The 65,856-nt window shown below is 36.3% G+C and overlaps 1 protein-coding gene across 3 annotated transcripts; it reads left to right on the top strand.

Moving 5' to 3' along the window:
• Positions 1–6,327: 6,327 nt before the first annotated feature.
• Positions 6,328–48,769, top strand: LOC149828363 (putative cyclic nucleotide-gated ion channel 5). 3 transcript variants are annotated; one of them, XM_090017538.1, is made up of 9 exons: positions 6,328–6,460; positions 10,883–11,040; positions 11,207–11,314; positions 13,396–13,969; positions 22,705–22,917; positions 37,312–37,613; positions 45,980–46,091; positions 47,447–47,683; positions 47,769–48,769. In XM_090017538.1, exons 3-9 carry the CDS (start codon positions 11,256–11,258, stop codon positions 48,483–48,485), a joined length of 2,214 nt encoding a protein of 737 aa, XP_089873664.1. In that variant the 5' UTR covers positions 6,328–6,460; positions 10,883–11,040; positions 11,207–11,255; the 3' UTR covers positions 48,486–48,769. The 3 variants fall into 3 exon arrangements, with proteins under 3 accessions (XP_089873664.1, XP_089873665.1, XP_089873663.1); XM_090017537.1 differs by having other exon boundaries at positions 6,331–6,460; positions 10,898–11,040; XM_090017539.1 differs by lacking the exons at positions 10,883–11,040; positions 11,207–11,314.
• The last annotated feature ends 17,087 nt before the right edge of the window (positions 48,770–65,856 follow it).

The following is a 65,856-nucleotide window of genomic DNA, read 5'->3' as shown; positions in this document are numbered from 1 at the left end:
GGCTGAGAATTTGCACAGGAATTTGTTGTAAAAAAATTACCGTACTGTATCTACATGTTTCTCAAAATGACTTATAATTTTTTAAATCTGCCTCATTCAAATTCACAACTTTTTGACCTTTTTAGGATCATTTTAACCTTTGCACAAGTGAATCTATTAAAGTTTGCGTGATATATTGGTATTCTCTTAGGCAAACTCTCACTAAAAGTTAGATTTACATGTTTTTTTTTTATGTTTCATGAAATCCACATAACCTTGTAAACTTTATATAATTGAAATCTATCAAAACTTCATAAATATTTTATTAAATTTGTATATATAGTACGAAGTTCGCTGCCTATTTCGTATAATTGAAACTTTTTGTAACTTTGCAAATATTTTATTAAATTCACATATATAATATGAAGTTTATATAGACAAATTTATAAATTTTTTGTTACTGAAACCTGTCGAAACTTCATAAATATTTTTTTAAATTAGCAAGCAAATATGTGAACTTTCTGTAACTAAAACTTGTTACAACTTCACAAATATTTCATTAGTATGAAGTTTGCATAAACAAATTTGTGAACTTTCTTTTACTTAAACATGTTGAAACTTTGCAAATATTCTATTAAATTTTTATATATAGTACAAAGTTTACATAAACAAACCTATGAACTTCCTGTTACTAAAATCTATCGAAACTTTACAAATGTTTCACTAAATTTATATATATAGTACTAAATTCACATAACCAAATTAGTGAACTTTCTCTAATTGAAACTTGTCGTAACTTTGTAAATATTTTACTAAATTCGCATATATAGTATGAAATTCATATAGAACCATGCATGCTTTCTTTAAGTAATTGATCCTCAAGGAGATTCACAAATATAGGGCGATTTGCGCATATAATATGTTGCAAGGTTATGTGAAGTTCATACTCTCAAATGACTATTGCAAATAAAGTACTAACTTCACAAATAAGGTCCTAACTTCGTAAATAAGGTCATTGTAAATATGTTTTTTGTATGTGATTTTTTTGTCATATTTGTGAATTTTTGTAAATATTACAAATATTAAAGATGAATGAATACAAATTTCCTTTTTTTTGCAAAGTTTGATACAATCATTAAATGCAACTCTTCAATTATTTAAAAAATGATTGTCCACAACCCAGGGCTATTTTTGCATAAAGTAGGGTTTTTTTGTGGTCCTCAATGTGCTTTCCCTTGGCAACAAATTTCAACTACTATTACCTATGACTTTTTTTTATGAGTTGTCGATGATAGTACAATATCAAACTTTTCAGAATCATCAACTGTGAGTTTTTTTGATAAACACATGTTTAACGGTTAAAATAGTTATTTGTTTGAAATAATAGCTTGAATCAGTTATTCTTTTGAAACATTGACATGAGTTAGTTATTTTGTGAAAAAATTGCATGGTTTTCAAGTTATCTTTTCATGTTCAATAACCTATTATATTTATTTTGGTTGATGAAATCATTTGTGTGTGTGTGTCCATTTGTCTAACTAGTTTCTTAGTGATTTGTATGCCTCTATTCTCCAATTTGGTTATTTATATGTTGTATATCTTGTATTATAAACATGATTAAAAAATATTATAAATTTTTTTATTTCCTTAACGATTTGAGTTTCTGCATTGTCAATAGGCTATTTTGTTAGTTTTTTGCAATGCTTTTTCAATAGCATATGCTTTGCCTCTGTTGCCCGTCTATTTACCTATATTCTCTGTTTTGTTATTGTAGAAAATTATGAATTTATTTGTTATAATATGGCTATTGAGAAGGGTGCCTCGAAGGGGTTCACACCCACATTATCTGCTAGTGTTGGAACACAACAAAAAATGTCAAAGAAGAAAAATTATGACTTGGGTGATGCATCCTACTATGAAGTATGAAGTAAGGTTGACATGTGGGTTGAGGGGAAGCCTATATTGTGGCCAAAAGCCTGGGTGTCCGACATTTTCTATAGAAAATGCAGTGTCACTAATCGAAAACCCAAAAATTTGCCCTCAACAAGATGCAACTACTAATACCTTCAATGTTGGTCAAATAATAACTAACACTTGTACAAAAGGTGGAGGAGTTTGTAGCCATAATCATGTCTCTCATCCCGAAAGCATCTAAGGAGAGAGACTTAGTGGTAAATAAGTTTGACCCATTGGCTCACTTTAAGGTTATTGCTAACCTCAATACCCAGATAGAGAAAGATGGAGATGCAGCGACCTGTAGTGGTAGTAGTGAGATAAAGATGAAGAGTGTGAAGAATAGTGGATAAGTTTCATGTATAAGGTCGAAAGAAGTACCTCAACAAGGGGAGGATGTGAACCCTAAGGTTAAGGTTAATGTAGAGGGTCCTAAGAAAATTGAGGTAAGTGAGGGTCCTTTGGCTAGGTCAGATGTTCAATCAAAGGTTAAGGTTGCAGTAGATAGTGCATAGGAGGATATGGAGGAATCGAAGAAGCATCCTCAAAAATCTAAGGTTGATGTCCTGGTAGATGAGCCCTTGGATACGAGGAATCTAAGGAAGAGGTCACAATGAGTAACAAGATCTGGTGTTCATAGACAGATACTTTGCACACAAGTGTTATTTTGTATATACATGTTTATAAGATATTTGCAATCATTATCAGTTTGACATTCAATCATTGATTAAATTGATACACAATATATAAAATGCTTTATATATATGTGTGTGAAACATTTTTGTAAGATAACTATGTTGAGTATTGCAATTCATTGATTAATATGATATATATGTTTGCAATATGTTTATAGGATAACTAGTTTCAATATATACATTCATTAGTTTGTTATTTATATGTGTGTGTGAAGTATGTTTGTAAGATAACTACATTGAGTAGTGCAATTCATTAGTTAATTTGAAGTATATGTTTATAACATGTTTATACGATAACTAATTTCAGTATATACATTCATTAATTTGTCATATATGTGTGAAGCATTTTTATAAGATAAACTACATTGAGTATTACAATTCATTGATTAATTTGATGTATATGTTTTCATCATGTTTATAAAATAACTAGTTTCAATATATACATTCATTAATTCACTATATATATATATGTGTGTGTGTAGCATATTTTTAGGATAACTAGTTTGAATATATATTCATTAATTTGTCATATATATGTGTGTGAAGCTTGCTTTTAAGATAACTAGTCTAAATAATTGTAATTAAGTAAATATATTTGTGTGTATAATTCAATGATTAATTTGATTGATTCTAGCAACATGAATTGTGACTGCAGAATCTGCAACGTGAGTGGTTCTTAAAACTAATGTAGGAAGTGAAAGATAGGCTGGATTGGATTAATTTCTAAAAATTTATTGAAGATCACATAATGGAACATCAATCACAGTTTTCTAGAGGCCATTATGCAGTTTTGAAATCTCGCAACCAACACCAGTTTGGCAATATTGAGATGACCATCACGTTGGAGGACATGCCATAAATCACCATATTTAAGTTACATGGGGAGTCAGTGAGTACTCATTGGTGGAGAGATTTCAAGCACATGTTAGATATTTATCTACAAACTAATGATGATGTGTTTGAAGAAAAATGTGTAAGTTATCATAGTTGAGAAAACACTATGATCCCATCATGGGGAGGAGAATTAAGAGGAAGCTACCTTATGTTGGAGGAAAGGGAGATCATTGGGTGAACAAGGAGGTAACAACATTCTTGTTGTACTTCTTTGGCACATGCCTATTCATCAACATTGAGGAAAAGTCAATCCATGGATTGTATATTAAACTGTTGTAAGACCTAGATCACATTAATGAATACGCATGAAGAGTAGCCTCACTCGCACACCTATATACAAGTTTGAGTGCAACAAGGCTTGAAAGAAAAAATATTGCTAGCATGTTGGTTGTGTTGGAGATATTTATTTCTTTATTATACCAAAACTTTTGAGTTATTTAACATTGTTGATATACTACATTTTATATTAATCAGTGTTAATCCTTGTAGGTTTGGACATGAGAGCACATATCCATTGGAAGGCCCCTGAGATATGACTATCTTCCTGAATTTCCATATGTTGCAATGTGAAGTACATCATGTAACAAAAATGAGGGGAATGATCGAAGAACTTTGGGTCCTCACATGATAAGAGCTCGTTGTGCTGCATTATTGTGCACACTGACCAGGGCGCATGTAATTATTCTTGAAATAATTTTCTATGTTTTTATAAATAATATGATATATAACTAACCATGAATAAAACTTTATTTTGTAGGTAAAGTGGTGCCCCTATGAAGACACGAAGAATGAGGAGAATCATGATGTAGTTGTGCAAGTGAAGGACATCGCAGTGAGGGATATTTGGTTGCACAACATGAATAAAGTTGAGCATCAAATGGCTGGCTAATTGGTTTAGTAGTTTGGGTTTTTTCAGCAATCACCCTGTGGCCCTCTTGCAGTTAGGAGAATAATATTGATGACAATGAAGGATCAGACAAAAGATTACCCCACGATATTCCTCTTAGAACTTGAAGATCAACACGATGATGATAAAGACATCAACTTGTCATCTATGGCATGTGCCAACGATGATGAAGATGTAGTTGCTGACAACTTGCAATTTGCAAGCACTCCCTTTGCAAAGAAGGGCATTGAGAAGGCAAAAAAAGTTGGGGTGAGGAATCTGAAGTATAGAAGGACTGCAAGTGGAGCGAAAAAATGAATCGACTCTTACACTGATTGAAATTTGCATGCTGAAGGAGTTGTTTAAAGAAAAGAAGTCCATTATACAAACTCAAACTAACCTTATTGCTAACAATAATAAGGTCATCAAGGAGCCACGAGCGCATCGAACACATTAACATCAGTGACTTCTATTTTTTATTGTTTTGTAAATCATTATAATTAATTAAATAATGTTTTGTAAATAATTATAAATATAGTTTTTATTGAATTTATGATTAACTAGTTTGAATGTAAACCAAGTTTAACAGTATAACTAGTTTGAATTGTATATACCAAGTTTGAATGTAATAAATTAACTTTTAATCGTAAATGAGTATATAATTTTGTAAATTATGTTACAAGTTTCAAATGTATATACCTATAAATTTGACTGTTATTGGTGAATTTGAATGTTACAGGTGAATTTGATATCTGCTATAAATTTTCAGTTTTTATAAGTAATTTGAATTTTACAGGTGAATAACCAAATCTGTGAAACTAAAATCTGCCAAAACTTTATAAATATTCCAGTACATTCTCACATATAGTATAAAATTCACATAACCAAATTTACAAACCTTTTATAACTGAAACTTCATAAATATTTTACTAACAAGAATGAGAACCTAAACTAATCATAACACTAATAAATCTATCATACCAGGCTTCAAGAGCACGTTTGAGACCATATAATGCCTTTTTAAGTCAAAGATTTTTTCCTTTGCCAATTCTCACGTATATATAGCCATTAGAATATGTTAACCAGAGTGTAGGGCTGTCAACTAGTTTGTCAAGGCTCGATCACGGTTGTTGTGGACTTGCCCATATAACTAATATTCGGGCTGGGGTTTTGTCAAGGCACGAAAATAGAATCTCAAACCCGAACCCTTATAATTTTAAATTTTTTTATTAAAAATATATATAAAATACTCGGCAAAAAGCTCGGGTACCTGGCAAAAACCATGACCCAAACTTATCCGGCATATTACTCGGGTCGGGTTCGGTTGGGTTGGAACTTTTTATGCTCATATATATCTATATATATATGATTGATGAAAAGAAAAAGGCCTTAGGACATTGAAGAGGACTTTGTGGAGGTGAGAGGCACCTATGTTTACCACCCAACAATTGATTCCCATTCAGCCCTATATGAACATTGAACATGTAAATGACCAAAAAAACGTTAAAAAGATGGTGATATTAGAAAATTGGTAACGACAATACGATTGATTATTTTGATCTTGATGGGGATTGGTTAACCAGTTTATTTATCTCGTTCATCAAATTTAAGAAGAAGTCATCTCCTACTCAAAAAGCGTAAACGATGAAAACTTCGTTTTTCTCGTTTTTTTTTTTCAAAATCTTGTGAAATTACGTTTCGTCAAATAATGCTGCGATAATTATTTTGAAAATACCAACGGGGCCTCCGCATGGTCTCCCTGTGATATGGGACGTTGGAGGTTCAAAACCCCAGTGGTACGTTGAACGGGTGTGTTCTGCCTAACCCCAGCTGGCCTTTAAAAAATAATATTTATTTTGAAAATACCGCTATATTATCGTGTGTGTTTTATTTTGGGTTTTTGCCCTTTCGTTTTTCAACAAGACTCCCAGTCTTCACGTCTCTCTCTCTCTCAACGACGTAACCCTACCCCCCTCGAAGTTCGGATCGCCGGTGAAGAGGAGCGGTTTTCCGGCGTAGTGTGAGGCGTATGCAGAGGTTTGGTCACGGAACGGTGAGTCTTTCTCTCTCTCTCTCTCTCTCTCCTTTCGGTTGGGGGAAGAACCAGCCGATTCCAATCGGTGGTCATCCCCCCCTCTCTCTCTCTTTCGGTTCAGTTAGGGGAGGAACCAGCCGATTCCAGTTGGCAGTCATCCTCCCATCTCGCTCTCTCTGATCCTCCTTCATCGAGTCTTTATATAGTAAGTTTGCGTTTTATTTCTATTTTGGTATTATGTTGGCAATTTTTAGGAGTTTAGATCGGAATTCGATGACGTTTAGGCAGGAAATCCAATAGTTTTCTGGCTTGGTGCTATTTTTTCGGAAGTTTTGTAGTTTTCTCCGGATTAATAATGAGGCATTTACTTTTTATATGTATGAAGTGTAATTTGTTATTCTTTGGCATACTGAGTTGTAGACATTAAGGTTATATAGAAATTGTTTGCTGAGTGCTCTGATATAAGTTCTTTGATTTTTCTCTCTCTCTTGGACTGTATTACTATTTCCGATGAATTCACAATGTTGTCTCTATCGGATGATTTGGGCTGCACCACTCAGTTTTCTTTTCTTTATTTTATGATCACTAATCTGGGGAATATTTATCCATTTAATTTTATTAAAAGAAGATGAACTACATATCATGAAATGAAGGATGTACATGAAGATCCATTCTAGCTGTCTAGATCAAGGTTGCCAGACTAGGAAGCAGAAATGGGAAGCTATAAGGAAGCAGAAGCGAGAAGCGAGGCATTTTAAAATTTATGGGAAGCGAAAAGTGAGGAATAAAAAAAGAAAAGATATGCGAATTGAATGGGAAGTGAATATAACACAAATAAAAAAAAATGATTATTCTTAAATTTCATGTTTTTCAGTGTAAGAATTAAATACTTATCAAAATTTAAATATGATGACAACCAATGTAGAGATAGTGCATAGGAAGTGAGTGTGAAACGTGAGAGGAAGCACCTAAAAAATATGAAAGAAGCGTGAGAGAACATATAAAAAGCATGGATGAGGCATGGGAAAAGCATAGGAAAAGTGTGGGAGAATCGAGATTTACATCAAGTTTTGGAAGCCAGGGGTATCATGCTTTTGAAGCGAGTTTCCGATAAGCGGCTCTCCACCTATCTAAGAAGCTTCCAATAACTCTGGTTTAGATATGATTATTGGGAAATGAAAATAGATTTTATATTTTTTTGTATGTAAAATTTAATTGTGTAATTAGTTTGTTTTGATTTGTTTTTTATTTATTTTTTTTGAATTTTTAAGAAATTATTTGATTTTTTAAAATATTTCATGAGATTTTGCAGTTAAAAACTTGATAAAAATAAAAAATGAAAATCTCATGAGAAATTCACAGCCAAGAAATTGCTGTTTTAAACTTTTGTCACTATGCATGCTTGCACAAGCAATTAGGGTTTTATTTTGGCACCATGCCCTCTAAGGTACCCTATACTCTAGTGATTTGAATATAAAGCCAGGTTTGGAAGCCTTGCATTATGATGGGAACATGGTTTCTATGTTATATCTAAATGTGATCTTGCCAAAATATGGTTTACCAAAAATGTGGTGTTACGGATGAACTTGCTGATACTAGGTCTACATTGGATTTGATCGAGAAACAAAAAATGGGTTTGGCCATGGGCTTTCTGAGTGCTAACAGCATCTTAAGAATCAAATATGTTGAAGTCACAACCTTGATTAAACAGCATACATAAAAAAAATGTCACATGTTGGAAAAAATTTATAGCCCTGCCACTAGCATGACTTACTAATGATTGAAAAGAACAAGAAACTCTTGTTACATTTGGATGTCCCATTAATAAATAAAGAAAAGTCCTCAGGATAGATTGATACTTTTCAGTATGTATCTGAAGGGTCTTGAGTTTAGATGGTTTGATGACTGCATTGGATGAATGGATCCAAAACAAAAAAAAAAAAACAATTTGGGTCCTAAAACTGATGTGGCCTGTTGGCTCTTAAATTCAACCACAGTTGGTTCAAAGACATGGCTCTAACACTCTTTTGTGTAACAACAAATTTTCAAGTGTGTGTGTTTCTGAATGTTGGAAGAAAATTTTGGTCCAAATATTGCAATTTTATTAAAAATATCCTAATCTTTGATTTTGACAAATGTGGTCATTTGAGCACCAGTGAGATAGGAAAGAATTTTGTGATCATGTAGGAAATATTGAATTACTTTGTTTGGTTAACAACGGAATGGCTTACTGAGTGAAGTACATCAACCATTACAAAACCAATGTAGAATTGAATAGTTCTTTTTCCATAAAAAATAATCAGTTAGACTATGTCACATGGGTGCGGGTACGGGTGCGACACGGGTGCAGAGCAATTTTAAAAATTTTGGACAAGGGGACACGGCTATATATATATAACAATAATAAGATTATAAATTTTAAAGCAAAAATAAAAAAATAATGGTATTGAAGTAACAACATAAACTTACCAAAATATAACACATAAAAAAGCCCGTGAGTGTGATAACAACAAAACTTATCATAAATCTGCCGACAATGAAGGAGAGGACAAAGAGGGGAGGGGGAAGAGACGCAGAGGGGAGGGCTCGGCCCCTCCCCTACGTACAGAAGGACAGGGAGGCAGGGAGGGGCTTGGCTCCTCCCCTATGGAAACAGGGCAGCAGGGAGGGGCTCAACCCCTCCCCTGCGAAAATGGGGCACCGGGGAGGGGCTCAGCCCCTCCCCTGGGAAAACGGGATGGCAGGGAGGGGCTCGACCCCTCCTCTGCGCAAACAAGGAGAAGAAGAAGAAGACAACGAGCGGGAGAGAGAGATATTACCTAAGAGGTGGCTGGAAAAGGGGTGTTGCCGCCGGCGGTGGTCGCCGATGGTCTGCCGGAGCTCGGATGGGAGAGGAAAGAGGGAGAGGTTGCAGCGACAAAGAGAGGAGAAGGGGGTTTAGGATTTCTCGTATGAGAAACCCTAACCCTCGACTTCTTTAAAAAGAATTCGGGGGGGGGGGGGTATTCCCTTCCCCCTGCGTAGCCTCTTAAGGGTCGGACCCCGACCCCGATACTGTCTTGGATTCGGGTCGGATCTGGATCCGGACACGAGTCCAAATTAATTTAAAAAAATGGACAAAAATTGACTCGGTCAAAGTTGACCGAGTCCAAAATGTCGACGGACTCAACCCCGGTGCGTTGACCAAGTCCAACACTTAGTTGACCATGTCCGCTCCGTGTCCGAAGCCGCACCCGTGTCCGCACCTGTGTCAGGGCGTATTGACGCGGGTGCGTAGACGTTTTAGCCGAGTCCGTGTGACTTAGTAGTTAGATTAAAATATGACCTTTTCTTTTCTTTACATGAGGATATTATAATGTTAGAGAAAAGTAAAATTTTGATTTTTTCCCTACTTGAGTTAAAGTGAGTCAAGTAACAATGTTTTACAATTCTAAAAGAACTTTTATGTGATCTGTAGTAACTTTCTAATAAAGGGGATCTTCGCTTTTGGACATCAATAGGTTATTTTGGCAATTTTATGTGAATTATGAAGTAAATTATTGCAACTTTACAAAGAAGCTGTTTGCCAAACAAAGAACATGAAACTGTTCAAAACAATTAGAATATGAAAGATTTTAACATGAAATATATAATTTTTTGGGACCTTCTATCCCTCGGAAGGTGGACTTTGAAAGTGAATTTTCACAAAGAAATAACATTCTTGTAGCTACGTTGCTTTTTTATTTTCACTCCCCACATGAAATAAGTTCTAAAATTTGTTTCTAACAGAGTTTTTTTGCATTTTTATAATGCCGTTTTTTCCCTGTTCTTGTTTGAATCTTGTCCACCTGTCTAGAGCAGAATACCTGATTGCAACCAACTTGTAATTTTTTATCTTATTTTTACCATTGCAATCTGTAGATTATGATTATTAAATTTTAGTAAAAATGATGGTTGCAACATATTTCTTTTCTCTGTATGAAACACTATAATCTTTTCTTATTGCCTTGCCTTTGGTTCTTTGTCAGTCCTGGTTATGTTATAGTTTGGGGTAGGTGCTGGTCTGTGGCTTGTATTTGTAGCATATACATAGAGGCCGATCTTGTTTAGATGTCAGAACAACCTTGGATTTGAATGCATTCTCCCCTAGCTATCTAGGCAATTTTGACTTGACTGTCCTTTACACACATTGATATTGGCGCTCATCAAGTCCCACCATCACCACAACAAAGTGACACATGAAAAAGATGTGAGAAATTGTCAAAAGTTTTAAAATGGCTTTTTTATCATGATATTTACAAAATCTCACGATAATATCGTGTTAGAAAATCGTTCGATATTATGTCCTATTTCTTTGCCATCGTTTTTTCACTTTTTTTTTTAAATAAAAAGCCCTAGCCCCTGAGCCTGAAGAGAGCCCTCATATTCTGCATTTTTTCTTTCTCTCTGAAAATCTATCAGGGGTGTCCTTTGCAGACTGGTGAAGGCCACGATTTTCTGGCATGGTGTCTAGCCATCGACCAACCCTATAACTACCTCAGTTGGTCAGCTTTACCTTTCAGGTCGTGGGCCAACGTCAGGATTTCTTGCCAGCATAATTCCTGCTAATGAGTTGGATGGTATTGTCAATTATCTTTGTTTTCCATATAATATTCAGAATTAGGCCATCATTTTATTTATTGCAGTTTTAGGTCTTCTATGACAATTTTTTTCCAGGCCTTCTGCGCAGTTGTTTTCATGGTTCTCGCAATAATTAAATGATGCAGTTTATTATCTGATGTTCAGCTAAAACTTAAAGAGTTTATCATCTTACACCAAGTAAGCAATAGCCAAAATGTTCGACTGTGGTTATAGATCACAACTTATGGGAGGTCAAAGAGAAAAGTTTGTGAGGTATTCGCTTCTTCTTCAAGTGTCCCATTGTGTTATTGCTTCTTAAGCTTGCTTTTGACTTTTCTTTTGATAGAATATATTTTTGTTCAGATCACTGGATTCTGGATTAGCATAGCAACATGGGGCTTGCTTTTGTTTTTTAACATGCACCTTCATGCAACTATTGTCTTAAAAGATGCTTAAAAACCAATAAGTTTTCATTTGTTTACTTCCAAGTCTAACATGGCTGATTGGACCACTTCACTGTTTCTGAGGTTGTGTGTGTGTGTGTGTGTAATATAGGGTGTGACTGTTGTCTTATGCTCTTGATTTACACATCTAATTTTCAAAAGCAAAAACTGGTCTTTGTGTCATGTTCAGCATGATCTGTTAACCTTTTTCTTTGGATCATGTTCAGCATGATGTGTTAACCTTTTTCATCTGTTGATTACAAGGTGATGTTTTTGGCTATTTTTAAACCATCCTCATTTTCATGCATTGCAACGTGTTGATCTTTTACTACCTTCAAAATTGAATCTAATGATGGACTAGATTGAATTGTTTTATCTACTGCAGTGACTGAATTGTTTTATCCATGATTGTAAGTATTGTATCGTTACCGGTATCGGTCGGGCCCAAATTAAGACCGTATCGTATCATATCATAAAATATCATAAATTTAAATAAAAGTTTTCTAAAAAATCCAAAAAAAAAATCAGAAAAAATTAGCAAAATTCTAAAAAAAATCAACACATGAAACAATGATGAATTGCACAAAATATAACCACAAAATCACGTATGAAGCATTTATGTCTCTATGAGCTGCATAAGACATCATCAAACATCAACTATCTCAAAAGAACAATGCAAAATAATAAATATATTGCAATTAAGAACATGCCACAAGAATCATACTTTCATATTACATAAACAAAATATTATGGCAATAGTTGCACTCAATTTTCAATTAGTTTCCACTCAATACTTGAGTGCCCCATTACCATGTCGGATCATCTTATGCCATCTTTGTTGGAGAAGTGTGGAGCCTGATTTCTACCTTAATATAAATCTTTAATTTTCGTGGATCCAACTTCGCGGTAAGTTGGCGGGGGGGGGGGGTGTAGGGGAGCAGTGCCCTCGGAGGCGGAATGTTTTTAGAGAGTAGCTTTGTAATTTTACTCATAATAAAGATTTTTTACCTTAACCCATTTTCTTGAGTGAAAAAAATGGTGGAAATGCATTTTATTTTACTTTAACCCACTTCTTTGTGTGAAAAACGGTGAAAATGCACTTCTAATGGCCTCTAGACAAATGAAGAAGTCGACCCTCAAAAGGTATTTAAAACACAAAATGAAAAAAGTAACTTTGGGCCTTTTTAAAGTGCGTCGAAGGTGTGCCGTACGATACACCTTATATGGGTACAATACACACTCGTATCGCGATACAAGTGTGTATCGTATCGCAAAACCCAAAAGGAACGATACGTATGGTATACGGTATGATACTTACAACACTGGTTTTATCTACTGCAGTGACTGATCAAACTTATATAATCGATAAGCATTGCCTATGCTTTGTTTCCCAGTGTCTGAAGAGTATTCATATCCCACAAAATTATTTGTTAAGTGGAATGGCAAGATTGAGCACAGGATATGGATGTTCCATTTCCAACTTTTTACAGTTAGGTCAATACGTTTTGGCATTTTCATTGCTTAGTAGATCTTACTTCTAAAATTTGCATTGACATTTTGTAACTTTAATTTGAAAGTTCAAATATAATGAATCTAGAAGTTGATATGATTTCTAAATGCCAGCAAATAATAACTCGTGCTGGTTTCATTATCCATGAACAGGTATGAGTAGGTTTAGTGCTGTGTATGCTGATATGTTTCAGTTTTAGTCCTGGATAATCATATTGTCATTGGGTGTTTGACATGGTTCTTCTTTTTAGCCTAATAAATTGCAAAAATCTGCACCATGTTGACATATGATTCTAGTTACCTTCCTGTAAGTGCAAGCTTTCATATTTCTATAATTGGGCTTTGATTGTTGGGTTTCTTAGTGGGATGTTTGCAGTGATATGGGTGCTGTTTTTGCTGCAGGCTGGATGATTTGGATTCTCGGTCTTCAATAAGTTCACAAAATGGGATTAAGCGATGTGGATTTAACTTGGAAGGATGGAATTCATCAAACCAGAGTACATCAAACTCCTTTACGAGGGGAATGAGGAAAGGCTCTCAAGGACTTAGATCACTGGGTCGATCACTTCGGTTTGGTGTTTCTCGAGCAGTATTTCCTGAGGATCTCAAGGTCGCAGATAGGACAGTATATGATCCACAAAATAAATCCCTCCTAAAATGGAATAGGCTTTTTGTTGTGTGTTGTATTCTTGCAGTATTTGTGGATCCGTTGTTTTTTTACCTTCCGGTGGTTGATAATGGATCAAACTGCCTTGCAATTGGTCGGAATTTAGCCATAATACTTATTTCTTTGCGCACTGCCCTTGACTTGTTCTATGGAATTCGCATGTATCTGCAATTTCGTACTGCTTTCATTGCTCCATCATCAAGGGTTTTTGGTAGAGGTGAACTGGTTATAGACCCTGGGCAAATAGCTAAGAGATACCTGAAAAAGCAATTTATTATAGATTTCTGTTCTGTGCTGCCTATTCCACAGGTAAATAGAACTCTTCTTCTTTTCTCCTTTTTCTTTCACTTGTATAAACTTGTTTTGCCTCCTTAATAGCGAGTTCTATATGTTTCAGAAAATGTTGGTTCTTATTTTTTCTTTATAGGAGATAGATGTTTCTAATCATTGTTTTCAATTTCTTAATTTTCCTATGTTTGGGAGAAAGGTGGCAGACAGAGTTGGAAAAGTGAAAACATCCAACTCCTGGATAGTGAGAGATATTTGTGAATTTGTTTTATAGAAGAATAAAAAAAGAAATCTTAAAATATGTCTTTAACTCCCCAAATGCTTCAACACCTTCTTCCAAACAGCCATTTTGAGTGGAGTTTGAGGCAAATTATCCTAAATCTTCAACTCCTATTCAACTGCAAGCTTCCGAAAAGAGCCTTAAGATATTACAACTTGATGGAACTTTAGGTTAAAAATGATGTAAGATCAAGTTTCATTTTGAGTCTCCATAATTTAATGTTTGAAGAGAACTCCAATGAAAAATCAAGAAAAATGTTCCATTATCCCATAGTAATTAATAAATGCATCATGCAAAATTACATCATTATCCTTAGTCATTTCAATTAATCTAAGGAACTATCATCTTACTCCAAAACATGTTAGGAACAAAAAATTTTCTTCATCTTATCGACACGCTCCCACTGGCGAGCTGCTGGAAATAGACTGACTATTGGAGATATTTGTGTTACTTCATCATCTGCCAGACCGCCACTTTTGTGGATTTCTATCACTTCACTAAATTTTTGGCCCTAAGTAAGCAGTCTCTAATGTTGTATTCATAGTTTAGTAGAAGGTCCTTGGTCATGATCAATTTAAGGTTCTACATGTTTGTTCACATTAATGGTCGCCTAATTCATATAGGCAATTAGGTCTTGGTACCTGTTGGAGGGCATTTTTTTTATTTATAACCCGAAGAACCTACATCCGACACGAAGACCTGGTCGCACTGGCGCAGCCTTCCATACCTACACTCATCATGCTGGCAGTGTAAAACTCCGAGGCTAGGACCCCCCGCTCCTGGGGCCTATGCTGGGTGTTGGCTTGCGCAGAGTGGAGACAACCATGGGAATCGAACCTTGACTGCCCGTCTAGCAGTCAAGGCCTCACTCCACTGTGCCAAACCCCCTTGGGGCTATTGGGAGGGCATCTTAACTGTTTGAACGCCTACTAGGACAATAAGATACCTGACTTTAATTTTATGGTGGTTTTATAACTTAAGAGTTATGAGTGGGATGGACAAATGTTAAATTGGATGAGATGATGCACATTGTTGCCTGTCTTAGAGCCAAGAGCATGAGATCCCTATCTATAAAGGATACATGTGCTATGATCCCATGAGCAAACACATCAAAATATCAAGAAATGTTATCTTCGATGAATTGAATTTTGATCATCGAAGCATTACTTCTTCTGAATCAAATTCTAAAGTTGAGGTTTATCATCCTTGGTTGAATTCTGAACTTTTCTCCGGTACTAATGATATTTGTTCTTCAGATTGTGATCAAAAGGATAAGTGATCTATGCCTGCTGATAGGTTGATTGCACAGGAGAGTACAAAGCCATCTTTGGATCCAGAAAGGTATAAAGGTTTTTTTTATACTCGACGAGGAAGAGAGGCGCCCACTATTTTTAATCAGGGAATGGATACATCCTCTACATCTACTTCTACTTTTGATGTTAGAAGATCCACCCGCTCTTGTTATCCGATAGAAAGATGGGTCAGTTATGAAATTTTTTCACTGGTGTTTCAACTTTTTCTAACTGCTTTAAGCAAGGAAGATGAGCCCACAACATTTTCTCAAGCAGCAAATTCTAAAAGATGGATTGAAGCAATGAATGAAAAAATGGAGGCTCTACATGAATGTGGTACCTGGGATGTTGTTCCTGTTAAAATGTATCATTCGACAATTGTAATATTATATATATTTTATATATATAAAGGATAATACATATTCATATATGATATATATGCATATGTATTATCCTAATTATATATATAAAATATATATTTATCTATTTATAGGCATAGGGGTAGTTTAGACATTTCACAGTTTTTACGCATATTCCATTTGGAATATGTTTGTAATTTTATTTTAATTTTCTTTTTTTCTTTTTCCCTTTTTTTGGTTTGCGCCACCTAGGGAGGCTCCCCAAAGAGTCGTTGGGGAGCCCCCAACGGTCACAAATGTGACCGTTGGGGGCTCCCAATGACTCCTTTGGGAGCCCTCTTGGTGGCCTCTCTCTTGTGTTATAAATAGGGGTCTCCCCCTTTGCATTCTTTACTCCTTGGAGGAGCTTATGCTCCATTGTATGGGGTTTATACCCCCTTCTTCTTTCTTCTTCAATAATATTCAACTTATGACTTTATGTCATATTTTTTGCCCCTTGTGTGGGTTTATGTGTTAGCACATTATGTGCTTGTGTTGTTCCCTTTAATGGGTTTATTCGCACTTCATGTGCATGTGTATGGGTTCTTTATTGAACCTAATGTATTCAAAGCCACTTTTTTACATGGTATCAGAGCAAGGTTGAGATCGAGTTGCTCTTTGGTGCATCGGGAAGCATGGTATTCAAGAATTTTTTAAAGAAAAATGGTGAAGTATTTATTTCTCTCTCTTTTCTTTCTTAAAGTTATTAGGTATGCATTCTATTTCTTTAAGTATTGTATGAAGAATTTAATATGTTTTTTTATGTGTACTCTTTGTCATTATGTCTTTTTATAAAAAATTTGAGTTACTTGATACTCTATTGAATCTTTTTCGTATACATACTTTTTCGTATGTTTTTCTTTGAAAAATTTGAAAATGATAACTTGTTTGGCATAAAATTAGATATATGATTGCTCAAAACTTAATGGGTCGGTAAAGATTTATGACCATTGGAGCCTTGAATTTATATTTTAAATCTAACTTTGTTTATAAGAATACCTTTTATATATGGTAAGTCTTTAAAGAAAGGTATGTTAAGATTAAAATGTTTGTGAGATGTAGTTTTTCGAAAAATGCTAAATTCCTTAATAAGTTTTGATTCACTTACCCAATGTGTTCTTTTTATATGAGCAACATTTAATTAAGAAAGTTTTTTTATATAATTCCGGTTGAATTAAGTTTTAAAATAGTCTTATGGAATATGGTGATTTTCTTTGCATCTTTATACTCTTAAAAGATTTTTCAATTTGATTTAAAGAGCTTGTCTCATTATAAAATTTATGGTCTTCACTAATGTTTGTTGCGTACTTATTACATTAGGAGTTCGTAATAATCTATTAAGTCATGTTTTTTGATAAAACTTAAAAGCTTTTGAATTTTTCCTCAATAAATGTTTAATTTTATAGATTTATGCCATAGTACAATCTTACTTTATCATAAGGTTTTTTTAACAAATCTATTATTCTTCTTTGTTGGAATTTCTCTCACTTTAGTGGAGTTTCCCCCTTCTTTGGGATTTTTGTGTGTTTTGAGCTCTCTTTAAGGAGCCTTTCGGTCCTTATAATCTTCTTGTGAGTATATACTCTTTTATGAAGATTTCATGGTTGTTGTGAGAAGATTGTTTGTGAGCATCATTTTTTAAGTTACAATAGTGGATTTCATAAGATTTTTCAAACTTCACCATCTTTATGAATGCCTATATTGGCCTAAGTTTGTTATTTGCTCATTCAAGATTATTGTCATTTAAAAATCTTGCATTGCATAAAAGTGCATCTATTATCATTTGGTGTGCATTTAATTGCACTTTATATCTATCATAGTTGAGGCTTGTTTTTGACTTTTTGATTATTCCAAATCGGTTCTTACGCATGATGTTGCTTAATATTTCATAATTGTGTTAGTTGCATAATAAGTCTTTTTTGTATAAATGATTTCTTTTGAAGATTAAGCATAATTCATGTTTATGCAAAATTATTGTTATAAAGCATATTATTGTGATTGATTATATTGGACCTTTGATTCAATTTTTAACCAATCCTCTTTTATTTGAAAAATGATTCCTAAAGTGTTTATTGCCTTTTTGTGGCATTTATATTTGTCCATCACATGTTTCTTTAATGCATCATTGTTTTGGCCTTATTATTGTTTTATTAGAGATGTTTGTTGAGGTGAGTTATGGGCACCTCGTGTTATATCATTTTAGATTGTCCAAATTGCCATATTATAGATGATGGTTGAGGTGAGTTATGGGCACCTTGGGACTCTAGAATGATTTGGTATATGATCTCTAATTATGAGTGTGACACTCGTTGTTATGTCTTTTTAGATTGTCCACTTACTATATTATAGATGGGGGTTGAGGTGAGTTATGGGCACCTTGGGACTCTAGAATGATTTGGTATATGAGTGTGTCACTAGTTTGATGTTGGCCATTGATCTTATGGATGCTCTTATTTATATATAAATGTGATGGATATATGATGTTTGAAACCTTAAAATGTTTTAAGGTATATTGAAATCAATGTTTTAGGGATTATTGCCCAACCTTCCATTGTTTATAAAAATTATGAGTGCATTTGCACATTTGTGATTTTGTGCTTTTGTGCACAAGTGTTCCATATGTTCTTGGTGTGCGTATGTTCACACATTTATTTTCAAGAATATTGTTCTATCGGTTGTTGTATCTTGTTGAAGATACTTTAACATAGTTTATTCCAAAATGTTGTTTTTATGGGTATTCTTTTTGAAGAATATTGTTCTATTGATTCAAGGTTTGATTTATATATATGTTTGTCATTACAAGTATGATTACCTCAAAAGTCTTCTCCTTTTATGCCCCTTATCTAAGTGTCATCATATGTAGACAAGAATTTTATTACACCTTCGTGTGTTGGTAGCCCTTTGTTGGCTTTTGCTCTCTTGGTCTAGTAACTGAACACACTTGTCTTGAGTGTTATTTTATGTAGACAAGGCACGTTGATTCACACAATGGTGTGTGATTTTAGTCCATGTTGACGTTTGTGTCCTTGCTCTAGTCGCTGAGATGTATGCCCATGGTTGGCTTATTTCACTCATTTCAAGTGCCATCTTATGTAGACAAGAGATATATTGTGTTTTAACCCATGGTTGACTTGTTACTCTTGTTCTAGTAGCTGAACATACTTGGTTTTGAGTGTATTTTTACGTAGACAAGAGATGCTTTTGGTCCATGTTGGCGTGTATTCTCTTGTTCTTGTCGTAGATGCACTCATTTCAAGTATTATTATATGTAGACAAGAGGTTCTTTTGCACACCTTTGTGTGTGTCTTTGGCCTTTAATGGCATTATATTTATATTCTTGATCTAGTAGCTTATACACTTGATTTATGGGTTTTGGAGGACTAATGAGGTAGTTGTTTGTATCGAATGATACATTTTAACAGTTCCGAGACAGACAGAAATGTAGTTGGGTCGAAATGAGTGTACAAAATAAAGTATAAACCTGATGAGACTACAGAACGGTACAAGGCGAGACTTGTCGCCAAAGGATTTACACAGGAGCAATGACAAGATTATGATGAGACCTTTAATCCAGTTGTGAAAATGGGAACAATCAGAGTCATACTATCTTTAGCTATTGAACATCAGTGGACAATTAGTCAATTTGATGTCAAAAATGCTTTTCTACATGAAAATTTGAAAGAGGAAGTATACATGGAACAACCCACTGGATATGCAGAAGGCAATCCTACAAAATACGTATGCAAATTAAAAAGGGCGATATAAGGGTTGAAGCAGGCATCCCGTTCTTGGTTTGATAGTTTCTCTCTTGAAATACAAAAATATGGTTTTAGGCGATCTTTCCTTGACCATTCCTTGTTTATATTCAAGAACCAAGACATACTTACTCTGCTTTTGATATATGTAGACGATATTATCATCACAGGTAACTCCAAAGTTCATATTGAGGAGGTCAAGCATCTCTTAAATCAGAGATTCAAAATGAAGGATCTTGAGAAACTGTGATACTTCCTTGGAATTGAAGTTGACAGTACTTCTGAAGGAATGACTCTCACTCAACATAAGTACACTATTGATATCCTCAATAAGGCAGGTATGAAAGATTGCAAACCCTTGTGAACTCCTAGTGTCCTTCATCAGAAACTCAGTTCTCAAGATAGAGATCTATATGAGGATCCTACAAAATATCGTATTATAATAGGCATGTTGCAATATCTTACTTTCACTCGACCTGATATTGTTTACTCAGTAAATCAGGTATTTCAGTTCATGCATGAGCCGTGTGAAGGGCATATGGAAGTAGTTAAATGGATACTTCGGTACTTGAAGGAAATTGTTGGGGATGGTCTTTTGTATAGAAAAAGAACAAATGAGCAAAATGCACATGAAATTATTGTCTATACTGATGCAAACTGGGCGGGAGATCCAGACGAACACAAATCGGTGTTTGGCTATTGTGTGTTTGTTGGGATGAATTTGGTATCCTAGAGTAGTAAGAAACAAAAGGTTGTTGCTAGATCAAGTACATAAGCCAAATGTAGGTCAATGGCAACCGCTACTGCTGAAGCTACATGGATTAGGCACTTACTGACAGAAGTGGGAGAATCAATCTCTCAATCCCTTCTTTTATGTGATAATCAAAGTGCCATCAATATGTCCTTCAATCTCATTTATCACAGTCGTGCCAAACACATCAGAATAAATCAACATTTTGTGAGACAAAAGGTAGAAGAGAAGGAGATTGAGCCTGAATTTGTACGAACTACTGATCAAGTGGCTGATATATTCACAAAAGGATTGACCAAAGACATGTTTTGGATGTTAAAAGGCAAGTTGTTCATGGTTCAAAACCATACACAACTTGAGGGAGGGTGAAAAGACGTGTTTTGTTTATATCGGATCACGGGTTAGGGTCCAAACCCGTAATCATGTATTCCTTTCATTAATGGCACATATGTAATTATTCCTTGTTGTAAAAGGGTATTTTAGTACCCTAAATTTTTGTATTAGTAACAACATATAATGAAAAGATCTGCAGCCAATTCTTGTATTGGGAATCAGGATTTCTCTTCAGCTCCTTCTCTCTCCCTCTGTTCCTCACCCTTCACGCATGGTAAAACTCTGGATTTATAAAATCTAACAATCCCCATATGTGGACCTAGCATTGCCATGTTGCAGTATGACCTAGCAAGTTGCCATTGCCCATTACACATATGCCCATGATTGATTCATACTGAGCCTTCCAAGTTGAGTCATTCTTCTAGTTTAGTGTCATACTTTGTTGTCAATCTTGGTGGAATTTTGTCTTAGCCTAAGGTGATCATTGGCTGGACCTACAAAATTTCCCAGTACTATAATATGATTATTTTATTCAGATCTGCTTTATAAGCATGACCTTTTTTTTAATAACCAAAAGTAGAGATTTGAGTTGCATGCAGGTGTCATTTTGATCTTCTAAACAGGATTCATGGCTTTTACATTACTTTCCTTGAGACTCCAGAACTTGTTTACTCTTCTCCATATCGTTATGAACTTTAAATGTGGAACTTTGTTGACTTGATATTTATTAGTGGTAAACTGCCACTTGTTCTGTCCTCTTAGTGCTTATAGCTGTATTTTATTTCAGAAATAATACCTTGTCTGAACTTCCTATTCTCGGGAATTTTGTTTATGGTTTTCTAAAAGCATTTGTTGGTTGGTAATGCTATCTGTAATTTTCTGCCATGACCTTATGTTGACTACTGTGATGTGGTGATACTTTACTGATCATTTGTGAATAAAAATATCAGTTGAAATGCTGAGAATGTGATTGTAGTGTACAAAAGTAGCAGTTTTTTAATTTCTGAATATATGGCATTGATCCTTGTGACTAAGCCACTCATGTTAATCAGGGAACCATTGTTTATTACTAGGCTTCACTAAATATTAGAAACATAATTTGGTGATTTAGATTGCTCAATATAGTTTCCACTTGTACATGATGGAAATAGTGTTCCGTTGCCCAAGCTGAAATGAGAAAGTTCCTAAGGGGGCCAATTTTCTGCAGTACGGTGATTCAAGGCTAGTGACTTAACTTGAGAAGATTAAAGAATTTTGAGGATACTAGTTTAAAGTTTAAACATCTGCATCCCCTCAGTCAACTCCACAGATTTCCTTCCTCTGAGATCTTTATGCATCCAGGTTTATATTACCCTCTATATGATGTTCATGACTGATTTCTTTGGAATAGATATATGAGGGGTGACAAAATTCAGTCAGTCCAAAAACTGTAGGCAGTGTTTAATACATAAGATTTGCATCTTTGTATCTGTAATGCGTGTTTCTGGTTAATAAGAAAAATCATTTTGTTGATTAGCTTATTAATGGTGTCAGTGTTGCCTATAAGCATATATAGTTCAAATCATAAATATTCCTGTATCAGTTGAACCTAGGAGGATTTTGTTTACAGAGCATTCCATGGATCAAGTTCTTGGACTTGTTTAGGTTTTCACTACTAGAATGATCTGTCTTTTTATTGTTGCGTCCACCTTCTAAAAAGGGGAATCATCTCTTTGGGAACCATGTGTCCAGAATTCTCTGTGTAGGAAACTAAGTACATGAATCCTTGTTTCTGATGTTGCATTCTTAGCCTTTGAGAAACTTATCTATAATATTAAATACCATTTGGTGTCTAAATATTCCTTCTCGGTACATTATGGAGTGTTTTACTTTTGTTATTTTCTATCGGGGGGTTAGCTGAAAATAGGAACGATAGACATCCATCTTGACTTTTTGTATTTTTTACAGATTGTAGTCTCTAGATTTCTCCATAATTCAGAGGGATCAGTTGTGTTGGCTACAACATCTGCACTGCATTATACTATATTGCTTCAATCTCTTCCAAGGCTTTTCCGGTTATTTCCATTATCTTCAGAACTGAAAAGGACAGCTGGTGTCTTTGCTGAAACCGCTTGGGCTGGTGCTGCATACTATTTACTCTGGTACATGCTTGCCAGCCATGTAAGTGCTAGGATGTATTTATTACATAATATACTCTTTTTATGTTCTTTTGTTTGGAAAGCCAAGGGGTAGATAAGATGGGACTTGTCATCGGAGGAATTTACAGCAGTGGGACAATGACTATAATTTTAACATCGCCCTTGTCTCATGTATAGGTCAATTGTTTATTACTGCTGCTTCCCTTCAACGGGGCAAATATGTCAATGAATATGAAAATGCCTATATTGAGGGAGATGTACAACTTGTTTTCTCCCTCCTTATTCCCTTTGTTTAGTTATGTCACATGGATCCGGTTGCCATTGCGGGGACATAGCCATTTTTGTAAAGTTTTCAATACGAGTAATATATAAGAGGGCATAGTATGGGGCCAAAATGGAGTATCGGTGTGACATAGTTGTTTAGTTTGTGGTCATACATGGATATTGTAAATCAGGCCTGGTTCTTTGCTGCATGCAATCGGAGGCTGTAGCTGCACATGAACTCGGGAAAGAAAAGAGGAACAGCCTAGCATGGACTCCAATATCGTATCTATGGAGGGAGCCCCATAATGTATTATTTATGTCAAAGTCCTAAAAGGGTAAATTACAACTTATACATGTGCTGTAAGTAAGATACATCAATACCATTACAAACATAGTCCCTATGTAAAAGGACAAAAATACTCCTGATGTGCTCTAGGCTTAACACACCTCAAGTTATACATGCTTACAATTTGGTCTTCAAATACTCATGCTCGGATTGTTAATCTTTTGTGAATATATTGGCTACTTGATGTTCATAACTTAACAGGCTTTGCCTCTTATCTTTTCATATTCAATTCTTTTATGAACAAAGCTCTAACCTGTCTAAACTTGCTTTGGTTTACCATAAAAATATAGGATTCCAAGTCAAAGCTAGAGCACTTTAATTATCATAAAAGGTTAATCTACTTTTAAGCCCAACAATCTGTGAGACTCAATGTGGCTGCCAATGCTCTATACTCTGCTTCTTTACATGACCTATGACCTGTTATGGTTTTCTGCTTTTGACTCTTCCATAATATCAAGTTCCTATCCAATTAAACACCAAATCTTGAAAGTTGAAACCAACCTTCAAGTGTTGGGTTCTTGGGGTTGCCTGCTCAATCTGCACTCAAATACACCTAAGACTAATTCTATGTCACATGGGTACGGGTGCGGCACAATTTCAAAAATTTTGGACACGGGGACTCGGCTATATATATATGTTTAAAAAAATATATAATTATATATATAACAATAAATTAATAATAAGATTATAAATTTTAAATATGGACACCAATAGGCTCGGTCAAAGTTGACTGAGTCTATAAAGTGGACGGACTCGGCCCTGGTGCGTTGACTAAGTCCATCACTTGTTGATCGAGTCCGCCCCTTGTCCGAAGCCGCACCCGTGTCCGCACCCGTGTTGGGGCGTGTTGACATGGGTGCGTCGACCTCCTAGCCGAGTCCGTGCTGATTGTATTGCTACTTTGGTTGGATCATTTTTGTAATATACAAGTCCATCCAATAGTTTCTTTCATGTGCCCCACAATTCTTTTTAATGCTTCCATCTGTAATAGAAGCTTGCATAAATTGGCAAACTTAATTAACCAAAAATGTGATGTTAAGTCTTGTGATAGTTAATATTGTAATCCTTCTGCTGTGCTTCAATATTTTTTGGGATCCATTAATAAATCACCCTCATACTTGGAATCATTGCCCAAGTAGTATCCATAGGCTTGCACAAAGACGTTAAATATTTTTAAGATGTCTATGGCATATTATTGTTGTGACATCCTTAGTTGTCATAGGCGCTAGGCGGGGAGGCCCTAAAAAGGCCTAGGCAGACTAGTCGGTACCCCAAATATTTTTTTTTTAAAAATTAAAAAATATATAAACAAACTACTAAAATTAATAAGAAACATGTATATAACATAAAATCAATCTATAATAAGCAATAGACAAATAATAACATGTCGTTGGACACTGTAAAGCAATTATATTAATACAAATTAAGAATAAATTAACAATGGAATAAACAAACCATACAACTAACAATGTGATAAAATCATGTAGATAAAAAAATTAACAACAACAATAGACATAATACAAGCAATAGACAAATAAGAAGAAGAAATGAATAATTAAATAAACAAACCATGACACAACTGATAAGAGTAAATTCATAAGCAACATCAAAATCAAAATAAGACAACAGCAAAATAGCCAACAACAACTGTACATCAAAATCAAAATAAGACAATGCAAAAATCATACAAATAAGACAATGAAAAAATCATTGTTTAAATATATCTTTATATATACAATGCATATTCGTTTTCACAAAAAAATAGCCAATAGTAAATTCATAAGCAGCAAAACATAGCTAACTGATAGTTCTAAGCATGTAAGAGCAACTAAAAACAAAAAAAAAATCAAATAAGACATAAAACACATCTAAAAACAAAGAGAGAAAATGGGGATCGAGACCGAGAGACGACTCAGATGAAAGATAGAGAGACAGAGACCGAGACAAAGAGATAGAGTTAGAGACGAGAGACAAAGACCGAGACCAAGAGAGAGACAAGAGACATAGACTGAGAGACAGAGAGAAAGTGAGCCCGAGAGACAGAGAGTGAGCCCGAGAGACAGAGAGAGACCTTTTTCTTCTTCTTCCCTAGTGAGAGAGAGGAGAGAGAATCGAGCGAGAGAGAGGGTGAAAAAGGGGGAAAATGGACCTTTTCCTCCTTTTATAAGCTGAATACAGTCAACGAAAAAAAAAGTGGACCGACCTAGGCTTAACCCTAGGCAGTCCTAGCCTAGGCAGCACCTAGGCGAGCTAGGCCGTAATATAGGACCCCACTGCCCAAACCTGGTCGCCCTAGGTAGTGTGGCTGCGGCTGCGCCTAGGCCGCCTAGGCACTGCCTTTTACAACTAAGGTGACATCTTAATGTGACTATCATGTATATCAACTTCTATACCCAAAAAGTGTTTTAACTCTCTCAGATCTTTCCTAAGGAACTTACTGCAAAAATTTCTTAACATCATTATTTAACTCTATAAAACTACCAATTATGATGATACCAACATATAAAGGAACTATGACAATCCCTCTACCACTTATTCGTAAAGAATAAATGGTTGATCACAAACCCTTCGAATCCTCTCGCTTTTAGTGCATTATGAAAACTTTAAAACCATGTGTTAAAATAGCATATATCTATCTATCTATCTATATATATATATATAAGTCTGTAATGTGTTTTGATAGTCAAGGGCATTTTGGTCTTTTTACCCTTATAATAGGCATTGTTCATTAGGAACAAATTTTTTTTTTAATATTTCTTCTTTTTTATCTTTCTTTGTGTGAGCATGGGCTCTATGTGTTAAAATATGTATCCATACATATATATATATATATATATATATATATATATATATATATATATGTATGTATAATACCCGATAGGGGTATTTATGTCTTTTCACATAGTTGCAACTATTTTATTAGATTAGTTTTTTTCATGTTTTTTCTTTTTTCTTTTATTCAACACATGCCAAAAAGGGGCCCCACCATAGAGTCATTGGGGCCCCCAATGATCACAAATGTGACTGTTGGGGGCTCCCAACGACACTATGGGAGCCCCCTTTTGGCCCCTCTTTTGAGGCCATTTTTTTTGTATAAATAGGAGTGAACCTCTTTGTATTTGTTAAGCTTTAGTGCTCTCTCTCTCTCAATAGAGAGATTTTATTTTAGTTTGTGCTTTTCTTAAAGCTTGTGTGTATTGTCCCATAGTGGACTATGCTATTATCTCTTTTGTATTTTGTCCATTGTTGGACATTGTGAATGCTCTTAGCATTCTTTATTTTTCCGCATACTTCATTACATGGTATCAAAGCCATTCAGTTCTTAGAAGAAGAAGAAGCGTGATATTCATTTTCATATACATTGTCTCTATCCTTCACACACTTTTGGTGACATCATATTATCCAAAATCGACCTATCCTTCAAGCTCAATGGAAAGAACTACATGATGTGGCCATCGGCAATGGAGAACAACCTCAAAGGTAAGAAACTTTGGGGTTATGCTATTGGTTCTATTTTGGAACCCCAATTGGGGCTCACCAAGATTTAAGGAGGCCAAGAGAAGGCTCTTGAGGGAGATGCTCGCCTCAAAGCCATTGAAGACCACCAAAAGAAAGTTGAAGATTGAGAAATCAATCATGCCAAAATCCTTGCTTGGTTCATGAACAATGTTAAACTCAAGGTATGTGCTAACATAGCTAAATTTTGCCGAGGCAATGAGGCTTAATTCTTTATGAAGGGTATGTATACCCAAAAAGACCTTGCAAAAGCGTACTTTTTACAAGAAAAAATTAGAACCATCAAACAAGGTGATAAGTATACAAGATTACTATAGTGCTTTAAGCCTACTATGGGATGAGTTGGCTCTTTTAGAGCCAAAATGGGTAGCTATGAAAGATGTTGAATTAAGACAAACAAATGGAACAAGATCGATTGTTTCAATTTTTGTTTGGACTACTCCCGAATTTGAGCAAGTGAGGTCATCACTTCTCCATAGATCTATTTTTTCTTCAATAGAAGATGCCGGAGCCGAAATCACAAAAGAAGAAACTAGGCTTGGCATGAGTAAGAACATTGATGAAGTGCTTGCCGTGTCCAAACCCGACAACAATGTCAAAACTTATAATCCACCACACTTTGGAAAACAAGGAAACTATAGTGGAGGAAGAAAGCTATTTTAATGTCATCATTGTTATGAGACGGGTCACATCAAACCCGTTTGCTCAAAGCTAAATGGAACATTCAAGCCTAAGGTGGCTTCTCTTGAAGTGTCTATCACCAACAAAGAAGATGAAGGCAAGAGTGGAGACCTTAAAGAAACACTTGGCCAAATATCTATGGCTCTACAACAAATTCTCAAAGTCACTTCCTCCACATCGGGTGCGGCCATTGCATCTACATCATCACCCGGTACGTATTCTTGGATCTTAGACTTCGGAGCATCCTTTTATATGACCCCTCATGAAAATGCCTTAACTGATGTATGCACCAATTCAAAAGGTTCATGTGTTTCTACGATCGATGGGACTTTTTTAAAAATCACAAGCATTGGAACACTTAACTCTAAAAATTCTTAAGACCTTTTTGTTCTAAAAGTAAGAATTGTTCCAAAGCTAAATTTGAATCTTTTTTCGGTTTCTCAAATTTTTTATCATGGATGTGAAATATCTTTCTCATCTAATGGTTGCTTTGTACAAGATCTCCAGTCCGGGAAGCGGATTGGGCAAGGCCATAGAAAAGGGGATCTCTACTATATGGATCATCTAAACCTTCCTACAAATTCTTTTTGTACTTATGTCCAAGATAAAAGCATTGAAACTTGGCATAAAAGACTTGACATCCAAGTTATTAAAAAATGTATCTTTTTTCATTTGGAAATAAATTTTGTAAGAAAAAAATATTAATTGCAAAGATTGCATTTTTGGGAAAATGAAGTCTATTCCATTTTTAACTAGAACTTTTCTTTCTATAAGACCTTTTGAATTGGTGCACTCGGATGTTTGGGGTCCATCTCCGGTTATGTCTAAGGTGGTTACTCTTACTATGTCACTTTCATTGATGACTTCATTAGATATGTTTGGATCTATTTTCTTAATCATAAATCGAAAGTGTTTTCTTTCTTTAAAGAGTTTCATATGAAAATACAAAATCAATTTCAAAGTAATATATCCATTCTTAGATCTGATTCCGGTGGAGAGTATTTGTCTACCGAATTTCAAAATTATTTGAAACAAAATATAATTTGTCATAAAAAATCGTGTCTTACAACTCCACAACAAAATAGACTAGCAGAAAGAAAACATAGGCATATTATCGAAACTGCTAAAACATTACTTTCTCTAAAGATATTTCAAATTTTTTTTGGGCCGAAGCCGTCTTAACCTCAACGTATTTAATCAATAGAATGCCTTCTTTTAAATTAAAGAATGCCTCTCCTTATGAAAAACTCTTCAAATTTTCACCCGACTTCAATCGCCTTCGCATTCTTGGTTGTAAATGCTTTGTTCTCTTACACAAGAGAGATAAATTGTCACTAAAAGCAATTGAACGTATTTTTCTAGGTTATGGGGAAAATAAAAAAGGCTATAGGTGTTTTGATTTAAAAAATAACAAACTTTATGTTTCAAAAGATGTGACTTTCTTAAAAGATGAGAATGAATTTGAAAAACTCGATAAAGCAAATGAAATCAACTATATGTTTTTGCATGATCTTATGAATGACATATGTGATGATTCTATGAATCATCTTGAAAGTATAGAGAATACTTGTGATGTATCCAATACTGATATACCACCACAAAATGGTGATATTAGTAATGAAAATATTAATGTTTACACCCGAAGAGATCAAGAAAGGCCTATTAGTGCTTTAGAGAAATTCTCTCAAATTACCGAATCTTTAGAAAAAACTCCTGTTAGGTGATCTTCTGGAGAATCAATACCACCTAATAGGTTTGTGACCTATGAGTCCCTGGCACCCAAATATCAGGCATGTTTAATAACCGTACATTCATATTATGAATCCGCTCATTATAATCAAGCCAAAACTCTACCACATTGGGTTGAAGTAATGAAGATAGAATTAAATGCGTTAAAAAAGGCTAATACTTGAGAAATGGTCAAACTCTCTCCACATAAAAAACTTATTGGATGCCGATGGGTCTTTAAGGTTAAAACCAAAAGCGATGGATCCTTAGAAAGATATAAAGCCAGATTAGTGGCTAAGGGATATTCACAAGAATATGAAATTGACTATGAGAAAACATTCACCCCTGTAGCCCGAATGACTAGTGTTAGAACTTTAATAGCTGTCGCATCAACCAAAAAATGACCTATATATCAACTCGATGTGAAAAATGCATTTCTAAATGAGAATCTAAATGAAGAATTATATATGGATCTACCACCCAGAGTTAATATTGGACAAGGTCAAACCCTTAAACTTTTAAAAGCTTTATATGGTCTTAAACAAGCCCCCAAGGCTTGGTACAATCGATTTAGTGATATCATGATTAAATTGAGATTTCATTCCTGTTATACTGACACTGTTCTCTTTGTTAAAAGTGCTGGTATTAGTTTTGTTATCTTATTACTTTATGTTGATGACATGATTATCACAGAAAATGATCAAAATTGTATTGTTAATGTTAAAAATATGTTAAAAAATAACTTTAACATGTCTGATGTAGGCTTTCTTAGATATTTTCTTGACATTGAAGTTGCATATTCTCTCCGAGGATATATTTTATCACATATGAAGCTTGTTGCAGATATATGTACTAAATCTGACATTTCAGATGATAAAAAAGGTAGAGACTCCAAAGGTAATTAATGCAAAATTAAGGTTGGAGGATGGGGTTATTCTAGAAGATCCCACACCCTACAAACAACTCATTGGATCTCTCACATATCGGACTATCACCAGACCAGACATCGCTCATGTTGTTCATTCTGCTAGCCAATTTCAGCATGCTTCTATAACTGTGTATATGAGTGCCATGCTTCGAGTCATTCGATACATCAAAAACACCATAACTAAAGGGCTATTTCTATCTGTATCTTCTTTGTTAAATTTACTTGCTTATATTGATGCAGATTAGGATGGTAACCCTAATGATAGAATCTCAACTACTGGATTTTGTGTCTTTTTAGGAGATTCCTTAATTGCTTGGAGATGCAAGAAGCAACAAAAAGTCTCGTTATCTTCTACTGAAGCTGAATACCGGGTTATGGCGACTATTACAATGAAACTTGTTTGGCTTCGAAGCCTTCTCAAAGATATGGGGGTTGACATTACTGGAGCTTCAAAGCTGTGTTGTGACAACAAAAGTGTTATTTATATTACCAGCAATCACACCTTTCATGAACGCACCAAACATATAGAGATGGATTGTCATTATGTTCGTGATGAATACCTACTAGAAACAATTACTCTATCATATGTCACTTCAGAATATCAGTTGACTTACTTCTTTACTAAAGCCCTTCCTTCTCCTCGCTTCATGTTTCTTCTTGGAAAACTTTCGGTCATCTCCCTGTAAAGTTTGAGGGGGGTGTTATATATATACATATATATATTTATAAAAATATATATATATATATATATATATATGTATAATACTCGATAGGGGTATTTATGTCTTTTCATATAGTTGCAACTATTTTATTAGATTAGGTTTTTTCTTTATTTTTTTCATGTTTTTTTTTCTTTTTTCTTTTATTCAACACATACCAAAAAGGGAGCCCCCTTTTTGGCCCTCCTTTTGGCTTCTCTTTTGAGTAGGGGTGGCAATCGGGTCGGGTTGGCGTGTCAGCATACCTCAACCCGAACCCGACCCGTTTATTAAACGGGTCAGCTGTGGCAAACACGAACCCGACCCGTTTAATAAACGGGTAACCCGACACGACCCGCCAACCCATTTAATAAATGGGTTGGGTCGGGTAAACGGGTTTTCAGGTTCGCGGGTCAGGTTGGCGGGTTGACGGATCAGGTTGGCAGGTAGGCAGGTTGGCGGGTCGGGTTGACAGGTCGGGTTGGCGGGTTGACGGGTCGGGCAGACGGGTTGGCGGGTTGACCCACCCGCCTAACCCGTTTATTAAACGGGTCAGCCGGGTTGGCGGGTTGGCATACCCCCAACCCGAACCCGACCTGTTTAATATACGGGTTACACGGGTCAACCCGTTTATTAAACGGGTTGGCTTAAGCCCAACCCGAACCCGCCTAAGAGGCGGGTTGGCGGGTCGGGTAAGAAATTGCCACCCCTACTTTTGAGGCCATTCTTTTTGTATAAATAGGGGTGAACCCCTTTGTATTTAATTAGCTTTAGTGCTCTCTCTCTCAATAAAGAGATTTTATTTTAGTTTGTGCTTTTCTTAAAGCTTGTGTGTGTATTGTCCCATAGTGGACTCGTCTATTATCTCTTTTGTATTTTGTCCATTGTGGGACATTGTGAATGCTCTTAGCATTCTTTATTTTTCCGCATACTTCATTACACTATGGTCATTTGACCATAGAGTCATTGGGGCTTCCCAATGACTCTATTGGGAGCTCCTCAAAGGCCCTTCATTGTATTATAAATAGGGGTATTTGTCCCTTTTCATTCTTAATGCTTTTGCTTAATTATTTTATCAATAAAGATATTTTTTTATATTCTTGTAGTAGCCATTGTTGGCTTTTGTATTGTCCCATAGTGGACTTCTGCATGTGCACTTTGTGCTTATGATCTTGTAAGCCCTTAGAGGCTCTTGTTTTGTATTTCCGCATATTTTATTATGCCATGTTCTCCAGGTTTGCTTTACAGCATAAATAGATTTATTAATTTTGTAGAGATATCTGTTTGTGTTAAACCTTTTCCTTCAATTCTTTATATAGAAAAGTATTCTTTATTCGTACTTTATAAAAATGTCAGCCAAAACACAAAGTAGTAGATGTAATAACTCTCACTGTCGCAGTCTTTACCGCTAGAGCAAGTGTTTCCTCATGGTAGTCTATATTTTTACTATAACTTTGCTACAAGTCTTGCCTTGACTTTTCTTCACTTCTACTATAACAATGGTCAGTCCTCATAGACGGAGCAATAAAAAGATATCCAATTCAAATCAAGAGGGTGATCATAGAATTCAAAGCTAAGTTTGATGCATATACTTGAATAAGAAATAATACCTGTTACATGCTCCTTCTTACTTCAAAAACTAAATTCTTAATTCACTCATCATAACCAATATCCGCCACCTCTCAACCCATTCAAAGCTACCAGGGTATAAGAAGATTATTTACAGATAATAAGAGCATGCCTTCCTCCTCCTTTAATGGCTGACCTTAAAAACCTCTTCCTTAATGACCCAAGACAAGAAACCCTTCCATAAAATAGTAAAACCCTCCTCCTTGATTTTGTATATTATTTATTAAAAAATAGGATTGGGAAGGGTTCAAACTATCCCATGCTTCTGGATTATTTCTAATTAGTAACCTGTATATACATGAAAGGTAACTTTGAATATGTACATTTTTAGGTAACTCTCTCTCTCTCTCTCTTGTAACGTGACTGTTACATTTTTCTTTCTAATGTTTGTAGATAATCTCTCTCTCTCTCTCTCCTACCGCCCCCATAGGATTTCACTAATCTCTCTCTTGTGCGTAACGGGGCATTATGACAAAATATAATGAAAATTTGAAAATGGCATTTGAACTCAACAAAGCCTCTTTGTAATTTGTAAAAAGTTTTTAAAGCAAATTATTTTAGAGCACCAATGCTCCTCTTCCGTCTTTAAGAAGTACTAAGATTTGACTTATATTTAATCTTATACACCCATTTGCACCCAACTACATTTTAATTTTTGAGCTTGTCTATAATCTCTCATGTTTAGTGCATGGCTTCAATCTAAGTCCTCTCTCTCTAAAAAAAAAGAGACCCCTCAGTAAGATTTGATAATGATTTGAAAGCACTTCATATGATGCCCAATGCTCTATGGGATGCCACACACTAGTTGACATTCTTAGCACTCACGACAAGCTGTTTTGGCACTGCTGGAGTTTCACTAATTTTCTGCACCTGTTCCGTCAATCTAGGTGAAAATTCTCACCTCTGCCTTGCTGCATTTTTCCCATTATCTTTTTAATGAACTAGCTGGCTGTACTTATTAACTTCAACACCTTCATGCACATTGAAACCATCCTTGTGCATGTTATATGACCTGTTGGTTCAATCATCTTACAATTCTCATTATTGCTCGTGGTCGACAACTCACTTTGTTTTAGAATGAATTTTAAGAAATCTTCTCTCAGTTGGCTACAACATGTTTTTCTATGTACTTGCTTATAAAGAAGGCTCTATGTCGTGTGCAGTACTTTTATCATCACTTTGCACTTGCTGATTTCCTGTCACAAGCAACTTGGAAAGAGAATAGAATCTATTCTCCTTAAAAGTAACGTCTTGAATTAAAAACATGCTTCAGTCTACTTTTCAGGATATCATATAAAAATATAATCAACCTTGGAGCAAGTTTTTTTGTTTTTCTAAACTTTTAAATTTTTAATATGAACATAGCATAAACATCTGAAGCTCCTTAAGAATCCATGTTTTGGAGGCTTTGCCATAAATAACTTATAAGGTGACTTTCCATTTAAAATATCCGAAGGTCTATTAGATAGTGGAAGGCTTCAATGCATAAGTACTTAGGAGTACCACTATGAAACTGTTAAAATATGTATATATATAAATATATATATATATATACATATACTTATATATATACACATATGCATATATATAAGTGTATATATATATATATACACATATATACTCTTCAATTTCTCAATTCAAATACCCGATAGGAGTATTTTTGTAATTTCATGTACTTTTTTACTTTTACTTTTTCTTTTTATTTTCTTTTTTCTTTTTATTTTTAAATCATTGTAATAGGACTACTAGGGGCCCTGCCATCTAGTCGTTGGGGTCCCAACGACTAGAAGGGAGCCCCAAGTGGTCCCTCTCTCTACCTTTTTCTCCTCTATAAAAAGAGGGCTCTCCCTCTTGCATTGTAAGGGTTTTTTAGCCCACTTTCTCTCTCTCTCTTCAATATATTTTTGTCTTTAAGGCACTTTACCCCTTAGTGGGTTATTTGTGCACTTTACGTGCTTGTGTTCTTGGCTCTTTGTTTGACTCTTTGAAAGAGTTCGTTGGATTATTGGTGCTTCCGCTATTTTCATCACAGGAACATCATAAGCAGTCCAACTTCTGTATGTTTATGTTTCCTTATTGAGCAAAGCCAATCTCAAGGAGAGAGGAGGAAACTAGAAACTTCATTAGAAAGAAAGTAAAATGGTTACAACAATATATGCGAGTTGCCCTCCCTTGGCTCACAAAAAGACAAAAATGTTTGACTAGAACACTCCATGGCTAAATACAAGAATACCCGTCTATAACAGTAATATATACAAGAGAAGAAGGGTAGCACAAATGTTAGTAATACACATGTTACATTTCTCAATACTCCCCCTCAAACTTGAGATGATGCAAGCACAATCATTCCAAGTTTAAAGAGAAATGTATGAAATGCCTTAAGGGGAAAACTCTTAGTAAAACAATATGTTATGTCACAGGGACTCGGCAAAGTGGGTGCCGCACCCGCGTCGACGCGACGCGGGTGCGCGTGCGGGTGCGGCACCCGGTGCGGTCAACCTGACCTTGGGTGCGTTGACCGCACCTAGGGTCATTTATGTCTAACTTTTGGACTTTATATATTTGCTGCACCCCCGCACCCAAGTTTTTTGAAAGTGCCGCACCCCCAACCTCACCCGCACCCATGTGACATAGACAATATGCAATCTAATGAGTTGTTCCGATGTATAACATGGAAATAACCCCTTCCAAGTACGCTATGCGAGTAAAGTGACAATCTATATCAATATGTTTGGTCATTAAACTCAAGATTCTTAGCAATGTGAATGGTACTCTGATTGTCACAGTGCAATGGGGTTCCTCTGTCTATTTTAACACCCATGTCCTCTAGTAGCCATCTTAGCTACATAATCTCTGGAGTAGCTTGAGCCATGGCCCTATACTCTGCCTTAGTTGTTATAGTGAAATTCTTGGCTGCTTCATTCTCTTCCAAGATATCGAGGAATTGCTTAAAAATATACAAAACCCTGTGGTGGAGTGCCTATCCTGTGACATCTCTCTGGAGTCCACATCACAACAGGCTCTCAGCTCAAGTGTAGAAGAAGCAGAGAAAAGCATGGTATCTCTGATATATCTGATAATCGTTAGCACTGCAGCTAGATGCGTGAATCTAGGAGCACTCATAAATTGACTCACATGGACTACAAATATAATGTCGGGTCTGGATATAGTCAAATAGAGCAAACTCTCAACAAGCTGCCTATACACTATCGGATCATCAAGAAGATCCCCATCCGTATGCTTTACCTTGCAATTTGCTTATATAGGTGAGTCCACTTGCTTCTTATCTTTAGCCAGTCTGGCCTTGCTGATCAAGCCTGTTGCATACTTGTGTTTGGTCAAGAGATAACCTCCTTTTGAGTGTGCCACCTCAAGTCCAGAAAATAACTCAATTTATCCATATCTTTCATTTCAAAGAACTCTGCTAATTGATGGTTCACCCCTTTAATCATATCTCTATCATCACCAACAATAATCATGTCATCAACATAGAGCAAAAGTATGCATTGCCTTCTTTTTGATGAGGTTACAAACAAAGTTATATCATAAAAACTTTGCTTGAAGCCCAATGTTTTAATTGCTGAACTAAATTTGTCAACCCAACATCGAGAAGCTTGCTCCAAGACAATTAGAGCCCTTCTCAATCTTCATACCCTTCCTTCACTATCAGAGATCCCTTGACGGAACTCCATATACACTTCGCTCTTCATGTCTCCATTTAGAAATATATTTTTGTTGTCAAGCTACTACAAATCCCATTATTTGGCTGATGCAACTGCAAGAAGTGTCCTAATGGTTGTCATATGTGCAACAATAGCAAATGTCTCTGCAATCTATCCCATATTGCTGGCTATATCCATTGACTACAAGATGTGCTTTATATCTCTTGATTGATCCATATGCTTTAGTTTTAATCTTATACACTCACTCGCAACCAACAACATTTTCATATGCTGATGTAGTGGTTGTGGTCCTTTCCACTGATCTCGAGGTGACTATCTTATTGATTGTCATTGTTTTCTTCCAATAATCATGCATGTATATTGCAGTTAGATTACCTATAAGAAGTTTTTAGACCTCATTGACATGAATCCTTGATAGTAGTAGTTTATACTTTATAGTGGATCCTATGATTTTGTCATGCATAACATGCCATCTGCTTATCCAACTCTCATTGGTTTCACCAAGAGGTCGCCTGTTGGGAAGTTTTGTGTGGGTTTACTGTATATGTGCTGTTACCTGTGCATTATTTTGACTTGGTGATGGTGGTGGTGGCTTCGGTGATCAGTTGGGGTAAATCTGTCATTTATCTCTATGTTGTATTTCTTCAATTCACTAGCAGTTCAGGCTATATGAATATTGTTGTTGTTATGTGATGCATACTTTAACTCTAATCTCTCATATGTAGTGCAGAGAATAAATTCACGCTGCCAGACTCTTGAATTTGTCCTTGTACATATAGATTTGTCACATGACATTGTCATTGTGTAGAAAGTATTCATTGGTACATCCATGTAAAACAGATTATGCTCTCTATTGCTAGTGATATTGCAATGCTTTTTCTTTCAATTTGTTCTCTCTAAAGTTGAATAAACAAATACTAACATTTGTGTTATCTTTTTTTAGTCTGTTGGTGCTTATTGGTATCTTCTAGCTGTTGAACGTGAAGATGCATGTTGGGGTAGAGCTTGTAGTAATTCAACTTGCAAATTGGATTACTTATACTGTGGCAATCAGAACTTGGAAGGTTTTGCCACCTGGCAAAATATAAGTACTGCTGTCTTGAACCAAGAGTGCTCTGCAGGAGATAGCAATGATCCTTTCAACTTTGGGATATACACTCAAGCTCTATCCTCGGGCATTGTTTCATCAAGAAAGTTCTTATCAAAGTACTGTTATTGCTTGTGGTGGGGTTTACAAAATTTGAGGTAAGCACTCATGTTTTGAATCATTACTAGCATTCATGGTGGATTGCTTTCATGAGAGCAATATCTGTAACAGATCCCTTAGATCATGGTACCCTTTGCTTGTAACATTCACGTTCTTCATGGAACAACAGCATAGCCTAGATTAGATTTTGATTTTGGACTTTTTTTATCATCAGGTCAATTTGCCAGGCTAAATCTAAGATGGGTCAGGCTTGTGGACCTTGGCCCAATCTGAACCCAGATCTTTTGTTGTTGTTTTTCTTTGCATTTCTCGCCCCCTTCTTAATATACTAAAAGTACTTCAAAGAAGAAAAGAAAGAATTAAGGATAGACCAATAAAAGCAATGCTGCAAAATTATGACAAACGGCTGTGAAGTAATTTTGGTATATGGCCAGTGTGATTAACAAAGTTTGATAGGTATGTGGTCGGTATTCTTGAAAAATGCAAAGGACAACGTTGTTTCTCATTAAGAATATTAAAAGGTACTTCAAGGATCAATTTGATATTGTTTCTCATTAAGAATATTAAAAGGTACTTCAAGGATCAACTTGATATTGTTTCTCATTTTGACATCAAGAACAGGTTTTTTCCCTTAGTAGGTGATAGGCTGCTGCAGTAATATGGGGCTTGGTTATGTTGCTTCAGGGATATGGATTTTAATAACCAGTGGTAGCTCTAATCCCATTGTGATTATGTGGTATTACTTGTCTTGATTAGCCAGATTCATTCCTTGGTTGGCATAGGTTGATACAAGGATCTGGTTCCATTTCTTCTGCAATAAAGTGGATTCCAGTTGAGTTGAGTAATTGCTTTGGCTACATCCAAACTGACAGTAATTTTTTTGTGTCACTATACTAAAACACAACATGGTTCTGATTGATAGGATTGCTTCTGGTCCTGATGCATCTTTCGTCACCCACATGATCGCAGCCCATGAATCCTTGTGACCTTTCACACAAGCAAGCCACATAGGCTCAGCGTGGGTTGTGAAACTTCCACCACACTTGAGCCTGTCTGTAGCGAATCCTCTGCACCATGGTCAAGCTGTTTCATTGACCCAAACCAGGTCTACCAGATCCCATTAGCGGAGCTGGGTTTGCCACAGCCTTTCACCACTGCTTGGTGCTGTACTTGATCTAAATCTTAGCCAGCTTGAAGTGGTTTAATCAGGTTAAACCAGCCTAAATCCCACATCATGAATCTACTGAATAGCGGCTGTTTCAGCCCAACAGGAGCTTGCGCTTCAACTAAGAAACTTCACCCGGACATACAATATTTGGAAGTCCAAAGTCCACTAAAACTTTTATCACCCCTTCTTGCATCACATCCTAATTAAACTAGATCTGATTTACTTAAATCTATCAATGCTAACCAGCAGGCTTATATCCTGGCCACCTGCAACCTTCACAGCCTGTTCCATAAATAATCTTACCTTCTACGTAGTAGGTTGGAATTTGTTAGTGATGCAGCTTGGTTAGGTTTGGCTCAAGCTGAACCTGTTTGACCTACTGACACTCTGGCAAGTTTTTCATTCCTCTACAAACTGTAATGTTCATTTTTTTGTCCCCTGCAACTCTAATATGTCATTGTGCCGTATGTCTTATAACAAAAACCTGAGTAGTCTTTTTTGCCCTTTTTTAGGCAGGTAGGGTATAACCCTGATAGGTTCATACCCAAGACCTCTTTGTTATGATGGTGCAACCTAACCATCCATCTATCTTCTAGATCTTTGGCTAAAAGAATTGGGAGATTGTTGGGTTGGAGGCAACCCAATTCCTGTTCATAGTTACTGGATTCTTTACTTAGGGTTGTGACCAGTGGCCCACAATTGAACACCCTGAGCACATCAGAGTCATTTTTAGTTCAAATGTATCTACCCAGCATACCAGCTCTCTGGTCACTTATGGACTTGTAACCTTTAGTCTGCAGTCCCAGTGACCCTGATCTTGTTTGAGTCTCTTCCACCTGCACTGTTGCAACTAAACTAGAGATAGAAGAACCATCTTTGAAGAAAACCAGTTCATACTTAGGGTATGTTTGGTTGGATACAAATGTGATTTGGAATCTCATGCAAATGAGGGAGTGAATCTCATTTGCACGGCTAACCAAGCATGTGATTGCGAATCTCTTGCAGTTGAGAGAATGAATCTCATTTGCACAGCTAACCAAACATGTGATTTGGAATTTCATGCAAATGAGAAATGGAATGTGATTTGAAATCACATTTGAAGTGAATCTCATATGATTCCAAATCACACGGGGAATATGTGATTTGAAATCATATGACTTCAAATCACATTTGATTCCAAATCACATGAGATGCAACCAAAGATACCCTTAATCTGCTTCCTGTAGGATGCTGGGGTGGGCCTGATGAATGTGCCCGATAGCCTCTTTCAAAAGAGGAAATTGGCTAGAGTTTTCTGCATTAAGAAGAAAAAGCAAGTCTGAAGCTTCTTTTTTGAGTTTGACCTGGACAGCCTCTCGGGGCTTTCAAACACATCCAAACACCTCTCGACCAGAATCATCTTTCTTTTGATTCCCTCATCCTTGTCCCCACTCTGGTTCTTTGGGCTCCTCGATGAATTCCTGTGTCTTTTCATTTTCTTTTCGTCGTCGCAGCTTGTGATGATGGGGATTAGTTGGATCAGGAAGCCCAGGAACCATGATCACTGCTTCCGTAGCGGACACCCAGGGTCCCTCTCTGGATCTTGACTTGAGTTTACGGGAAACTACCAGACTAGAAAAAGCCTGTGGTCTGCCTTGGCGGAAACAACGGAGGATCGTCGATCTCTCCTGGCTCGTTACTAGCGACTTCCTATCATACCAAGTTCAATTGGACCCTGGTGGCATTGTGTCATCCCTTATAATGTCCATGAGGCAGCTATCCATTCTGTCTCTCATATGTTGGTGATTTGTTGACTTGGTAGTGGATAGTTGACCTTTCTTTTGCTATGCACATCTGGTTAAGTTGGCCGAAACAATGGACTTGATGTTCTTAACAAGTCCCTGTCTGTTGGTCCATTTGATTTTTGTTGGGACTAGAAGCATCAACCAACCAGGATTGCCCTAGATGATTTTGTGTCAACCAACCAGAATTAGCCTAGCTGATTTTTAGCTTAAATTGGGCCATCAAAACTTGCATAAACCATTTCAACTAGATGGATTCCATCTTTGTTCATAGCCTTTCCATCCATGTGGGGAACAAGACCTCCCATTGCTCGTTGCTTTGTGTCTGGTCTAGTCGCTACTTGGAAATCCTGAAATCTAGAGTCTTCCAACTGTTGATATCTCAGTCTGGTTGGACCTGATTCAGACCAGTGTCTCAACCAAGGTTGCCAAACTAGGAAGCGGAAGCGGGAAACGATATGGGAAGCGGAAGCGAGAAGCGAGAAGCGAGAAGCGGGGCATTTTAAAATTTATACAAAGCGAGAAGCGAAGTTTCAATTTAAAAGTGAAATATGAATAAAAAATGAAGCAATATGGAATCAAACAAGAAACAAATAAAACTAAAATAAAATTGATTATTCTTATATTTCATGATTTTTCTATAAAAGAGTTAAATTTTTGTTAAAATCTAACAATGATGGTTTACCAATTTAAAGAAAGTACATGGAAAGTGAGTGAAAGCATAAGAGAAAATACATGAAAAAGATGAAAAGAAGCGTGAGAAAAGCATATAGTATGCATAGACCATGTGTATGAGAAGCATGGAAGAAGCGTGGGGGAATCGAGCTTCCCATGAAGTTTCGGAAGCGAGGAGTATCGTGCTTCCGAAGCGAGTTTCCGGGAAGTGAGCTTCCCACTTACCTAAGAAGCTTCCGGTAACTCTGGTCTCAACTGATTCAAAACAAACTTTGAACCTTCTAAATCAATCGTTTGCTGATTTATATTGGTTCCATCATAATCTTGATTATCATGCATGACTTGTTCCTTGTCATTGTTTCACTTTCTTCTTTGATAAATTCCTCTGGATTTTCTGTGTATTGAGGTGTATCCTGTTCATCAGTGGGATACTTTCTGTATGTTGGTCCTTGATTGTAAAATTCCTGTGAAATTATATTCTGCTTCTTGTGATCAACCCTGTTCCTGCTGGTGCTTTGGATTCACATATTCAAGGGGTTTATCATGTGATGGTGAATATGTCATCGATTCTTTGACCATGGTTCCATCAGGTTGATATCTTGTCCATTCTGGCTCTATTCAAATGCTTTTCAGCACTTGATGGATGCTGCTATGAAATCAAATATTATGCATGATATAGGACTCCCAGCTTGAACAGAATGGTCTTTCCCATGCCAGCTTTTCTGATAGAAATTACTTCTCTTGATTAGTCATTTGGATGCTGGTGATGTAACAACCCATCACCAAGGCATGTAATCTCAAGAAACTAGAACAATCAAATTCTAGATTCAATGTTTAAAGATGAAGCAAACACCATCACCAATATCCAACTGCAAATGCAAAGATAACAGGTCTCAGATAGACAAACTGCTTTTTACCCAATGGTACATATGTAATATTATTTATGCTAAGACTCTTTTGGAAAGAGGTCCCTAACTGGTCTCTTCAATACAGATCCAAAATTGAAAAATACCAAAGGTTGGGTCCATATGACCCCTGAAGTGTTGTATGTATATCAGGATGACGTTTTAGGTACACAAGCTTGACCAGGACTTGCCATGTTGATGTTAACACCAAAATCAAGATTGACTTTCTCCTGTAGAAGATAAGACCTATTGATTTGTTCGTGACTCATGGTTCTTTTAACTTGTCAGGTATATGATATTTCAAGAAAGGGAGAAACAGCAGAAGGTTGCTTGATCATCGTTTACGATAGATGACTGTTAACACAAATTTTGAACAAAAGATAAATTGTTTTTTTATATTTTGTTGCTGTTATCCATAGGTGAAAAAGAAACCAAAATATTGACAATTAACAAAATAACAAAGGCAAAGAGAGAAGAACCTAGCTACAATGGTCTTAGTTGTCAAAGGTGGCGCCTAGGTGCACCCCACCGCCTGGGCTTTTGGGTTTGGGTGGTGGGGCCCTTTTTTACTGCTTAGGCTGTTACCAACTGGGCTTAAGGACAGTTTTGTCTATTTTTTAAACGTTTTCAAGGAAAAGTATAAAAGGGGAAGGGCATAGTTCTTCCCTTTTTTTTTTCTCTCTCTCTCACCCTTCTCCCTTCCGTTCTCTCTCTTTCTCAGTTTGTTGTAGTGAGAAGAAGAATACTAGAACCAGAGTTGCCAGTCGGGGAAGCGGGAGCGGGAAGCGGGAAGCAAGGCACTTCCAAAATTTTAGGAAGCGGGAAGCGCAAGATGACTTAGAAAGGAAACAAGACTCGTCTCAGAAGCGACCTAGGAAGCGAGGGATAAGCGAAAATAGAGAAAAAAGTAAGAAAAAGAAAACACAAAAAAATAAAAAAATAAGGAAAGCGAGGGGGAAGTGAGCTTTCCAATTTTTTTTGGCGCTTCCCCCACACGTTTCGGAAGCGTCACATTTTGCGCTTTCGAAACGCGTTTCGGGGAAGCACGCTTCCCCATATGCTATGGCGCTTCCGGTAATCCAGGTTCTCGGTTTCTTTCTCTCTCTCTCTCTGTTTGCTCTCTCCATCCCTCTTCTCGGTTTTCTTATTCTTCTCTTTTCCCCTTTTTTTTTTCCTTCTTTCCTTTTTTTTTCTTCTTTCTGTCTTCCCTTTTTCTTCTTCCAGTTTTTCCTTCCTTTTACCTTTTTTCTATAGGTTATGTTTTTCAGTTAAATATATAACTGATAATCTTTTGCATAAGTTATATATTATATATTTATAATATATTATGTTTTTCTATTATTATACTATGTATATTATATATATTATGTGTTTGTGTGTTTCATATATATATATATTTATCTGTGTAATTCATCTATATTCACACGCACACGTATATATATCATGTATGTATATTTGACTATTTGTTCTCTGTATCTTTTCTCACACACAGATGCTGATGCACACATATATATATATATTTTGTATATAAATATATGTATATATATATATATATATTAACATATTGCAACAATGAAGATTTTCGGTCCTAATTCTTGTTCTATATAGTTTTGTTTAGGATCTTTATAGTTTAGAGATGAAGATTAGCATATGAGATGTTGGTTAAATGTGATGTTTTTAGTTATCATGAACTATCAGTAGTTCAATTATGAATTTTAACATTTTAGTATGATTTGGATGTGAATTTAATATTGGTAAGGCTTTAATTGTGTTTAAATTATTATTTGCCTTTTATTTACATTGTCACTTGCATGGTTTGTTTATTTTTTCTTCTAATTTGTGTATTGCTTATTTTGTGTCTATTATTGTTAATTTTTTAGTGTATTGTTTATTCACATTGTTTGTTCTATGGTTTGTTTATTCAATTGTTCATTTATTCTTAATTTTTTTGAGCAGGTTATTTAATATAACTGCTTTACAGTGTTCAATGACATGCATTTTGTCTATTGCTTATTATTGATTGATTTTATGTTGTATACATGCTTGTTATTAATTTTAGCAGTTTGTTTACATATTTTTGTGTACAACAACAACTACGCCTTCATCACAAAACAATTGGGGTCGGCGATATGAACCAAAAAAGAAAATCATTCTGGGTCTTCCACATGAATCCTTCTCCTCCAATCATTTCTATCCAATGCCATGTCCTCAGTGAGGTTCAAAGCATTCATATCCTTTCCTATCATCTCCATCCGTGTCCTCCTAGGCCTACCCCGACCTCTTTTAACTAATATATTTTCCCATTTCTCCATTCTTCTAATTGGAGCATCATTAGGCCTTCGCCGAATATGTCCAAACCACCGTAAACGATTCTCTCTCATCTTATTTTCAATGGGTGCAACACCTACCTTCTTACGTATCTCCTCATTCCGAATCTTATCTTTTATTGTATTTCCACACATCCATCTAAGCATACGCATCTCAGCTACACTCATTTTTTGAATATGATGTCTCTTGGCAGTCCAACATTCTGTACCATATAGTAAAGTGGGCCTAATAGTCCTATAAAACTTTTCCTTCAACCGCAATGGCATTCTACGATCGCACAACACTCCAGTTGCACTTTTCCATTTCATCCACCCAACCTTTATCCTATGATTTACATCTCCATCAATTTCTCCATACTTTTTGAATGATGGATCCTAAATATTTGAAACAATCATCCACCGGTATTCCTTGCTCACCAAGCTTCACTACACTCCCATCACTACTTCGTTGCTTAGTAAACCGACATTCCATATATTGTCTTACTCTCACTCAACTTAAAACCTCTTGCTTCCAATGTCTGTCTCCATAATTCTAACTTAGCATTAACCCCAACTCTAGACTCATCAATCAAAATAATATCATCAGCAAACAACATACACCACGACACATTTTCTTGAATTGATCTCGTAAGCTCATCCATCACTATCGCAAATAGGAAAGGGCTTAAAGCATATCCTTGATGTAACCCAACCGTTATAGAAAAATTGGTTGTCACCCCTCCACAAGTGCGGACATTGGTTACTACTTCTTCATACATATCTTTAATTATACTAATGTACTTGAGAAAAATACCTTTCTTCATCATTGTCCACCAGAGAACGTCCCTAGGTACTCTATCGTATGCCTTCTCCAAATCAATACCATATGCAAATCTTTGTTCCTCTCTCTATTTCTCTCAATAAGTTGTCTAAGAAGATGTATAGCTTCCATAGTTGATCTTCGTGGTATAAAACCAAATTGATTCTCCGATATCATGACAACCTTCCTCAACCTAGACTCAATCACCCTCTCACAAAGTTTCATAGTATGACTCATGAGTTTTATATCTCGATAGTTTGTGCAATCTTGTATACCATGAGTTTTACATGTTTTTGTGTATTTTTAAATTTTTTTAATTGGGATGCCTAGTCCCCGACTAGTCTTTTTAGGGGCTCATCGCCTAGCCCCTGCCTACCGCTTACCACCTTTGACAACTAAGACAATGGTAAAAATAATGAATTTATGATGGTCATGCTCATGGTTCTGAGTGACTGCAATATTAATGCACTTGAAATGGAATATGAACTGCAGTTTTAAAATGACGAAGTTGGTATCTTGAGATAATTCTGAACAGTTGTCTGCTTTAGCCTATGAAGTCATCAGTGTTTTCTCTGAAAAATATTTTCCATTTCGTCCATTTGTGCCACATATTCCCATGTTTTTGTGGCAACAAAACATGATTTGACATTTTGGTCCTGTCCTGTTTCAGCAAGTCAGAATCTTAAAATTTTAGTGTGAACTTTTTTTGGCCTTCCAGAGGCTAGCGTTTAACCTATCTTTGCTTGCAGTACCCTAGGGCAAGGTCTCCAAACCAGCACTTACATTGGAGAGGTGATATTTTCTATTGCACTTGCAACACTTGGTCTCATCCTATTTGCTCTCCTCATTGGAAACATGCAGGTACATTATCTGAATTTCTGCAGTTACATGTACAGATAAACATGTATGAAAAGGTCACAAATTTTCATTATTTTTCTGTTTCTGTTGTTCTTTTTACTTATATGATATCTTGATTGCCTGTTTTCAGGCAATTGCAACCTGTTCATACTTGGTGTGTGGAGAGAGAGAGAGAGGGAGAGAGAGAGAGAGTTTTCAGCATGGTCTTCTGCTATTTTTGACAGGCTCCAAATTCTGAAAAATTAAAAAATACTTGTCCAAGTAGCAATTATATAACCTTCACTATAAGGTATCCCCTATCCATCTATTTGACTCAATCGTAGTGCATCCACATGGTAAGATTGTTTGATACATCCTAACGATTGGTTCTGGTCTAAGATAATCATATCTACTCGAGCCTAATGCATGCGTTTGAGGAGCATCTTCATCAGGTTCTAGTTTGATCATGTCTTGTCAAGTCCACTCTAGGCCTCTCTGTGTGTGTGTGTGTGTGTGTGTGTGTGTGTGTGTGTGTGTGTGTGTGTGTGTGTGTGAACATGTACTTGGAAAATGTGTGCAGTGGCAATTGTCCTTTTGGACGGTGCTATCCATCTTACTCTAGCCATCTTGGTGCTAAGCCCTGGCACGCATCACTGTCTAGCAAGAGTCTCAAACTGATTAGCTTTTTTTCATTGTAAGCAAGATACTGGCCACAAGTTGGCTGGAGTCAACATAATGTGGTACATTTTGCCAGTCTTTTGGCAACGTAGATGATGTGGTACACAGATGTCAAACCAGATGGTATTCCTCTAGAAAAATATTTTCATCAGATCCTGTGGACTGTCATAACATGACCTGACTTCTTGTATATATAAAATGTTTACCAGAGCTATTTATCTTGATAGATAGTCATGTTTGAATTTCTGAAAAAAAAATGCCAAGAAATCACATTTCTTTTAAGTGTCATGAGTTCATTCAATATTTTTTTTTCAAAAGGGGAAGAGGTGTTGGGGGGGGGGGGGGGGGAGGAGACGGTGGTCAAACCTGCCAGAATGGTAAACTATATTATGACTCGTTGGGATTCAAGCTGAATTTGACTTTGTTGCACATTATATTTGTGTTTTTAAGTTTGTATACTTTCCATTGCTTTCTGTTAGAAGAACCCTCATGCATGTATTTCTCTGTAAAGTCAACATAGATATGCCTATGGTAAGATCCTCTGCTTTTCTAATGCACAGGCATGAATGTGTTGCCTGGCAAACATGTTTTTTATGATTTAGTCACTTCACGATAATGGTTGTGAATCCATTTTTTTGCATGTGACAGCTGAGTTCTTCTGGCAAGCATGTATCTTTATGATTTGGTTTTCCAATTGACAGACATATCTGCAATCACTAACAATTCGTTTGGAAGAGATGAGAGTGAAAAGGCGTGACTCAGAGCAATGGATGCACCACCGACTGCTCCCCAAGGATCTGAGGGAGCGCGTGAGACGGTATGATCAGTACAAGTGGTTAGAGACACGAGGAGTGGATGAGGAGAGCTTGGTTCAGAGTCTTCCCAAAGACCTAAGAAGGGATATTAAGCGCCACCTTTGCTTAGCCTTGGTCAGAAGGGTAAGCTCTTACTCCATGCGCACATTCCCTTTAATATCATATTGAACCTTCACCCATGTATCTTTTTGGCAATCCATTTATTCAGGTCCCACTGTTTGAGAGCATGGATGAACGCTTGCTTGATGCTATATGCGAGCGGCTTAAACCAGCCTTGTATACTGAGGGTACTTACATTGTGAGGGAGGGAGACCCTGTGGATGAGATGCTCTTCATTATACGCGGTCGCCTAGAGAGTGTGACAACAGATGGAGGACGTAGTGGCTTCTTCAATCGAGGCTTACTAAAAGAAGGAGATTTCTGTGGTGAGGAGCTTCTGACCTGGGCTCTGGATCCCAAATCAGGTGGCAACTTTCCGTCTTCAACTAGGACTGTAAAGGCGCTATCAGAAGTTGAAGCCTTTGCTTTGATAGCTGAGGAGTTGAAATTCGTTGCAAGCCAATTCAGGCGCCTGCACAGCAGACAAGTGCAGCACACGTTTCGCTTCTACTCACAGCAGTGGAGGACATGGGCTGCCTGTTTCATTCAAGCAGCATGGCGACGTTACTCTAAGAGGAAGAATGCTGAATTTTGTCGCATGGAAGAGGAAGAAGAAAGTGCTGGATTGAGCGAGGTGAACAGTGGTTCTGCTACAGCTGGCTCGACTAGTCTTGGGGCAACAATCTATGCCTCCCGGTTTGCAGTTAACGCACTCCGAGGTGTTCACAGACTAAGGAACATGAGGAGTGCGGGTGGTGGTGCAAGGGAATTGGTAAAACTCCCAAAGCCACCGGAACCTGACTTTGCACTAGAAGACGCAGATTGAGGCGGCATGCAAAGCCACCTCCACAAATAATATCTGCTCGGTATTTCTGGTCGTGCTGGTGAGGTTTCTGTGGCAGAATAGCTGGCTGGAACTCATCCTTCAGCGTGCATGAACAAATGGCTTGCGGTTGAATAGATTGTTATTATGTAAATTATGTCGAAACATTTGAGCGAGGCCTCTCGCGCACCTTATCTAACCACGTATTATGGTTTACTATGAGACTTGTCTTCGATTTGTTGCTATAAATAAAATCAAACATGGAATCCAGTGTTTACGTATTGACAGTTTATTTATTTATAGTCGTCATTTCTCTCTGTTCTCTGCCAGTTTTGGGTAAATGATGACATTCATTGTTCTCAGCAAAAGAAAATGACAGAGTCAAGTGTAATATCATGTATATTCTCAGTGCTTGCACCTTTATCAAGTATCCTGTCATGATCGTTTACCTCATTATTGAATTTTATTTCTTCTGCTGGAACATTCAAGTCAAGATTGAATACAATGCATCCACTCTTCTTATCATGTGCATCATTAGTGCACATGTTCACTTCTTCATGTGTGTTATTAGTACAAATGTTCACTTCTCTATAACTTTCTAATGATTAAGATACATCATCTTCACTGCAATCAGATGATAAGCCCACCATTGTCATAAGCAAGATATCAATTTATGTTAGCCAGTGCATACGTTTACTATGATTTATTCAAGATGCATATAACAACGAATATCAATTAGTTAAGTAAGTCAAAGAAACGATTGAATAAATCACAGTATAAAGCAACAACAATTTGTTATTTGCTTATATTATACATCGAGTTGTTATTTACCATGCCAATAAAAGAAATTATTTATCGTATATGTGTGTTGACGATAGTGATTCATGTGATAGCGATTTAATTATATCTATGACGTTGTGAAGCAGTTTCAATAAAAATTGCTAAATGAGCAACAATTTGAATACGCAAATCGCTACCGCAAGTACGCAACAATGTATTTCTGCACACATACATTTTAAAATCATACTACAAATATCTTACAAATCGATACTAGAAAACACATAATATCTTACAAATCGATATAGATATCGCATAATATATTACAAATCGATACAACAATTTAACATAATAGCTTACAAATTGAAACTACAAAACACATAATATCTTACAAATCGATATACATATCACATAATATATTACAAATCGATACAAAAATTCAACATAATAGCTTACAATTCGATATTACCAAACAAAACAATATCTCATAAATCAGTAGTATGTTACTACAACCGCGATTTGCGTTACATTGCATATACTGAGTGAGTGGATGATACTCGATGGGGTAGAGGCTCTTCCTCGCATATGTAAATAAGCATTCTTGTTAACAGGTCCCAACATCTTACAAATATCTTTAATTTTTCAACCATCGAAAAGACAACATCCACCTGCAATAACAAAACAATACTTTAATGGCACTCACGACAACATATGTTCTTCAACAATAGCATGATGACATGGAAAGGTACTCACGATGCCTTAGTGACACTTGTTGGAATATTTGTGCGTCATTGCTTTTTTCCATACTGCCTAATGAAAACGAAGAAGAAGAGAAGATTGTAAAAAAAGATAGCCGACAAATGCCCCTATGACACCCACCAATGATCGAACAAGTCGATTGATTTATAGTTATCTCCACGAGGTAAGAACGAACCCGAGAATATTTTGTAACACAAGGCAAGAATGAGAAGACGATAATGTGTTGTAGCACAAGCTAAAAACCAAGGCAGAAATCTGAACTCAAGACAACAACAAAGGGTGCTCTGGCGGCAGCAGACGACGGTAAATGGTGCATCATCAAAGGAAGCTCCTGTTACAGCAAATAATGCATCGTCAAAGGGTGATCCGCTGGCAGCATAGGAGTTTACTGTTTAGGGCGAAAACAGAACATTTGGACTTTTTGAAGAGTTAAGATCATCCTCCATTTTCTAGATGAAAGACATTTTTGTCCTTTTTTTGAACCGTCGTTTCATGGCGAGAATGGTGGAAAAAGGTACTTAAATCTTTGCAACCGCACCAGACTCTGACGCTAAGTGATGCCAACACACATGGGGATACGAGCCCCACATGCTTATATACGTGGTGCTCATTCGGACCCCCAAACACGCACTATAGCAAACCTCTTGTCTTCGGGGGAGAACAAACAACACCCTCACCCCTCCCACACACATACACACACTCGCCCTCTTCTAGGGGCTGCGAGATCAACGTTTTCTCTTATATATATATATATATATATATATATATATATATATATATATATATATATATATAGATAGAGAGAGAGAGAGAGAGAGAGAGAGAGAGAGAGAGAGAGAGAGAGAGAGAGAGAGGTGACTTGGTGCTGTTTGGGATGAAGGTTGGTAGTGGAGATAAAGGTGCTGCAGGAGTCGGTCTGCTTGCGCCTGCATGCTGTCATAGCGGTGATCGTGCACCACTACCAGATTGCCCCCTCCGACATCTGGAAGCGTGTCACCAACCTTGTCCAGTCCAAGCAAACACTGGACAGTTTTTTTTATCTTCAACTTTGTTCTTGACATGGTTCTGTTCAAGCTTGAACAAACAGTCACACACATCCTTATTGGACAGACTCATGCATAAAAGGTTGATTCTCTAGATTGATGGTATTCGCAATTAAACTTGGGGCAGCATTTGACGTCTGATGCATGTGGGGGTGCTGTACCCATGACAGATGACAATTTTAACGGTGAGTGTAACCCCCTATGTCATCCTTCATCTTCATACCCATCTTAAATTTTATGATGCAAGTTGTTTTGATCAAAAGTTGTTTTGATCAAACCTGTCAAAATCAGTCTTTATAGATGGATTCAATATGATCAATTTAATAAGATCGACCTTTGGATCGTATTTTTTGACAAAAATATGATTTTTAAATCACAAAATTTTGTGTTTTGCCAACCGTCCTCTTTATGACGCAAGTTGTTTTGAACAAATCTGCCCTTCTAGACGGATTTGATATGATAGATTTAATGAGAATCGACATTTAGATGTATTTTTTGATGAAAATGTGATTTTTAAATCACAAAATTTTGTGTTTTGTCAACCTTTGATTTTTGAATTGCCAAAACATCATGCACACAAGTCAGATTTGGGTTGATTCAATTTTTTTTTTCTTCCACAGAGAAAGCTGGGGTTAGGCATAGGGATGGCAGTGGACGGGGGGAAAGCAGGGCCCTGCTCCCGCCTCGCCCCGTTTGGACCGGGGATGAAGGGTATGAAACGGGGATGGAGGTGGGGACGAAGGTTAAAATCCATCCCTGTCCGGGGGTAGAGGCGGGGATGGACGTGCACTTTTCCCCGCCCCGCCCCATCCCCGCCCCGACCACTTTTCCCCGCAATATCCTTGCCCCGCCCCGCCCCGCCTCATCCCCGTTTGAACCGGGGATGGAGGACATGAAACGGGGATGAAGGCAGGGGTGGAGGATAAAATCCATCCCTGCCAGGGAGGCGGGGCGGGGGTGGAGACCTTGTCCCCCGCCCCGCCCCGCCCCGCCCCACTGCCATCCCTAGTTAGGCAGACCCCCAACCAGTTATACGACCATACCAATTGGGGTTCGAACTTGCAACGTCCCAACACATGGCACTAACTGCTGCCAGACAAGTGGAGCCCCCATTGATGATTTAAATATTGATCTTCACTAAATGAACGATCACATTTATAGGGTCCAGATGAAAACAACATGCAATGAAATCCCCAATGAAGGGTATGGAGATAAGGATGACTTTAGGGATAAGTGGAACGAACAAATGACATTCCTTGATAACAGAATCGGTCAGATATGGGTTGATGTGAAAAATGAATCTGGTTATTGAAAAAGTGGTTCTGGTTCAAGCTCCAATCTCACGAATGAAGTTTTTGTTAATTAACATATAAGACCCTCTGCTACTGAATCCATTTAAAAAGGGTAGTCTATGACTTTTATCTGCAAAAGATAAACGGGTTGGGTTCCAATAATGCTTACACTTTATCTAAAATCTGAATCTGAATATACCTGGACTGTGTTTGTTCAAGATCTGATACAGATTTTAATATATGCCAGCTAACCCAACTTGACAAATATGGGGTTTGGGTCCGTTTTGGAATCAGGTCAGAACTCTGACCCATTTGCATTCCCACAGTTTGCTACTGGATACTGGGATATCAAGCCATCCATTAGACAGATCAGTTTATCCTCATGATGGCTTGATATAATTGGGCACCGGATTGAAAAATCTTTTAGTGGTTGCCTATTCGAGCTAGTTGGATATGCTGTTTGATCTGCCCTAACTGATGTTGGATTTTGCATTGTATCGGAAAAGATTTTACTGTTTCAGATCTGATTATCTATTTAAGCCAATATTGGATCTGATATGGGTGACCAACTTCTACTTTCTCAGCTATGATGGTTCATCCTCACTTGTGACTGAAGCAAACATGCTCTGAGGGTATGTTTGCATTGCCCTGTGATTCTTGGATCCTGTAATTGTAAATCACAATCACAATACTAGGGGTGTAATCAGGTCCGGTTTGGGTCAGGTCTTAACAGACCTCATTCTGAATCAGGTTTAAAAGTAAGATCCAAACCCAACCCAATCTAATTCGGGTTATAAAAGTAAGACCCAAACCCAACTCAAGCTAATTCAGGTTAAGGTACAGCTGGAAATGGCAGACCCATATGGGTTAACCGGTTTGGGATCTAAAAGAAAGACTGAAACCCGACCCAAGCTAACGGGTTTGGGTACAACTGGAGATTTGTAGACCCATATGAGTTAATGGGTTCGTTGTCTAAAATTAAGACCCAAACCCGATCCATTCTAATTCAGGTTTGGGTACAGCTGGAAATTGTAGACCCAAACCCGATCCAATCTAATTCGTCGGGTACATTTAATACTTAAAAAGAAATATCGGTTAAGTATCCATTTGACACATTAAATAAGATGCCTTTTTTTGGTTGTAACTCAAAGCGCTCCACGTATCCTTGAGTGGGTGATTTTATTGGACAGACTTAAACTTATGGATAGGCTGACTATAGAGATTGATGGGATTCTCCATTAAATTTGATGTGTCTGTTGCATGTGGGGGTGCTGTACCCGTGACAGACGACCCTTTTAGTTGTGAATGCAGCCAATCCAAAATAACATTGCTTGATGACGACAAAAGTGGTTAGATATGGACTGCAGATCGTCCAGCGTTCATATTCAGGGGTCCGAATGAGTGCCAAAGTATGTAAGTACGTGGGTCTCGTATCCCCGTGCATGTCAGCATCACTTAGCATCGGAGTCCGGTGCGGTTGCAAAAACTTAAGTATCCTTTTTTGCTATTCTCGTCAGAAAGGTTTGAGAAAAAAACAAAAATGCTCTTCATCTAAAAAAGAAAAATGACGGTTTGAGAAAAAGACAAAAATGCCCTCCATCTAGAAAGTCGAGAATGATGTTAACTCTTCAAAGTCTCAACATTCTGTTTTTGCCCTAAGTAGTAAACTTTTATACCATCTTCTGTAACAAGATCTCCCTTTGACGACACATCCTTTACCGTCGCCTGCTGCCGTCAGAACAACCGTTGCCATCGTCTCGAGTCCAAGTCTCCGCCTGGTTTTTAGATTGTGTTACAACACATTGTCGCCTTCTTGTTCTTGCCTCGTGTTACAAAACATTCCCAGGTTCGTTCCTACTTCATGAAGATAACTATAAATCGACTGGTCCGATCACTGGTGGGCATCATAGGGGCATTTGTCAGTCATCTCTTTTTACAGTCTTCTATTCTTTTTCGTTTTCGTTAGGCAGTATAGAAAAAAGCAATGACACACAAACATTCCAACAAGTGCCATTAAGGCATCGTGAGTACCTTTCCATGTCATGCTATTGTTGAAGAACGTATGTCGTTGTGATTGCCATTAAGGCATTATTTTGTTATTGCAGGTCGATCTTGTCCTTTTGATGGTTAGAAACTTAACGATATTTGTAAGACGTTGGGACTTGTTGACAAGAATGCTTGTTTACAGATGCGAGGAATGGCCACTACCCCATTTGATATCGTCCATTCACTCAGTATATGCAATGTATCACAAATCGTGATTTTAGTAACATACTACTGATTTGTGAGATATTGTTTTGTTTGTTAATATCGATTTGTAAGGTATTATGCTGAATTTATGTATCGATTTGTAATATGTTTTGCGATATGTATCTTGATTTGTAAGATATTATGTGTTTTGTAGTATCGATTTGTAAGCTATTATGCTGAATTTTCATATTGATTTATAATATAATTTGCAATATGTATATCTATTTGTATGATATTATGTGTTTTGTAGTATCGATTTGTAAACTATTATGCTGAATTGCCGTATCAATTTGTAATATATTATGTGATATGTATATCGATTTGTAAGATATTATGTGTTTTTAGTAACGATTTGTAAGATATTTGTAGAAAGACTTTTAAAACGTGTGCGTGCGAAAATACACTGTTGCGCGCTTGCGGTGACAATTTTCGTATTCAAATCGTTGCTCATTTAGCGATTTCTATTGAAATCGCTTCACAACATCGTAGATATAATTAAATCGATGTCGCGTGAATCGCTATCATGAACACATATATGACAAATCGTTTCTTTTAATGGCATGGTAAGTAACAACTCGATGCATAGTATAAATAAATAACAAATCGTTGTTGCTTTTATACTGTGATTCATTCAATCATTTCTTTGACTTGATTAACCTTATCGGTATCTGTTGTTATATGCATCTTGAATAAATCATAGTAAATGTATGCGCTAGCTAACGCAAAATGATATCTTGCTTATGACAGTGGTGAGCTTATCATCTGGTTGCAATATAGATGATGTATCTCAATCATTGGAAAGTTATGAAGAAGTTAACATCTGTACTAATGACGCACCTGAAGAAGTGAACATGTGCACCAATTATGCACATGATAAGAAGGGTGCAGTCATTGGATTCACTTTTAACTTAATGTTCCAGCAAAAGTAATGCAATTTGACAATAAGATAGACGATCATGACAGTATACTTGATAAAGGTGCAGGCACTGAGAATGTACATGATATTACACTTGACTCTGTTCCTGTAGAAGAAATGCAATTTAATAATGAGAAAGTTGCATATAAATTTTACAATGATTATACCTTAAAACTTGACTTCAGTGTTAGAAGGTATTCTTGATCAAAAAATGCGCAGAGTGTCGTGGTGAGAAAGACATATGTTTGTTCTAAGGAAGGTTGGAAGAAGTCAAGTGGAAATCTAATAAGGAGCAAGCCAGATTCAAAATGTGGATGTCCAGCAAGAACAATGTTAAGAAGACTTCCGAATAAGAAATATGTAGTTCGTACTTTAATCAGTGATTATAACCATGATTTTGCAACTTCATTTATGCCTCCTATGTTATGATCACATCGTAAAGTAACTGAAGCGCATGCTGCAATTGCTGAAATAGTTAATAGCGTAGGCATTGCACCAAGGAAGACATACAATTTATGCCCTCACATAGATGATAGTCGCGAGAATGTGCCATTCACACCTATGGATCTAAGAAACCACTTGAGAAAGAAGATGACAGATAACATGAATAATGGAGAAATATGTTATTTGGTTGATTACTTACAGAAGAAATCAAGCATTGTCCTTTGTTTCTTTTGTGCAATGCAACTGGTTGAAGATGAATATGCTGTAAATATGTTTTGGCAGATTCAAAGTCAAGAATTGATTATGAATGCTTCAATGATATGCTTATTTTTTATACGATAATGAAAATTAATACTGAACAATGGCCATTTGCGCAGTTTGTCAGAGTGAACCATCACTCACAGAGTTGTATATTAGGTGGTGCTTTTTTGTATGACCAGACCAAGAAAAGCTTTGAGTGGTTGTTCAGAGTATTTACACAGGCAATGAATGAGAAGCAACCTGAAGCTGTACTTACAGATGGTGATCACGCAATTGCGGCTGTAGTGTCTCATGTATGGCCAGATGCACATCATCGCCTATGTTTGTGGCATATCTTTCAAAATGCAGCAAAGAACATAGGACACATATTTAATCAAAAGACAGTGTTTGACAAAAAAATTATAAGGTGTGTACTTGAGAGCGTAGATGAGGTCACCTTTATGTCTGATTGAGAGAAAATGATTCAGATGTACGACATTGAAGACTGTGTGTGGTTACAAAATTTATATGCAGAAAAAGAAAAGTGGGCATTAGCATATGAAAGACAATACTTTTGTGCAAGTATGATAAGCACACAAAGAGCTAAATCTATGCATGCCATACTAAAGAAAACCCTATATTCATGTTTAACAATGTTTCGCTTTATGGAACAATATGAATTATTTCTAGACGGTTTTAGATAGAATGAGCTTAAATAAGATGTGAAATGCTTTAATACACGCCCCATAACTTTGGACATAAAAATATTAATGCGATCTGCATATTTGTATACACTAATTGTATTTGAATGGATTAAGAAGAAGGTTATACATGTCATGAATTACAACATAGAAGGACGCGTGCAAACCGAGAATATGCACAAATACCACATTGTACGAGAGGGTAAAGAACATCCAAAAAGGCAAGAAGCACATGTCACGTACAATGTTGACGATAAAACAGTTGAATGTACGTGCAAAATGTATGAATTCAAAGGTATTTTATGTCGTCATGCATTAAAAGCACTTAATCAAGAGAAGATACAAGAAATACCTGAGTCATATTTAATATGAAGATGGATGAGACAAGCAAAGATTGAACTACTGGATACAGATAATGTCAGTCAATCTGGTGTTGATGAGAAGTGCCACATAGCCTTCCGTTACCAACAACTATGTAGGTCACTTATGCATGTTATAGATTTGACATCGAAAAGTGAAGAAGCCTATGTATGCATGAGAAAATTGTCAAGGGAGTTACTTGAAAACGTGCAGTTAATTCACAATCAGTCTGTTGCATCTCATGAAGACCAATCCAAGAAAATGAAATCGAACAACGGAGGTAAAAATCATGCTTCCCTTGACACTCATGAGAAGTTGCGTCAAAGCGTAAACATCATCTTCAACAAGTCAAGAGTGAACATTGTAGATTATGAAGGAAAAATTCACCTAGCGAAGAGTATCAAAAGAAAACCTGTCTCTGATCGCTGTTGTCAGAGAACAAAGGGTGCACTAAAATTGGTTGGCAATAAGAGGTCTAAAAAACAACTAACCTCTAAGCAAAAGCAACCAAACCCTTCGTATGAACATGTATGTAGTACATTATATTGTTTTCCATGTAAATTGCATTACGTGCAGCTTATCAATATCTAACTTGTGTAATTTCTAACATGCAGCAATACCCTACAGACGTGCATTACAACGTTGAAACCTTCAATCCTCCTTACAAGTTTTTTCGGAATGATAACTTCAATTTTATAAGTCTTTTGATATGTAATCATTGTTGAGAGGATGTTTGCATTTCTTGTGAAACTTAATATAGTGTCTTATATTGTTCTATTTTATGACAGGCTCAGATCAATTCGAAAGCGAGCTATGGAACTGTGATCATCGCAAAATTTTTCCTCTCGTAATGTTCTTTCTCTTCCTTCTCTTTCCCTTTCCAACCTTTATTTTCTCTTTTTTGAAGGGAGAAAATAAAAGACGGAAAGAAAGAGAGAAGAGAAAAGAAAAGGGGAGAAGAAGAACTCTTTTGCGGGTCTCACTTGACCTTAATTTTGAAAATATTTGAAATAACTCGCCTCCGTTTTTGAAATATTTGCGGGAAAACTGAGAGACGGGATCTGCTCGTCGGTACGAGGTTCGACCGTTCCTGGCGCCTTTACCAGGGGTAATCGAACCAAGAGTCGAATTCATGCCTTTTGCTTTGCTAAGAAATTATATGAGAATTTACCCTAAGTTTAAATGCACAAAGAATCATGCTTGTGCGAATGCAAAGATGTATGCTCTTTTTGAAAATATTTTGAAGAATTTCCAAGTGTTTCTGAAATGAATCTGATAAAGTGAAGAAATGATTTCTAACTTAGAACTTAAGATTAAAATTCTAAGTTTTTAGAATAATCAAGAGCTTGGGAAAATAAATCTGGATTTTGGAAAATGATTTTGAAGTTTTTGAGATAAAAGAAGAAGAAAGGAATTTTAAAAGTCATAAATGGACTTTGAATCAGAAATAGAAATGAAAATGGAATTGAATCAGAAGGAAAGATGGAATTGGGAAATCTGAATAAAATTGAAAATGGAATTGATTTAAAAGTTGGAATTTCAAGATGAAATCCGAATCCAAGATCTGGATTCTGAATAGAGTTCAAAGTTAGAATTTTGAATTTGGGAACTTGATTTGAAATCTGGAATGAAATGGAATTGGTTTTAAGGATTGGAATTAAAGTGGAATTTGGATTTGGAATTTTGAATGGAATTGGATTCAAGATTTGGAATCCAAGATGGTATTTGGATCTGAAATCTGAGATCCAAGATAGGGTTGGACTTTGGATCCTAAGATGGAATTGGATCTGAAGTCTGAGATCCAAAGTAGAATTGGATTCTGGATCCTAAAGAAGGGATTTCAGATCTGAAATCTGAGATCCAAAAGAGGAATCAAATTCTGGATCCTAGAATAGATTCTGGATCTGAAGTCTGAGATCCAAAGTATAATTGGATTCTGGATCCTAAGAATTGGAATTTAGATCTGAATCTGAGATCCAACGTAGAATGGGGATCTAGATCCTAAGTGGAATTTGGATCTATAATCTGAGATCCAAAGGTGGATTTGAACTCTGGATCCTAAGATGGAATTGGATCTGAAGTCTGAGATCCAAAAGGAGAACATGGATTCTAGATCCTAAAGGAAATTCTGGATCTGAAGTCTGAGATCCAAGGTAGAATTGAGTTCTGGATCCTAGAATGGATTTTGGATCTGTAATCTGAGATCCAAAGTGGAGTTGTACTTGGAAATCCGGATCCAAGTTGGGATTTAGGATCTAATTTTAGATTTGACTTCTGAAAGCCCAAAGTGGGTCCTTTAATGATGGATCTGGGTTTTGGAAACCCAGATTGAATTTAAAATTTCAAGTTTTGAGATTCAAATCCAAACCTTGATTGAAGATAAGAGGATCAGAAGATAACTTCAAAGTTAAATTGGACTTTGAAATTGAATTTTGAATTTGGGTTGGAATTTTGGAGCTTGAATATAAAGTGATTTTGGAATTTCAAAGTCAAATTGAACTTTGAAATTGAATTTTTGAATCTTGAAATGAGATAGAATTGGATTTGAATAAGATTTGATCTGAGAAAGGAAGAAGAAGAATCACTTGGGATTTTAAAAAGGAAATTTTGAAAATATGATGCAATTCTATCCTATATGATGAATGAATTTGAATAAGTTGAAATTGGATTTAAAAATTATATTTCATTCTTCAAATGAACTTAAATAAGATTAATGATATAATACACTCCTGACTATGGTCATTGAATGTATTATATAATAGTTAGATCCAAATTCAAATGAAGGATAAAATACCTTTTTGGTGCTTTTATAGAATTTAAAAATGAAATTAACCCTCAATATACCCTGACTATGGGCATTGATATATATTTTGAGTTAATTTTAAGTTAAATTCTGATAAAAGATTTTTTTTTTTAGGAAAATATGATGAATTTTGAAAATGGATCCAGTGTGGATCCAGTGTTATTTTGTAAAAGATAAAAATGCTAAGTTTTGTTTACACCCCGACTATGGCCGTTGATGTAAATCATCAACTTAGAATTAATTTACCTCTTATGAAATAGTGCACATGTCATTCGTGTTTTACCATTGTGAGAATTTGAGAAATGAAAGCAAAAATGCATGAAAACAAGCAATTCATGATGTTTATAATGCTCATCCATTCTACCTAAAGCAGGAAATGTAAATTCTCATTCAAATTTAGCTATTACAACATGTAGAATCAAATTTACAACCCCAAGTAATGATGTCTTCCATATATTTCCTGAAAAAAATACTTGGTTAGTATAAAAAATGGAAGAGAGTTACATATATCAAAAGGATGTTAATGTCAAGAGAAATTGCTCATAGGTCAAAACCTTTATGATGAAAAGACAGAAGATGATGTATATATTTATATACATGCGTATATATATAAATACATACATACGTATAATCATATATGTATAGGCATATATATATATATATAAGGCATATACAATAGCCTGTGAGATGGGATGATATGGTGAAGGATCGAAGCAAATGTGCTGAAACGTGGATGGTTAGAGAATATACAACAGAAATAAAGTGTGCAGTGAAGCAAGTGTTGGTAAAAAAAAATTTCTAAAGGGATAGGTTGTGAAGGTGAATAGTGACAGGCAAACAATTATAAGGTAATAAAGTAAGCAAAATAAACATGGTATGAAGGTAGCAATGCATAGGTGCAGTGGGGTGAAATATATTATAGGTGCTAATAGAGATGCTATACAGTCACTAGAATAAACATATAAGTTGTAAGTCATAACAGTAAATTGATTACCGAACCGATTCTTGAAACTGCTTGCTCAAGCTGATGATACATAATATGATTAATTGGCTTTTATCAGTACAGAGCACCTTCTGGATCGGGGTGATTTTATTTTAGCATTTCCAGGCACCCTTTTAACCAATCAAGAAGGTTTCAACATGGTAAATCAAAGGCTTTCCCTCTTAGCAACCACAAAATGATGGACTGTTTTAATGAAGTGTTGATTTTGTAATGACTCTATTGCCGCAAAATTGATCCCAACAAGAAAAATTGGTTACTGGTAATGTTCCTGGACGTGGCTTCTGCAGATTCCCTCGTTACACAATCTGTCCCCCAGGATAGCCAATAGCTCCTCAGGGGACTCTCAAACCATGGCAAAACACACAATAATGTATACATAATACTCAAAATTTGGTCTGGAAGGACCCGAACCCCTCAGTTCTTACATGATGATGATGCCTACAACACAGTTACTCACAAATGACTGATGAAACTTACAATTAAGAAGGATGTAACAATACTGTGTAATGTTACAGGTGACCTGAAATAAGGGATATAGCAGCTGTACAATTGCCACAGGGACGAGTTTAGGGAGCACAAAGAATGGGCAACACAGGTACTATGTTGAGACTATGCTGTGGGATGTAGTGCAAAATGTAGTGAAGTGAGTGGTGTGTAAGAGAAAGGTATGTGAATGATAGGCGATATTAGGATAACAGGCGACAGGATAACTGGAGTGTGCGGCTAGCAATGAATTGTCAATTGATTTTGACAACAACAATCGAAAAATATCTTGCTATATTGAGAACTTCAGCTTATACCAGACACCTACTTGCAAGATCAGAGAATTGTGGCGACGACTAGCTTTAGCCCCTTTTGAAGGCTATAACCCTATCTTCTGTGACCGTGGCTTCAGTGGAAATGGCACCAGGACAACATGTTACTCCCTACTGATGGAAGGCTATGTACTCGGGTCAGCTCAAAGGTGGTGCCTTGGTGGGGCAGGTGTAATATAGACTAACAAGAGCATGATGCAACAGGTTAGCATGGAAGAACTGGAGTTAATGACATTATAGATGTTGTGAGACTAGAGATGGATGTTGCAAATGAAAGTGATAGATACTAAAACAGGTATGATTGTGAAAAGGGGAATGCTATAGTGGTGATTGTGAAAGTAGTATGAATGATATATATAGATGGTATGCGGGTGGTGGTATGCAGATGCCATTCACCTACGATTTATTGCAAACGTAATCTAACATAACAAAATGTAGGTAGATAAAATGAATTAATATGATACAACCTATATACAGATGACAATAAAATGCAAGTAGACCCTGTGCAAAAAAAATGGAATGCATGTGTTAATTTATCCTATCACACAGATATTTAACTAACATAATGTACAATGGGCGAATGTCACTTTTGAAATGAACCGAACACATATAGTAGAACTGGAGCAGTAGTGCTACAGTGGAGATACATTGGTTGGCTACAACCCATCTATGAGTTCAGAGAGTGTTGCTGGTTGCAAAACCCTCAGTTCAACCTGCAAGCTTCTTTATCGTCTCCTCTGCACGAAATATATATGTGAACATATGCTTTCTCCTATCCCAATCAGCCCTTTTGTACTATTCCTGTAGGATCAACCATCTCAACCAAAGCATTCCATAGCGTACCTCCACACAGCACTATATCTGAACCCTCTTTTTTTTTTTTTTGAGAAGATGACCACCAAGACATTTTATATGATTACACTTTTTAATAAGTTGGGATCCAGTTTCATAAATGGCACATAGATTTAACAGGACTTGAATTGGTTCAGGCTTTATAATGTTCAATCTCGCCTCATTATCTCCGATTCTTCTAATGGCGGTGCATTGTTGGTAGTAATATACATCATATTCTTGCAAGCAGATAACTATCTGTACCTAACAAGATGTAGCAACCTTACATGTTTGAAGTTGTAATGGAATCTGTACAAGTTTTATCTATGAAATATATACACTAAATGATGAATAGAGCAAGATTAAAAGCAAAATTCATGGCTAAAACAAAGGATAAAAAGGAATTCATCATTAGTCATCTATATCACAATTTGCATCAAAGATGCCTAGATCTGCCCATATCTGAATGAGCACATTTCCTCTGGAGGATAAATTTCTCTGATTCCTTCATTCAGTGTTATTCACGCAGATGGAGTAACAGATAGAGGAGATAATATATGTGAATTAACATCATAAGGAAGAAAATCAGGCAGATAAGAATCATAACTTGCTGAATGATTACCCTGCTTATATTAAAATCAACCGTGAAATGGGTCAGTGTGTCGGTCAAAGAAAAAAAAGAAGCTATTAATCAAATAGGAAGAACTGTGATGGAAGACAATCTAGACACAGGTCTGAAACTAGTGAGTTCGCAGATCTATTATCTGATCAAATTCTAATGATGAAGTAAATGTTAAACCGAGACGATAAATATCACATGAAGCGCAGAGATGTGAAATATAGTGCTCATCTTGAAAATCGAAGGAGATGGAAAACTAACATGAGAGGTAAGCTGATCTGCAAAAAACAAAATAAAAGAAGAACATAGAAGTGATGCCAGATCTAAAAGAAAATCGAACTAATGGAGGAAGACGATTGATTCTAGCACCCAATTTTAACAAATTAAATTCCCTTTACCAATGTCGGCCATGGATGGTTATCAGCCGATTGAGGCAGGATGTAAAATTGCTGATAACGCTGCCAAGGTCTGCTGTAAGCATATTTTACTCTATTGAGCTTAAAGCAAGCTCCATATTATTCAACCGAGGCCCATGTTGGTTGTCAAGAGGCCCTTTTAGTATATCATATGAAGTGCAGAAATGGGTCCAAGCTCTAAATACAATCATTCCAGAAATTGCATTATTTACAGTACAGATGATAAGCAGATACCCAAAAAAAAAAGGAATATATCGGAATGAAACATCCCATTTGCTGTAGCATTACATAGGTCGACCGTCTGCTAGTCGATTCTATGTATTATGCAATAAAAAAAATGAAATCTCAAAAAAAAATGAAATCAAGAGGACTATAAAAGAGGAAGAAAAGAGAGCGAAAAAGAGAAAGAGAGCGATCACTTACCTGTAGTGAACCGTAAGACCAATTGATTCTTTTTAGCCGATAGGGAAAAGAGTGGGTGCTTTAGAAGAAATTGATTGATGCCCGATGCGAAGGGGATAGTTGTTAGTAAATGAAAGATAGTGATGGTCGATCCTCCAGAAGCAGAGCCAACCTTCGGCTTTCTTGCGGGGGAAATGTCTTCGAGGAAAGATAGTTCTGCAATGCTTGTCTATGGAGAAACCCTTTGAAAAGAAAATCCGATGGATTGTTGCGTGAAGATGGGTCTAATGGATGGATACTGAAGAAAAGGGTGGATGAGGTCGATAATGGATGCTTGAAGTAAAAACCGATCTCAAGGAAAACAAGGGATGGCCAGAAGAGGCTTGGAGGCCTCTTCTTAAAGGTGAAATGGAATGCTCGAGAAGGGAAATCCGTTGAGGATTGATGGTGGAGAAGAGAGGGGATTGTTGGAGATCGAAGGGTGGAGAGAGGAGAAGAGAGGCGCGGGAGAGAGTCCGTTAAAATTTTTCAATTTTTCATAAAAGAGGTCCCCTTCTTAGGAAATTTTTATAAAATGGTTTTGAAAATGAGTTTTTCGGCAAAATGGCTTCAAAAGGCTTAAAAAATCCTTCGTTTTTCTTGTAATTTTTCTCAATTTTTTTGGTTTTTAGTTTATTTTTCAATTTTTTTGTATTTTTAGAATAAAATCCTAAAGTTTGTGAGAAAAAAAGATTAAAACTAATTTTTTTGTGTTTTTGCAAAAATATTTACAAGAGGGAATTTTTCTGAGAATTTAAAAGCTATTTTGAGAAAATTTCTTCAGAAATGGGTTTTTGATCCAGATTTTGAGGAAATATGGATTTAAAGTACTGGATTCGGATCCGGAGTTGATTTTGAATATATCAATATGGATTTTAATTCAGAAAATCTGAAGAATGATCAAAATTTAGCTTTGGTTTTCTCAGAAAATGAAACCAGGGCAAAAAGGTCATTTTTACAAATTTTTGAAAAATTTGGGGTGTTCACAGGAACACAAAAATCGCGTATGAATTCGGTTTAAGTCTTACCATAAAGTTAGTTGTTATGCCTCTTTGCATGACCCAATTTTCGTATTGTCGGATTTGTTAAGAGTTTTACAAAATAGGAGGTGAATATGCTTTTACACTGGATGGTCTTATTACGAAAGAGTTTTTGGATAAAGCCATTTTCATGAATCGTGAGCCACAAAAATAGAATTGTTTTTCGAAACAATAGCTTCAGTTTTACAAGTCTTTTGGTATGTAATCAATGTTGAGAGGATGTTTGCATTTCTTGTGGAACTTAATGTAGTGTCTTATATTGTTCTGTTTCATGACAAGCTCAAATCAATTCAAAAGCGAGCTATAGAACACATGAATTGCGTGTGATTTTTGTTTAAGTCTTATCATAAAGTTAGTTGTTATGCCTCTTTGCATGACCCAATTTCTACATTGTTGGATTTGTTGAGAGTTTTACAAAAATAGGAGGTGAATATGCTTATACACTGGATGGTCTTATTAAGAAAGTTTTTGGATGGAGACATTTTCATGAATCATTAATAGAATCGTTAATATTTTTTGGATCACCGTTCATGAAAATGGCTTCATCCAAAAAGCTATGAAACACAAGAATCACATGTGAATTTTGTTTGCTAATGTATTTTTCACATGTCTAAATCGTTGTAA

The sequence above is a fragment of the Nuphar pumila genome, chromosome 9, assembly GCF_984573655.1.
Source record: "Nuphar pumila chromosome 9, dmNupPumi1.hap1.1, whole genome shotgun sequence".
In the NCBI taxonomy this organism is placed as follows: Eukaryota; Viridiplantae; Streptophyta; class Magnoliopsida; order Nymphaeales; family Nymphaeaceae; genus Nuphar; species Nuphar pumila.
The sequence above is the reverse complement of the archived record's forward strand: the minus strand, read 5'-3'. Positions and strand labels throughout refer to the sequence as shown.

What these genes read in the sequence shown, in the direction of transcription:
- LOC149828363 (XM_090017538.1), top strand. Translation starts at nt 11,256, where the DNA reads ATGTTCGACTGTGGTTATAGATCACAACTTATGGGAGGTCAAAGAGAA. An exon ending in CTGTGCTGCCTATTCCACAG is followed by an intron (nt 13,970 to 22,704) that starts GTAAATAGAACT and finishes TATTTTTTACAG; the next exon opens with ATTGTAGTCTCTAGATTTCT. An exon ending in TCCTCATTGGAAACATGCAG is followed by an intron (nt 46,092 to 47,446) that starts GTACATTATCTG and finishes TCCAATTGACAG; the next exon opens with ACATATCTGCAATCACTAAC.